The 72,089-nt window shown below is 43.4% G+C and overlaps 3 protein-coding genes across 4 annotated transcripts; 2 read left to right on the forward strand and 1 right to left on the reverse strand.

Moving 5' to 3' along the window:
- The first annotated feature begins 25,971 nt into the window (after positions 1 to 25,971).
- LOC311147136 (zinc finger BED domain-containing protein 4-like) lies at positions 25,972 to 32,566 on the forward strand. The gene is made up of 2 exons (XM_084183762.1): positions 25,972 to 26,098; positions 27,742 to 32,566. The coding sequence occupies exon 2, from the start codon at positions 27,938 to 27,940 to the stop codon at positions 31,760 to 31,762; it is 3,825 nt and encodes a 1,274-aa protein (XP_084039888.1). The 5' UTR covers positions 25,972 to 26,098; positions 27,742 to 27,937; the 3' UTR covers positions 31,763 to 32,566.
- A 322-nt stretch (positions 32,567 to 32,888) lies between these two features.
- LOC311147137 (dol-P-Man:Man(7)GlcNAc(2)-PP-Dol alpha-1,6-mannosyltransferase-like) lies at positions 32,889 to 38,200 on the reverse strand. Its single transcript, XM_084183763.1, has 9 exons — positions 38,038 to 38,200; positions 37,663 to 37,795; positions 37,286 to 37,459; positions 35,403 to 35,597; positions 35,017 to 35,122; positions 34,558 to 34,779; positions 34,155 to 34,324; positions 33,777 to 33,852; positions 32,889 to 33,685 (listed from the first exon to the last, which is right to left on the reverse strand). Exons 1-9 carry the CDS (start codon positions 38,194 to 38,196, stop codon positions 33,445 to 33,447), a joined length of 1,476 nt encoding a protein of 491 aa, XP_084039889.1. The 5' UTR covers positions 38,197 to 38,200; the 3' UTR covers positions 32,889 to 33,444.
- A 177-nt stretch (positions 38,201 to 38,377) lies between these two features.
- On the forward strand, positions 38,378 to 45,568 carry LOC311147225 (cysteine-rich with EGF-like domain protein 2). 2 transcript variants are annotated; one of them, XM_084183869.1, is made up of 11 exons: positions 38,378 to 38,738; positions 39,158 to 39,240; positions 39,584 to 39,694; positions 39,927 to 40,018; positions 40,107 to 40,283; positions 40,444 to 40,542; positions 40,656 to 40,739; positions 40,908 to 41,003; positions 44,444 to 44,584; positions 44,853 to 44,924; positions 45,130 to 45,568. In XM_084183869.1, the coding sequence occupies exons 1-11, from the start codon at positions 38,607 to 38,609 to the stop codon at positions 45,186 to 45,188; spliced, it is 1,146 nt and encodes a 381-aa protein (XP_084039995.1). In that variant the 5' UTR covers positions 38,378 to 38,606; the 3' UTR covers positions 45,189 to 45,568. The 2 variants fall into 2 exon arrangements, with proteins under 2 accessions (XP_084039995.1, XP_084039996.1); XM_084183870.1 differs by lacking the exon at positions 44,853 to 44,924.
- The last annotated feature ends 26,521 nt before the right edge of the window (positions 45,569 to 72,089 follow it).

Genomic DNA, 72,089 nt, shown 5'->3' on the forward strand with positions numbered 1-72,089 from the left:
CAAGGTGTTCATTACTGTAAATGTTAACTTATCCCTTGATGGTATTTGTTAGTTCAACATTATTCATTGTTGTATCCTAGGACCTACAATAGATATATATTCAACCACAAAGGCTTATTAATGAGGTATGACGTTTTTAAATTCATAATAGAGGACTACTGATATAATATTATTTCAGTGTAGATAAGGGAAGGCCAGTTTAAAATGAAAACATGCCAGCCAGACAAGCCAGTGTATGAATCAAATTTATTTGCATATGAATGGAGTGGAAAATAGCTTACTTTGTCATATGTAAGGTAAGTAACATTAATGTGTTTGGGGGGGCATCGAAACAAATTATTATAATTTGTTTACCCCGATGCCTGTTTATTCATAAAAAGCAGAAGATAGTAAATATAATTATTCACTATGGTTAGCCTATGCAAATTAATAGGAAAACATTAAAAGCGTATTAATAGAACTACATTTAGCCTAATTGGGAACAAATATAACGTCGGGGAAAGTCAAAGGATCCTAGTCAGGCTATTTGTCGAATCCAGATTAAATAAGGTCTTCATTTGTATCAAATCTGTAGGCGATTGTGGGCTAAATCAATGACAAACTGCTGAAATGTTCAGGCTTCATCATGATCTGTGATCAAAGCAGGTTGGGGTGTTTTCGGTTCCGTTTAGGCTAAGGTTATGCGTAAGAACGCAACTGCATTGAAATGAATAGCCTGATTCAATGCGATTCTCCTGAATAAAAAAGTGTATCTGTTAAGCTGTTTGGTCTATGGATAGACCCATACGATTCTATCTTTTTGGTATTTTGCTGTATGCATAGCCTACCACTAATATTCTAAATTAGGGTGCAGTTAAAAACAACCACATTTTCCTGTGATGTTGAGGCTGAGCAAGACCTTCGATAGGCTAGTAGACTATGCGGAAATAATTGTGGCGTTAATCATTGTTATAGCCTAGATTACTTTATATAATCTTGACCACTGTTTTTTCTGAGGCTAAGCAAACAAGGGGTAGCATATGCTTTTTGCCCATCTAAATAACAAGGGTTTGGCCTATATCCTCACATAGAAATGTATAGCCTAAGGATTGCATGGTGACAGTGATTGAGTCTGTTAAAACGGTACATATGTGGTAAAGTGGGAACTCTGGGGGAAAACAAGGTCAAATCATGACATCAGAGAAAGATGCCAGAGTTTCTGATTTGGAAATCCGAGTTGGATTTTTCCCATTCTATGCTCGTTTCTTTTCTCGAGTTCCCAGTTGTCTTGAACGCACTGAAGTCGGAAGTCAGAGATTGCCGAGTTCCAAGTGGTTTTGAATGCACCACTAGAGACCTAGGCTACCTCTTATTTCTGAATAGGGCTACCTCCAAAAAAGAAGCCCTTGTGTCTGTATTAATTTGTGAAATAGGCATATCTACACTGTAATGGTGGCTGGCTGCAAATCAACTAGTCTATTAATTTTTGTATTGAGGTGATATGCCTATTTTAGCTAAATCGACAAATGAAATTGATTCAATTACTCTGGCAATGATTTTTTTTTTTACAAAATCATGTACATGTAGACGTCATGTAGATGTTTGCAAGGCTTTCATGGTGAGATCTTTAATATTAAACTAAACAGACACTTAAACTAACACGTGATGTACTCAGAGGACTGTTATTAGCATGTTTTAACCACTCCTATGTAAATGGTAGATTATCAGACACTCAAGAAGAATGTCTGATTTCATTATTACTGTCACGATCTTTGAGACACGGGTCAGACCAAGGTGCAGCGTGGAATGCGAACATGTTTATTTTATAGAATAAACGTACAAAAACAAGAAACAACGTAACGTGAAGTCCTCAGGCTATACAACTACAAGCCTACAAACGGAACAAGATCCCACAACTAAGGTAGGCAAACAGGCTACTTAAGTATGAACCCCAATCAGAGACAACGAGCGACAGCTGTCTCTGATTGGGAATCACACCCGGCCAAACATAGAAATACAATACCTAGAACATAAACATAGCATAGATTCTCACGCCCTGACCAAACCAACTAAAGACGACCGGCCTCAAGGCCAGGGCGTGACAGTACCCCCCCCAAAGGTGCGTACTCCGGCCGCACCAACCTGACTCATTAGGGGAGGGTCCGGGTGGGCATTCAGCCTCGGAGGCGGATCCGGCTCCGGGCGTGACGACCTCTCCCTCTCTGCCTCCCCGTTGCGCCCCTGGTCTGGTCTGGACCTCGGCGCGATGCTTCCCCTCTCCTTCCTCCCACGATGCACCAAGCCCTGTCTGGACCCTGTTGTGGGAGACCCCGAACCTGGAGAGCGGCTGACATCTGGGCCTGGATCGGCAATCCTCCCACGATGCACCAAGCCCTGTCTGGACCCTGGTGTGGGAGACCCCGACCCTGGAGAGGGGCTGACTTCTGGGTCTGAAGTGGAGCTGCTGACCGGAGCTGAACTGGACCCCGGTGGAGCGGACTGCTCTGGCTCTGGAGTGGAACCGCTGACCGGATCTGGAATAGAAACCGGTGGAGCGGACTGCTATGGCTCCGGAATGGATCCGCTGACCAGGGCTGGATTGGCCACCGGTGGAGCGGACTGCTCTGGCTCCGGAGTGGAGCCGCTGACAAGAGCAGGACTGAAAACCGGTGGAGCGGACTGCTCTAGCTCCGGAATGGATCCGCTGACCGGGGCTGGATTGGGCACCGGTGGAGTGGCCTGCTCTGGCTCCGGAGTGGAGCCGCTGACCGGAGCTGGATTGGGCACCGGTGGAGCGGACTGCTCTGACTCCGGAGTGGAGCGGCCGCACCAACCTGACTCATTAGGGGAGGGTCCGGGTAGGCATTCAGCCTCGGAGGCGGATCCGGCTCCGGGCGTGACGACCTCTCCCTCTCTGCCTCCCCGTTGCGCCCCTGGTCTGGTCTGGACCTCGGCGCGATGCTTCCCCTCTCTTTCCTCCCACGATGCACCAAGCCCTGTCTGGACCCTGGTGTGGGAGACCCCGAACTTGGAGAGGGGCTGACATCTGGGCCTGGATCGGCAATCCTCCCGCGATGCACCAAGCCCTGTCTGGACCCTGGTGTGGGAGGCCCCGACCCTGGAGAGGGGCTGACTTCTGGGTCTGAAGTGGAGCTGCTGACCGGAGCTGAACTGGACCCCGGTGGAGCGGACTACTCTGGCTCCGGAATGGATCCGCTGACCGGGGCTGGATTGGCCACCGGTGGAGCGGACTGCTCTGGCTCCGGAGTGGAGCCGCTGACCAGAGCTGGACTGGAAACCAGTGGAGCGGACTGCTCTGGCTCCGGAATAATATCTGCAATATTAAAGCTGATCTACCCCCTAAAAAAACAAACACGTGACGCATAAGTGTCGCGTGTACATGGCGTGAACGCATTATGTACACGTAGATGTCATGTATATGTTTTTAAGGCGTTCATAGTGAGATCTTACGTAATAAACTTACAAGCAAACTGACACGTGACTTGTACACTACTTCTAAATGATGTGTACGTGTCACGCCACATGAACGCGTCGGCAGTTTGAAGCCTTAGAAAAAAATGTGTCTCCATTGACAGTCCATGTTAATTCATGGCGATATTTTATGGCGCTAGGAAGACCTTAGGTGACTTGGTGAGAGGTATCAGTAGCTTCACGAGGCTTAATTCTGGCATGAATCATACACACCCTCCGGTCCTCCCCACCACTCACTCATTCAGCAACAGCCTGCCTCACTGCCGTATAGTCTCCAGCAGCAGGTCACAGTGAAATATGTTTTAAAAAGAGAAATTCCATGGCGGCCGCGGTGCAACTTAGAAGTAGCTCAAAAACCTGCAACCCGCAACCAATACATTTTCACCCTCAATATCGTTTTCAAAGTAGCCCAATTTTCGGGAAAACCGCGAACATAGCAACCCTGTTAGGCCTGGACTTGTAGCCTGAATTTGTCACGACTTCCTCCGAAGCTGCCTCCTCTCCTTGTTCGGGCAGGCTTCGGCGTTCGTCATCACCGGCCTTCTAGCCACTGCCGCTCCTCATCTCATCATTCCATTTGTTTTGTCTTGTTTATTACACACACCTGGTTCATATCCCCTCATCAGTACCTGTATAAGTGTTCCCTCTGCCCCCTTTTCTTTGTGTGTGATTGTTTATTGTGAGGATAGGGATGCTCGGTGGAGCTCCTTGTATTTTGTATCGGTGGGTTATTTTCCCTGTGTGCTTTGATGGTTCCAGTGCGCCTGTTTTGAGCACTGGACTGTTTTGACGCATTACTGCGTAACTCTGTTTTCTGGAATAAATCCTGTTATTCTGTGATTTACCCTCCTGCGCCTGACTCCTTCAACTCACCCATCACAGAATTGATGCATCCACTGTTGTCCACGCGTCATCTCTGCCTTGTCCGCGAGCGTCACGGCCACTCATCTCTGCCTTGACAAAATGTAAGTGTTCTCCTCAAACCACAATGCAAATTCGAGTGTACACCACCCGATTTCCAGTCAATTTGCAAATTTTTCATAATCGTGTAATAGCCTATAGTTTTTTGGGCATTTTGTATTAATTGTGATAGGCTCACGTTTTACCGGTATGGCGTACCCCCACTATTTATATTGGTGGGATGCCTTACCTGACTGTACTGCCTTACTTTCACCCCTGACAATTCTGGAAATACCGGTAAAAGTACCTCAAAATGTGCCTCAAAACTCCTGGCCCTAGCTATAGGATATAACCAGAGCCCAGAGTTTTCCTGAGGGGTATACTATGATGCACGGTACATAAACATTAATTCAAGCAATTCTATTCAGTCTAAATTGTATTATTTTTGTAATATCACGTTTTTCAGTGAGTTGTGACATATTTAACCTGTGTGTTGATGCTGTCACTATTAGAATGGCTCTGGAAGTGTTTCTCTATTTACAGTGAACCCCTCCTAACTTGATTGTTGTTATTCCTGCTTCCATAGAAGTTTGCAACAGCAATATTTGGATATCTCCTAGTGCTGCAACAGTTGTTCTGGAACCTCTAAAGGTAGTTTGGGCAAAATGTAGCGTATACTTGTGATGGAAAATGTTATGTTTGTGCTTTTCTAATAACCAATTCGACTGGGTTCATGCAAGTGACTGATTGATCATGCCTGGGAGGAATCCTCACTAGTATCTGCAATTTGGCAGTACGCCCAGAACCATGTTTTGAGAATGAAAAGGATATCTCAGTTTCAAGGTCTCAGCTTGGAGAGAAGAAGCCTCATGAGGTATTGGTCAGTCACATGAATGAACCAAACGTTAATGATTAATTAATTATGAATAATGAATAAGCTAATCATGCAAATATAACTTGTCTCTGTAAGCAGTATATAAGAGAACTAACGGGACTGCCCCGGTGGAGCTCACTTCAGACCGGTAATTTATGCATCTAAGTTTGACGGAGACCTCTCAAGCTTGCTGTTAATAAAGAATGATTAATTTAAGATTTACTTAGAGTGTCCGATGTGTAGAATTTCCACGACAATTTGGCGTCACGAAAATGATGATTGATTCTGGCTGCGGAGCATTCCAGTGAGGGTCTGTGAGGAAAACCGGTGGCGCATTTTAAGAAGCGTGAGGAAAATTCCCGTCTGACCAAAAGACGACGACGGCCCGACCAAACCAGACCCTTACTGTGAGCTGCCCAGGAGGAGACACATCATCTGCGACTTATTATGGACAGAGCATGCCATCTACAGGGGACTGATAGACAGTGCAAGCCCAGTTTTAATACATGATGATCCCTCCAAAGTTTATCTCTTCCCTTCTGTATTGGCCGATGTATTTTATAATTTTGGCGCTTTACATATGAATCTCAAAATAATATACATTTAATAAGTGTGAAGCAGAAAGTGAATATCCAACAAACATTGATCATAAATATATAGAGTAACATTGTTAGTGTAGACTAAAATTAAAACAATGCCTTCCAATATGGAGAAAGTTATCATGTTTGTTTAGTTTTAAACCTTACAATAGCGGTGAAAGCAGAACATTGTTTGAGAGTGATCCGTGTGTATTAGCAGTAGTGATTGAGAAGGTCTTCGTATTGGGAACAAGGTCCTAGTTGAAGGAAACAGATATGGAGACTAGTGAAAGTAACAAAGTGAATTGTAATATTAGTGGCTTTCAGATAGCACTCTAATAATGCAATGTCTTAGTAATTTGAAGAAGTCAATGTTTCAATACAAGCTCACATGATGAACAGAAGGATTGAGCCTTGGGACTGATTAAATTAGAGGCCTCCATCTGGTGTTTGGCTTAGAGATAAGCTTCCTGTGGACAACTAGATAGCCGCCAGTACTCACTGAACTCAAACAGGCTGTAAGGGTAATAGTGGGAAATTTGGGACAGAGGTATGAATAATTGAATAAGAGACGTTTTTGGCAATTTCCAATTATTATTACTCAATTCTATAGTTTGGGTAACACAAATGATTTAAGTAAGAATGTAATGAGGAAGTTCAGGAGTAAAAACAAACAAAATATAATTATTGTAAAATTGACTGTGTCCATAAAATGTATACAGTATGTATAAGCTGGAAGTAGAGGCCTAAGCATTTTTGTTCACTAGTTTACTCCAATTAGGGAAGGGGTGGTGGGGTAGGAAAGCAATAAAGGGAAATATATTTTTTAAAAGGATATGTATATGCATATGTGTATGTATGTGTATTTATATGTATGTATGTATGTATGTATGTATGTATGTATGTATGTATGTATGTATGTATGTATGTATGTATGTATGTATGTGTGTATGTATATATATATATATATATATATATATATATATATATATATATATATATATTTGCGAGAGAAAAAAAACATATGGGGGATTGGAAGTGATGCAGGCATTTACATTGATGGAAGTTACAATCTATCTGCAATATTAAAGCTGATATACCCCCTACAACAAAAAAATTAAATAAAGAATGTAATGTAATCAACAACAACAAAAATCTGTTTCCATTACACAGAGCTGTGTCCAGAATTGAAGTAGATCTGTCTGAAGTATGATTCTGTATACGCATGGTTTTATCAAGACTTCCTTTCCAAGATGCAGTAAACTCGATTAAGATGAAGAATTTTTAGGATTGATTAAGATGTGCAAACTAAGTACATGTTTATTTTCTTTCTTCCAGGACTTATGGAATGTCCACTACCAAGTTTTCTGATAAGTTTACCAATGATTCTGTATCTCTCCCTTTGAAAGGCTACCTGAGGCAGGTGACTTAGGAGAGCAGTTAATGAGACTATATCCTATACAGTATAAAGGTACCCGGATCCGGCTGTTAAGGGAACTCACAAATTAAGTAAGGCCTAGCCATTTTGTTTGTTTTACCCTACGTATTACCACACATGCCAGCACCCACACACAACCCACCTGTTATGAATAGTTGTTAGTGGTGTTAATACTATGTTTGATTTATTGTGTGGGGTCTTTTTATTTTGTATTTTAGTGGATTTTTCATGGGTTAGTAAGGACGCACCTTAAAGAGTACACAAATAAAATGTTCTGAAGTATCTATTTTCTGAGTTTTTGTCTTTAAATAATGTCTGAGGTACAGGGAAAGAAAAGGGAAAGAAACACTCACTTAATGGGGTTCAATGACCTCTGACCTCTGTTCTGACTTTCTGGTAAAGCCTGATCACCCTCACTAGAAAGGCTAGAGACATTGGGTGAGATTTAAATATAATATGTAAACACTAATAATTAGGAAGAAGTTTATAATTTATCAATTGTCCTATATATGTGATTCGGACCACGAGAAGGAGGGAGAGAGAGAGCGCTGCCCCTGAATGAGGGAAACCTATTTCTAGTCTATTTTACTATTACCTTATGGGATACAATTATTTCCTTATGGAGTTATCAAGAGTTGTAATTCTAATTATATTTGTTATTTTGATTTAACCGGCAGTGTTGTTGTATTTTTGAGATGCATGAATCACGATGTGAGTCATGTGTCAAAAGGGAAGAAGTGTATGTTTTGTTTGTTTTTTGTGTATTGTTGGTGTTGTTTTGTTTGTTTTTGTCTTGCTTCAATACAAATCTCACCAGATTGGGTCGGCTGGATGGTCGGGATTTCTCCCTCAGGATTAGCCCTCTAACTCCCTGACCCTGTAACACTGCTGTGAGATCGCCAAGATGATTGTGGAGTATAAGCCAATTCGAAAAAGAAAATGGTTTCAATTGTGTTTTGTTATTCTCATTGACATTTCTCTTAGACATTTGTATTAAGAATATTGGTAGAAGTAATAATTTGTCATACAGTAAATAGTTAGTCTGGATTTCCTGAATCAGAAATGCCCTAAACTAAACTGTTGTTCTGGTCTGTCCTCTCTCAAGGTTATGGCAGAGGTGATCACAGATGGTATCAAATCAAATCAAATCAAATGTTATTGGTCACATGCGCCGAATACAACAGGTGCAGACATTACAGTGAAATGCTTACTTACAGCCCTTAACCAACAGTGCATTTATTTTTAAAAAAAAGTTAAAAAAAAATAAAAAAAATAAAAAAATACAAAAAGAGCAGAAGTAAAATAAAGTGACAGTAGGGAGGCTATATATACAGGGGGGTACCGTTGCAGAGTCAATGTGCGGGGGCACCGGCTAGTTGAGGTAGTTGAGGTAATATGTACATGTGGGTAGAGTTAAAGTGACTATGCATAAATACTTAACAGAGTAGCAGCAGCGTAAAAAGGATGGGGTGGGGGGGCAGTGCAAATAGTCCGGGTAGCCATGATTAGCTGTTCAGGAGTCTTATGGCTTGGGGGTAGAAGCTGTTGAGAAGTCTTTTGGACCTAGACTTGGCACTCCGGTACCGCTTGTAGTGCCTTGCGGTCGGAGGCCAAGCAGTTGCCATACCAGGCGGTGATGCAACCAGTCAGGATGCTTTCGATGGTGCAGCTGTAGAATTTTTTGAGGATCTGAGGACCCATGCCAAATCTTTTTAGTCTCCTGAGGGGGAATAGGCTTTGTCGTGCCCTCTTCACGACTGTCTTGGTGTGTTTGGACCATGATAGTTCGTTGGTGATGTGGACACCAAGGAACTTGAAGCTCTCAACCTGTTCCACTACAGCCCCGTCGATGAGAATGGGGGCGTGCTCAGTCCTCTTTTTTTTCCTGTAGTCCACAATCATCTCCTTTGTCTTGGTCACGTTGAGGGAGAAGTTGTTGTCCTGGCACCACACGGCCAGATCTCTGACCTCCTCCCTATAGGCTGTCTCATCGTTGTCGGTGATCAGGCCTACCACTGTTGTGTCGTCAGCAAACTTAATGATGGTGTTGGAGTCGTGCCTGGCCATGCAGTCATGGGTGAACAGAGAGTACAGGAGGGGACTGAGCACGCACCCCTGAGGGGCCCCCGTGTTGAGGATCAGTGTGGCAGATGTGTTGTTACCTACCCTTACCACCTGGGGTAAGGAAGTCCAGGATCCAGTTGCAGAGGGAGGTGTTTAGTCCCAGGATCCTTAGCTTAGTGATGAGCTTAGAGGGCACTATGGTGTTGAATGCTGAGCTGTAGTCAATGAATAGCATTCTCACGTAGGTGTTCCTCTTGTCCAGGTGGGAAAGGGCAGTGTGGAGTGCAATAGAGATTGCATCATCTGTGGATCTGTTGGGGCGGTATGCAAATTGGAGTGGGTCTAGGGTTTCTGGGATAATGCTGTTGATGTGAGCCATGACCAGCCTTTCAAAGCACTTCATGGCTACAGACGTCAGTGCTATGGGTTGGTAGTCATTTAGGCAGGTTATCTTAGAGTCCTTGGGCACGGGGACTATAGTGGTCTGCTTGAAACATGTTGGTATTACAGACTCAGTCAGGGACATGTTGAAAATGTCAGTGAAGACACTTGCCAGTTGGTCAGCACATGCTCGGAGTACACGTCCTGGTAATCCGTCTGGCCCTGCGGCCTTGTGAATGTTGACCTGCTTAAAAGTCTTACTCACATCGGCTACGGAGAGCGTGATCACATAGTCATCCGGAACAGCTGGTGCTCTCATGCATGCTTCAGTGTTGCTTGCCTCGAAGCGAGCATAGAAGTGGTTTAGCTCGTCTGGTAGGCTTGTGTCACTGGGCAGCTCGCGGCTGTGCTTCCCTTTGTAGTCTGTAATAGTTTTCAAGCCCTGCCACATCCGACGAGCGTCAGAGCCAGTGTAGTACGATTCAATCTTAGACCTGTATTGACTCTTTGCTTGTTTGATGGTTCGTCGGAGGTCATAGCGGGATTTCTTATAAGCGTCCGGGTTAGAGTCCCGTTCCTTGAAAGCGGCAGCTCTACCCTTTAGCTCAGTGCGGATGTTTCCTGTAATCCATAGCTTCTGGTTGGGGTATGTACGTACGGTCACTGTGGGGACGACATCATCGATGCACTTATTGATGAAGCCAGTGACTGATTTGGTGTACTCCTCAATGCTGTCTGAAGAATCCCGGAACATGTTCCAGTCTGTGCTAGCAAAACAGTCCTGTAGCTTAGCATCTGCGTCATCTGACCACTTTTTTGTTAGTCGAGTCACTGGTGCTTCCTGCTTTAGTTTTTGCTTATAAGCAGGAATCAGGAGGATAGAGTTATGGTCAGATTTGCCAAATGGAGGGCGAGGGAGAGCTTTGTATGCGTCTCTGTGTGTGGAGTAAAGGTGGTCTAGAGTTTTTTTCCCTCTGGTTGCACATTTAATATGCTGGTAGAAATTAGGTAGAACGGATTTAAGTTTCCCTGCATTAAAGTCCCCGGCCACTAGGAGCGCTGCATCTGGATGAGCGTTTTCCTGTTGATTAATGGCCTTGTACAACTCATTCAGTGCAATCTTAATGCCAGCATTGGTTTGTGGTGGTAAATAGACAGCTATGAAAAATATAGATGAAAACTCTCTTGGTAAATAGTGTGGTCTACAGCTTATCATAAGATACTCTACCTCAGGCGAGCAAAACCTCGAGACTTCCTTAGTATTTGGTTTTGTGCACCAGCTGTTGTTTACAAATATACACAGACCGCCACCCCTTGTCTTACCGGAGTCAGCCGTTCTGTCCTGCCGATGTAGCGTATAGCCTGCTAGCTGAATGTTATCATTGTCGTCGTTCAGCCACGACTCGGTGAAACATAATATATTACAGTTTTTAATGTCCCGTTGGTAGGATAACCGTAATCTTAAATCGTCCACTTTATTTTCAAAAGATTGAACGTTGGCTAATAGGATTGATGGAAGAGGCAGTTTACTCGCTCGCCGTCGGATCCTTACAAGGCACCCCGATCTGCGTCCACAATATCTCCAACTCTTCTTCACGCAAATGACGGGGATTTGGGCCTTGTCGGGTGTCTGTATGATATACTTCGCGGCCGCCTCGTTGAAGAAAAAATCTTCGTCCAATACGAGGTGAGTAATCGCTGTCCTGATATCCAGAAGCTCTTTTTGGTTATAAGAGACGATGGCAGAAACATTATGTACAAAATAAATTACAAATAGCGCGGAAAAACACACATAATAGTACAATTGGTTAGAGAGCTGTAAAACGGCAGCCATCTTCTCCGGCGCTGTTGAACATAATAATAATCTAGATGCATGGAAGGGATAATTTTACAGAAAACAGTGTGAGCCTCAACCCCTCTAACCGGTTGAAGTAATAGCGACAATGGTGTTCACTGTGGTCCTTCACCACTTCTACCTGAAACCTGAGTCTGAGCCAGCAACCTGTACACAGCATCAAGTCGAAGCTATCAACTGCCTTTTCTCTCATGCCTTTTCTCTCAGGAGTCCACGTGGAGTGATCATGGAGTGAGATCCCGTCCGAACTTCTCTCATGCTGCTGGTGTACTGGTAGGTAAATGGACAAGACATAATGGACTGTAAAGGACAGTGACGGCTCAGGTGAGAGATTAGTCTGCTTGGGAAAATCAGATTATTCCCCAGATATTGGAATCGGGACATTATCAAGGGCCATCCACTTTGAACATGTGTGCCATTGGGAGGACGAACTGTAAAGCTATCTGAAGAAGAAAATGAAGAAACGCCAAAATAATGAGTGCCAGGAGGGAGGGGGGTGGTCAACCACGCCCGTAATTGATTTAGGCTTGTCCAAAAATGTTTATTTGGGGTATCAGGTTGATTGTGGAGGTCAGCACACTGCGAAATTTATAGTAATTTAGACCAAAAATGCATTGAGATACCGATCTGTCATTAACATGCCACTCGCAACAAAAGCTCCAGCTGAAATGTCATTGCCAGAGGTCTTAAGTTAAAACATTCTACTGCAATGGTTTTAAAAGTACAACCCAGAATGATTGTACAACCCAGAATGAAGGGTTTGAAAGTGTCTGTGGTTTTATGTGTTGATTTTATTTACTTAATACTTTGTTTGCAGATTTGAATGAAATTAGATTCACTCCCATGAATAGAAGTATAACCTTTATTATGATTTATTATAATGATGTATGTTGATAGAACCTCCTTTTGATAGTTGATGAAATAATTATCACAGAGTGAATGATAAGAGGAGGGAATGTGATGGAAAATGTTATGTTTGTGCTTTTCTAATAACCAATTCGACTGGGTTCATGCAAGTGACTGATTGATCGTGCCTGGGAGGAATCCTCACACCCAGAACATTGTTTTGAGAACGAAAGGGATATCTCAGTTTCAAGGTCTTAGCTTGGAGAGAAGAAGCCTTGTGAGGTATTGGTCGGTCACATGCATGAACCAAACGATAATAATTAATTAATTATGAATAATGAATAAGCTAAATCATGCAAATATAACTTGTCTGTGCAAGCAGTATATAAGAGAACTAACGGGACTGCCCCGGTGGAGCTCACTTCAGACCGGTAATTTATGCATCTAAGTTTGACGGTGACCTTTCCAGCTTGCTGTTAATAAAGAATGATTCATTTAAGATTGACTTTGAGTGTCCCATGTGTAGAATTTCCATGACATACCCTTCCTATCCTGCCTTGTTGAGTGACAGTGAGTGTATTTATGACACCTGACTATCTCATTCTCACTTCTCAGTCCTTGCTACGAGGGCCTACAACTAACTTATTTGTCTATCAGCCACTCAGATTTTTTACAAGCCAAAATATATCTTTTTTTGTTGCATTATATACACAAAAAAACACAAAATGGATGAGCATGCTTAGTAATGTTTATAAAACAAGGATTGTATGACTAATAAGAAGTAATGTGGTATATTGCTCAATTTAATATTTTGTGACCTGAGTCCATTAGCCAAAATATTACAGATGAGACAAACATGTTCAGCTGCCCCTTTAAGCTTACCATGGTAACGGGGCCACTCAAGTCCTCAAGTGTGCCTTATAAGTACTGAGGGGACACTAAATTGACCAGGGCTGCGTTCAGTAAGTTTTTACATTTTGGAACGTTCAATTAAACAGAAACGGTGCTGTACTGAACGAACAGTTGAAAAAAGGGTTGTGGATTGGGGAACGCTGTCAGTATGGCCACTGCCCTTTAAACACACCACTCATTGCTTTATGGTGCTTTCAAGACAACTGGGAACTCAGGAAAAAAACAATGTAAAATCATGGAGTCAGTGATCTTCAGGTCGGAAAGTCGGAGCTCTAGAAAGAGGCCCGAGTTCCTGACTTGGAATTCCGAGGTGGATGACCGTTCAAAACTATTTTTCCCAGTCGGATCTAGTTTTTTTTTTTACGAGTTCCCAGTTGTCTTGAACGCACTGAAGTCGGAAGTCTGAGATTTCCGAGTTCCCAGCAGTTTTGAAATTGGCATTAAGCCACACCTCGCCACACCCACAAAACGAGAGTAAACGTACCTCAAAGTCTGTTCAAGGACATACATTTTGGGGAAACGTGTCGTTCAGTACAAACCGTTCTGCAATGTAGCAAACGTTCAAGCGAACTGAATGCACCTCAGGGCTGCGTTCAGTACGTTTTTACGTTCTGTAACTTTCAATTGAACGGAAACATTTAAGCGACCTGACATCAGCCACATAAGAGTCATAGCTAAATCTTTTGTATGATCTCTTATACACTATTCTAGGCCCAGCTTTTGGAACTTTGGATCTCCTAGATATAGCCACTATATTGTGATCACTAAATCCAATGGGTACGGATACATCTTTAGAACAAAGTTCTACAGTATTAGTAAAAATGTTATCAATACATGTGGATTGTTCTGGTTTGTGCTGTGAGGAGGTCGTCGGGTAAGCTTGGCGACGGGTAAGTTTGGCTTTATACATAGCTTGGGCTTTGTCGAGTAAGGCTTAAACTATGTATTTAGATTGTAGTTAGGTATTGTAGGTAGGTATCGTGGGTTGTTGTATGTAATTATTGTAGGTTAGTACTGTATTCGGCGGTGCCGGGTGTAGCACGAAGTTAGCTAGCTAGCTAACTCACCACCTGAACTAGCTGGCGAGTAGCTACTAGCAACGGTATAGTTGTCTCACGCCTGAGAGTGCTTGTAATTACGGCAGCTGGCTGCCTACAATTATTACATACAATTATTACATACATTAGGTAGCAAGTGGCTACTGTGCTTGAAATTTAGCTAGCTTGTTGCTACCTGGATAGCGACTAGTAAACAATAGCTGGAACGACCGAGCGAACAGACGCGAACTGGCTGAGTCAATTCAGTGGCTAGCTTTGCACTTGGCTAGCTAACAGTAGCTGCTAGGGGTAAGTTATAACCTACACTTGTGTTTTGTTCTTTACATATTGATAGCCCGAGTCGTTCAAGGAATTCGGGACATGGGTGACTAGTTAACGTTAGTTTGGCTCTCTTTTTGTTCGTGCCGTGAAAGGAGGGGTTCTTCTTTGTCTGAAAGCAATGGCTAGCTAGTTTGCTAACTATCCTAGCTAATTAACTGGCTGAATAAGTTGACGACGGACTCGCTCAAGCTGTCGGGACTAACCCACAACGTTAGACACGGACACGAACGATCTGCTTGCGTGTTGATACACTGGTGGTTTGTTGTGGCTGAGTATTGGCGCTAAACCGTGTTGTTGGAGACCGGCATGCTAGCTGGCTGTGGCGTCTTATGACGAGGTGCCCGGATGTTTTTCACGGAATAATACTGCACCTAGTTAGCTAGCTGAATAAACTAAGTCTATTCCTAGAAAACATTGAACCGCTGTAGTTTACAACAATTGTAGTTTCTGAGGTGGAAGTTGGGAGAGTTATATTTGGGAGTTGTGGTGAGGGAGGCCCCGCTCTCTCCTTTCCCAGATATTTAGTTCATTTCATTCCGATCTCCTCTGCATTATTGTAGCCATCTGCTGCAGCCTGTCAACTATGCCTCTGCCTATCCCTGTTCTCTCCTCTCCGCACAGGCTACACAAACGCCTCACACCGCGTGGCTGCTGCCTCTCAAACCTGGTGGTCCCTGCACGCACGACCCACGTGGAGTTCCAGGTCTCAGGCAGCCTCTGGAACTGCCGTTCTGCTGTTAACAAGGTAGAGTTCATCTCAGCCTATGCTACCCTCCAGCCCCTCAACTTCTTGGCGCTGACGGAAACATGGATTACCACTGAAAACACTGCTACTCCTGCTGCTCTCTCCTCATCTGACCATGTGTTCTCGCATACCCCGAGAGCATCTGGTCAGCGGGGTGGTGGCACAGGAATCCTCATCTCTCCCAAGTGGACATTCTCAATTTTTCCCCTGACCCATCTGTCTATCTCCTCATTTGAATTCCATGTTGTCACAGTCACTAGCCTATTTAAGCTTAATATCCTTGTCATCTATCGCCCTCCAGGTTCCCTTGGAGAGTTCATCAATGAGCTTGACGCCTTGATAAGTTCCTTTCCTGAGGATGGCTCACCCCTCACAGTTCTGGGGGATTTCAACCTCCCTACGTCTACATTTGACTCATTTCTCTCTGCCTCCTTCTTTCCACTCCTCTCCTCTTTTGACCTCACCGTCTCACTGTCCCCCCCTACTCACAAGGCAGGCAATACGCTTGACCTCATCTTCACTAGATGCTGTTCTTCTACTAATCTCACTGCAACTCCCCTCCAAGTCTCCGACCACTACTTTGTATCCTTTTCTCTCTCCCTCTCCTCCAACACTACTCACTCTGCCCCTACTCAGATGGTAATGCGCCGTCGCAACCTTCGCTCTCTATCTCCCGCTACTCTCTCCTCTTCCATCCTATCATCTCTTCCCTCTGCTCAATCCTTCTCCCTCCAATCTCCTGATTCTGACTCCTCAACCCTCCTCTCCTCCCTTTCTGCATCCTTTGACTCTCTATGTCCCCTATCCTCCCGGCCGGCTCGGTCCTCCCCTCCAGCTCCGTGGCTTGATGACTCATTGCGAGCTCACAGAACAGGGCTCCGGGCAGCCGAGCGGAAATGGAAGAAAACTAGACTCCCTGCGGACCTGGCATTTTTTCACTCCCTCCTCTCTACATTCTCTTCATCTGTTTCTGCTGCTAAGGCCACTTTCTACCACTCTAAATTCCAAGCATCCGCCTCTAACCCTAGGAAGCTCTTTGCCACATTCTCCTCCCTGTTGAATCCCCCCCCACCTCCTCCTCCCTCTCTGTGGATGACTTCGTCAACCATTTTGAAAAGAAGGTTGACGACATCCGATCCTCGTTTGTTAAGTCAAATGACACTGCTGGTCCTGCTCACACTGCCCTACCCTATGCTTTGACTTCTTTCTCCCCTCTCTCTCCAGATAAAATCTTGCGACTTGTGACGGCAGGCCGCCCAACAACCTGCCCGCTTGACCCTATCCCCTCCTCTCTTCTCCAGACCATCTCCGGTGACCTTCTCCCTTACCTCACCTCGCTGATCAACTCATCCTTGACCGCTGGCTATGTCTCTTCCGTCTTCAAGAGAGCGAGAGTTGCACCCCTTCTCAAAAAACCAACACTCGATCCCTCTGATGTCAACAACTACAGACCAGTATCCCTTCTTTCTTTTCGCTCCAAAACTATTGAGCGTGCCGTCTTTAGCCAACTGTCTTGCTATCTCTCTCAGAATGACCTTCTTGATCCAAACCAGTCAGGTTTCAAGACTGGTCATTCAACTGAGACTGCTCTTCTCTGTGTCACGGAGGCTCTCTGCACTGCTAAAGCTAACTCTCTCTCCTCTGCTCTTGTCCTTCTAGACCTGTCTCCTGCCTTTGATACTGTGAACCATCAGATCCTCCTCTCCACCCTCTCCGAGCTGGGCATCTCCGGCGCGGCTCACTCTTGGATTGCGTCCTGCCTGACCGGTCGCTCCTACCAAGTGGCGTGGCGAGAAGCTGTCTCCGCACCACGTGCTCTCACCACTGGTGTCCCCCAGGGCTCAGTTCTAGGCCCTCTCCTATTCTCGCTATACACCAAGTCACTTGGCACTGTCATATCCTCACATGGCCTCTCCTATCATTGCTACGCTGATGACACACAACTAATCTTCTCCTTTTCCCCTTCTGATAACCAGGTGGCGAATCGCATCTCTGCATGTCTGGCAGACATATCAGTATGGATGACGGATCACCACCTCAAGCTGAACCTCGGCAAGACGGAGCTGCTCTTCCTCCCAGGGAAGGACTGCCCGTTCCATGATCTCGCCATCACGGTTGACAACTCCGTTGTGTCCTCCTCCCAGAGTGCGAAGAGCCTTGGCGTGACCCTGGACAACAAACACCCTGTCGTTCTCCGCTAACATCAAGGCGGTGACCCGATCCTGTAGGTTCATGCTCTACAACATTCGGAGAGTACGACCCTGCCTTACACAGGAAGCGGCACAGGTCCTAATCCAGGCACTTGTCATCTCCCGTCTGGATTACTGCAACTCGCTGTTGGCTGGGCTCCCTGCCTGTGCCATTAAACCCCTACAACTCATCCAGAATGCCGCAGCCCGTCTGGTGTTCAACCTTCCCAAGTTCTCTCACGTCACCCCGCTCCTCCGCACACTCCACTGGCTTCCAGTTGAAGCTTGCATCTGCTACAAGACCATGGTGCTTGCCTACGGAGCTGTGAGGGGAACGACATCTCCGTACCTTCAGGCTCTGATCAGTCCCTACACCCAAACGAGGGCACTGCATTCATCCACCTCTGGCCTGCTGGCTCCCCTACCTCTGCGGAAGCATTTTTTCCGCTCAGCCCAGTCAAAACTGTACGCTGCTCTGGCACCCCAATGGTGGAACAAGCTCCCTCACGACGCCAGGACAGCGGAGTCACTCACCACCTTCCGGAGACATTTGAAACCCCACCTCTTTAAGGAATACCTGGGATAGGATAAAGTAATCCTTCTACCCCCCCCCCCCCCCCCCCTTTACTCCAACCCACCCCCCCACAAAAAATAAATAAATAATAATAATAATAATAATAACATTGTAAAGTGGTTTTCCCACTGGCTTTAAGGTGAATGCACCTATTTGTAAGTCGCTCTGGATAAGACCGTCTGCTAAATCACGTAAATGTAAATGTAAATGATTATCTTGTTCCTGATGTGTTTGTAAATACCCTGGTAGGTCGATTAATAACCTGAACCAGATTACAGGCACTGGTTACAGTGAGAAACTTCCTCTTGAGCGGACAGCTTGATGAAAACCAGTCAATACTCAGGTCCCCAAGAAAGTAGACCTCTGTTTACATCACATACACTATCAAGCATTTCACACACATTATTTAGATACTGACTGTTAGCACTTGGTGGCCTATAGCAACACCCCAAAATATTAGTTGATCTGATGTGATTAATAAGGAGCATCCAGACTCTGCCCTTGATTCATTTATGAAATTCTTTCTTCCAATTATTGATAAACATGCACCTGTTAAGAAACTGACTGTTAGAACTGTTAAGGCTCCATAGATTGATGAGGAATTGAAAAACTGTATGGTATAAATCAGGGGTGTCAAACGTCTGGCCTGCGGGCCGGATCAGGCCCGCAAACGGGTTTAATCTGGCCCGCGAGATGATTTTGTAAAGTATAAAAATGCACTGCAATTTTTCAATAAAATAAACTGCTGTTCCAATTGCGTCCACTGGATGGCGCAATGGCAATTGTGTTAAGCAAGCAAACTGTTTATACCGGGGCAGAGCAAGTAGGTCAAGCACGTGCAGCCAGTCCGGATGAGCTACTTTGTTTTGCCCGCAATATTTATTACGGCTTCTACTTTTAACATTATGTGCTTTGGCACCCTCATTGCCCCAATATGGTAATCCTCCTATTTATTCACGGAATTGAATGGGAAAGCTGTATGTTTGGTGTGTTCACAGCATGTTGCAGTGCTGAAAGAATATAACCTTCGTCGCCACTATGTGAGTCTTCATGCCGACAAATATGACAACTTTCAAGGACAGCGGAGAAGAGAGAAGGTGAATGAACTGTTGGCGGGTCTGAAGAAACAGCAGTCTGTGTTTACTCACAGCCGAGACATCAGTGACGCTGCAGTGAAAGCTAGCTACCTCATTGCTAATGAAATCGCAGTGGCTTCAAAACCATTTAGTGAGGGTGAATTTGTAAAAACATGCATGATGAAGGCAGCGGAGATTGTGTGCCCTGAAAAGCGTCAGGCTTTTGTAAATATCAGCCTGACAAGAAACACAGTTGCAGACAGGATTTCCGATCTTTCAGTGGATTTGGACAGCCAGTTGAAGCAAAAAGTAAAGTCATGTATTGCGTTTTCGGTTGCAATTGATGAAAGCACGGACATTACAGATGTTGCACATTTGGCAATTTTCATCCGCGGTGTTGATGACACATTGACCGTCACCGAGGAGTTCGTGGAGTTGGTGCCGATGACAGATACAATGACAGCAGCTGATATTTTCACCGCACTCGTCGGCGCGCTGGACAGGGTCGGAGTGGACTGGTCCCGCGCTGTCAGCCTGGCTACAGATGGTGCGCCCTCAATGATCGGGAAAAAAGCAGGCGTTGTGACAAAGTTCAGAGAGAAAGTGCAATCTGCAAATGGAGGACTTGATTTTTTGACTTTTCACTGTATTTTGCACCAGGAGGCTTTGTGTTGCAAGTCATTAAAGATGGATAACGTCATGAAGGTGGTCATCCAAACTGTTAATTTCATCCGATCCAGAAGCCTGAATCACCGTCAGTTTAACAGCCTTCTCAGAGAGAAAGACCACATCTATGGCCTGCCATACCACACTGAGGTAAGATGGTTCAGCCGAGGTGCTGTGCTGAGACGTTTCTTTGATTTACGAGAAGAAATTGAACAGTTCATGGAAGAAAAGGGCAAACCAGTGTTAGAATTTCATTCCGCAGAATGGATGCAGGACCTTGCATTTATGGTGGATGTTACAGAGCACCTGAATAACTTGAACAAACAGCTGCAAGGGCGCAACAAAGTTGTCACGCAGTATTATGACAGCATACGTTCTTTCAAGTTGAAGCTGTCATTGTGGGAGACGCAACTCGCCGGTGGTGATGCAGCTCACTTCCCCTGTCTGAAAAATGTGTGCGCGACCCAACATGTGGCAGACATGAAGCAGTTCAAAGATAAAATAACGGGACTGTTACGGGAGTTTGAGCAACGCTTTCAGATTTTTGGTGAACTGGAGAAAGACTTCAACGTTTTTTGCTCGCCATTCACCGTGAATCCCTCTGATCTGCCCGTCAGCATCCAACTTGAAATAATAGACTTGCAGTGTGACTCAGATTTGAAGGGCAAATTTGCCGCAGCTGGCTTGGACACATTTTATCAGAATCTCTTGCCAGGTTACCCCAACTTGACAGCCCTCGCTGCAAAACTGTTGTGCATGTTTGGAACCACATATCTTTGTGAGCAAGTTTTCTCTGTAATGAGCATAAATAAAACAAAGCTGCGCTCAAGGCTCACGAACAAGCACTTGGAATCACATCCTGAAGTTGGCTGCCACTCAGGATGTGACGCCTGATAATGATGCGCTGGTGAAAGGTAAAAGATGCCAGGTATCAGGAGTCAAATAAACTATGCAACCCCACTTAAAGTGCTGCATGAGACACCCTGATATAGTTCTGTGATCTGTGATTTACTTCTGTGAATCACTGAGGCATTGTGTGTTTGTGTGTTCTTTGTCCTCAGAACTTTCAAATAACTTGAGGTGTTTTATGATTAATAGTGATGTTGTGCTTTTGGACACACTGTCCTCAGGCTCCAGCTTTATGTTTATATGTTTTTATGTTGATGTGCTATTGTTATTAAATGTTTTTATTTTATTTGTATATTTAACCTATTCTTGACTCTGTGGTTCTTGCACTTGTTTGGGGAACAGGATTTCATTATTTTTATCTACATTTCTGCCTGAGAAATGACACCCTGATATAGTTCTGTGATCTGTGAAACAGTTCTGTTAATCACTGAGGCATTGTGTGTTTGTGTGTTCTTTTTCTTTATAATTTTCAAATAAACTTGAGGTGTTTTATGATTAATAGTGATGTTGTGCTTGTACTATTTTGGACACACTGTCCTCAGGCTCCAGCTTTATGTTTTATGTTGATCGTATTAAAACAAAGAAAACAATCTGAAGTTGTTGTTTTTAAGTTATATATACCATGATTTTACCGGTCCGGCCCACTTGGGAATAGATTTTCCTCCATGTGGCCCCTGAGCTAAAATGAGTTTGACACCCCTGGTATAAATAGATGGGGCAAAAGGAGTGGCTAATAAGTCTGGCTGCACATCTGACTGGCTGGTTTACTGCAAATTGAGAAATTATGTGACTTAACTCAACAAAATGATAAATGATATAAAGAATGATGGACACCTTTAAATTAAATTATGAGCAAAAAGACAAATTCAACTCCATCTTTCATCGAATCAGATAGCTTATTCATCACAAAACCATTTGATGTTGCCAATTATTTTAATGAATACTTCATTGGCAAAGTGGGCAAATTTAAGAAGGAAATGCCAACAATGAACAGTGAGCCATCGTATTCATGCATTAAAAAAAATGAACATTGAAAGTTTTAATTTTGTAAAGTTAGTGTGGGAGAGGTGGAAAAATAATTGTAATCCATCAATAGTGACAAAACCTCCTGGCATAGACAATGTACTGTAGATGGAAAGCTACTGAGGATGGTAGCTGACTCTATTGCCACTCCTATCTGTCATTTCTTGAATCTGAGTCTAGAGGAAGGTGTTTGTCCTCAGGCCTGGAGGGAAGCCAAAGTAATTCCGCTACCAAAGCAGCCTTTACTGGTTTTAACAGCAGACCTTTCAGCTTGCTGCCAGCTCTCAGCAAACTGTTGGAAAAAATTGTGTTTGACCAAATACAACGCTATTTCTCTGTAAACAAATTGACAACAGACTTTCAGCATGCTTATAAAGAAGTGCACTCAACATGTACTACACTGACACAAATGACTGATGATTGGTTGAAAGAAATTGATAATGAGAAGATTATGGGAGCTGTACTGTTAGATTTCAGTGCAGCCTTCGATATTATTGACCATCTCCTGTTGTTGAGAAAATGTGTGTTATGGCTGTCACGGTTTCGGCCGAGGCTGCCTCTCTCCCTTGTTCGGGCAGGCTTCGGCGTTCGTCGTCTCCGGAATTCTAGCTGCCACCGTTGTATGTTTCATGTTCGTTTGCTTTTGTCTGTTTGTTTTCACACCTGTTTCTATTTTGCCGTAATTCGTGTCCTATAAGTTTCTCGTTGTGTTTGTCTAGTGTTGTGTGTTATTTGATTTTCCGTCAGTCGTGTGTGTCGCTCGGTTGAGCTTTTCTCCACTGCGCTGGAGTATTTTCGCACCTGTTTGTGCGCTGTTACTATTTCGCCTTTGTGCGTATTTCGCCTTCGGGCAAGTTGTCCTTTTGCCTTGGTGTTGGCATTAATACAAGTCTTTGGATTATCGTTCTGAGTCCTGCGTTTGATTCCACCACTACACCTACAGCACGCCCTGACAATGGCTTTTCAACCTTTGTCATCGTGGATTCAGAGCTCTCTATCTAATAGAACTCAGAGGGTTTTGTTTAATGGAAGCTTCTCTAATGTCAAACATATAGGGTGTGGTGTTCCGCAGGGCAGCTCTCTAGACCCAATACTCTTTTCTATTTTTACCAATGACCTGCCGCTGGCATTAAACAAAGCCTGTACGTGTCAGCAACTACAGCTAATGAAGTCACTGAAGCCCTTAACAATGAGTTGCAGTCAGTTGTGGAATGCGTGGCCAGTAATAAACTGGTGCTGAACATCTCTAAAACTAAGAGCATTGTATTTGGTACAAATCATTCTCTCAATCTAGACCTCAGCTGAATCTGGTAATGAATGGTGTGGCTGTTGAACAAGTTGAGGAGACTCAATTACTTGGTGTTACCTTAGATTTTAAACTGTCATGGTCAAAACATACACAGTGGCCTCCGTATTTATTGGGACAGTGATTTGTATTTATTTATTTTGGCTCTATACTCCAAAAGTGTTGATTTGAAATCAAACAATGACTGAGGTAAAAGTGCAGACTGTCAACTTTAATTTGAGGGTCATCCTCTGGTTCATCCTTGGGAGCAATTTTAAAAATGCCTGACGCGACCAAGTTCATCTGTACAAACAATAGTACGCAAGTATAAACACCATGGGACCACACAGCCGTCATACCGCTCAGGAAGGAGACGCGTTCTGTCTCCTAGAGATGAACGTACTTTGGTGCGAAAAGTGCAAATCAATCCCAGAACAACAGCAAAGGACCTTGTGAAGATGCTGGAGGAAACATCTATCTATATCCACAGTAAAACGAGTCCTATATCGACATAACCTGAAAGGCCGCTCAGCAAGGAAGAAGCCACTGCTCCAAAACCGCCATAAAAAAGCCAGACTACGGTTTGCAACTGCACATGGGGACAAAGATCGTACTTTTTGGAGAAATGTCCTCTGGTCTGATGAAACAAAAATAGAACTGTTTGGCCATAATGACCATCGTTATGTTTGGAGGAAAAAGGGGGTGGCTTGCAAGTCGAAGAACACCATCCCAACCGTGAAGCACGGGGGTGGCAGCATCATGCTGTGGGGGTGCTTTGCTGCAGGAGGGACTGGTGCACTTCACAAAATAGATGGCATCATGAGGAAGGAAAATTATGTGGATATATTGAAGAAACATCTCAAGACATCAGTCAGGAAGTTAAAGCTTGGTCGCAAATGGGTCTTCCAAATCCAATGACCCCAAGCATACTTCCAAAGTTGTGACAAAATGGCTTAAGGACAACACGGTCAAGGTATTGAAGTGGCCATCACAAAGCCCTGACCTCAATCCTATAGAAAATGTGTGGGCAGAATTGAAAAAGCATATGGGAGCAAGGAGGCCTATAAACCTGACTCAGTTACACCAGCTCTGTCAGAAGGAATGGGCCAAAAGTCACCCAACTTATTGTGGGAAGCTTGTGGAAGGCTACGTTTAACCCAAGTTAAACAATTTAAAGGCAATGCTACCAAATACAAATTGAGTGTATGTAAACTTCTGACCCACTGGGAATGTGATGAAAGAAATAAAAGCTGAAATAAATCATTCTTTCTACTATTATTATGACATTTCACATTCTTAAAATAAAGTGGGGATCCTAACTGACCTAAAACAGGGAGTTTTTACTAGGATTAAATGTCAGGAATTGTGAAAAACTGAGTTTAAATGTATTTGGCTAAGGTGTATGTAAACTTCCGACTTCAACTGTATGTAGAGCCATTATTGCATGCACCCCAATGGTGGAACAAGCTCCCTCACGACACCAGGACAGCGGAGTCACTCACCACCTTCCGGAGACACTTGAAACCCCACCTCTTTAAGGAATACCTGGGATAGGATAAAGTAATCCTTCTACCCCCCCTTACCCCACCCCATATATTGTAAAGTGGATATCCCACTGGCTATAAGGTGAATGCACAAATTTGTAAGTCGCTCTGGATAAGAGCGTCTGCTAAATGACGTAAATGTAAATGTAAAATGTAACTCCCTTCCATCTCATATTGCTCAAATGAACAGCAAACCAGGTTTAAAAAAAACAGATAAAGCAACACCTCACGGCACAACGCCTATTTTACCTAGATATTTTGTGTGTATGTATTGATATGTAGGCTATGTGTGCCATTTTAAAATGTATGTAGTTCTGTCCTTGAGCTGTTCTGGTCTATTAATGTTCTGTAATATGTCATGTTTCATGTTTTGTGTGGACCCCAGGAAAAGTAGCTGTTGCTTTCCCAACAGCTAATGGGGATCCTAATAAAATATCAAAAATACCTCGTAACCAGCTGTTGCCTCTCTTGCATGAGCATTGCAGATATTATGGAGTAACCATAAGCTCACATGGGAAAGCAGGCTCACACGAGAGAGGAAACGCCCACCTACACAATAAACAGCCAAAGGAAACTATCCACTATCTTTGGGCCCATCTGCCCCCTTACCTGTGAAGCCTCAAAGCATGCATGAGGATTTACATACATGCAGCCTAGTAATTTGTTCAAAATTCAGTCTGTGTTAACATTCAAATTCCCATTTAATGTGTGTTTCATGCTGGCTGAGACAGACTGTCTAAATTTAGACTCACTCCACATATAGTAACATTTAAATTTCACATTCACATTGTTCTCAGCAGTGATTAGCGAACAATGACTATTATACAGCAAGCCTTTCATAACAATTTGTTATGCCTGTGCTTCTAGAAATAAGACAAGCCAAATATGTTCATATGCATAAATGTATCGACTTTTGTTATGTAAACCATGTGCCCACCCGTGATGGTTTCAGTGCCCCTGGGAGAGACCCTTCAGGTCAAGAAACCCCGTTGGTAAGGTTAAAATTTAAGAGCAGTGATAACAGCATGAAAACAAACAACACCGTTGGGGAAATGTATTATTGTTAGTGTATTGGCGATGGCATATGTACACAATGCATCATAACGCCTGTCAATAAGTATTATGCACGTATTGATCTATTAAGAAGTGTTGCTTTATCGACGAATGATTAGTTTTTTATTGTCCCTGCCGCCATATTGGAAAACCGTTCAACCCAGTGACATCATAAAGCGTGTGCCTTCTGTCCGACGCTGTGTGGACTTGCTTCAGCTGAATGTGAACTGCTGGGAGACAAAGCAACGAAGTAATTCTCACTCTGGATCAATCAAATGTGTCGTATTTAACTGTTTAGTAACTGAAACCCAGTGAATGATATACCAAAATTTCAAGGTATGTATACTATCTTGGTCTAAAATGATTTCTAGGGGTCTCTTTTTTTAAATAACGTCGTGAGTAATGTGCTGGGCTGATTCGGTTCTTCTGTTCCATACCAGGGCAGGATCTGGTTCTGTCTCACCAGGCAGGTTATGCCCTGTGTGGTCTAGCTAACTGGCACGACCAGGGTCCGTACTGTATCGGACACTGTCCCTAATTAATAAATAGGCTGCTTCATATATGTAGTTGAAAGGATAGTCGGTTTGTGAAGTTATGGTTTCAGATTTCTGTTTTAGAAACCCATATGACTGAAGTGTGTGTGTATGCATGTTTGTTTTTGTGTAGCTAGCTAGATAGCTAGCTAGGTTTAATGTGATACCTAGCTAGCCTCACTCAGACACTGCTATTAACTTGGCTGGCTAGCTAGGTTAGGGTTAGCACTTAGCATTACCCAATGGGCTCCAAATTATGAGTTGTGAGTGAAATAGCTACTATTTTAAAGCAAATCAATGTGTCACACCTTAATCCTGGATGTTGCTCGTTAGCTAACTCTACCCGGAAAAGACTAGCCAGCTAGCTTGGATCAGGAAATAAGGCTACTGTAGCTAGCTAGCTGTCAAGCTAACTAGCTGTTACGCTAACTAGCTAGTTAACAGTTGGATAACGTTCTCGTTAGAAAGGGAGTATGATACTACTGTAGCTGTTTTGTCTACATTCCAGACATAATTATGATCAGATCACCTGTGAGATCGGACTATGTCTGTGGTTGCTACAGTATTGGTGAAACATAACATTCGTGGTGGTTTGCTGGTAGCTGACTGGCTGCATGCATGAATAACGATTAATTCCCCATTTGTCTCTTGTTCTGGGTTAGTTGATCTTAAAGAACACTCAATGTATCTGTGTAATAAGCAGTTTTATTTATAGGCAAATTAAGGCATTGTTGCTAATAAAATAAGGTTTACTTACTGTGGCTACCATGTAGGTTACTTAGTGTGGCAACCATGAAACCAATGTAATTTTATAACCAATAACAATGTATTGTGTTCTAGGCTATATTTCAATCATAAATTGGATAGTTATACTCCCATGATTTATTTACATTAAAATATCAACATGCCTACTTTGAATATTGATAAAATGTCACCAATGAATGTTAGGCTATACATTGTCATATATGGGGCTTAAAGGACCCCAAAGTTAAATTCATTGCTGGAAGCAATGCGCACCAACATTGAAACCAATTGAATTAAAATGTTTTGGGTGGGGTACCACCTAAATAATGGCAGGCTAGTATCGCTCTACACACCTCAAACTGAACTCTGGATCTCGAAGGAAGTTCCACTGCATTTTTGTTGTTGTTGTGCCTCTCTAATCAGGGACTGATTTAGATCTAGTACACCAGATCAGTGCAATTCATTATCAGGTAGAACAGAAAACCAGCAGGCTCCGGAACTCGTAGGGTAAGAGTTGAATAACCCTGCTCCACACTGTCGTACTACTAAGCATGGCTAATATATATTACAACCTAACACAATATATGTTTTAGGGGTAATGTGAGGTCCTTTGGATTGCAGCCTGACATGTTCTAATCTGTCAACTTGTTTTTATCTGCTATTTGCTGAAATATCATCAATGTTTATTGAATCTCATTCCAGATCCTACTAGAAAAGGTGGAAACTTCTCTTGACACACAAATGGAGAAAATGGACTACAAGCTTGCTCCTTCTGATCTGGACAAACAGACTGAAACGTTGGTGTGAGAAATGCTCACACACCCATGACTCATGAACTTTTGGCAAGCTGCATTAGATAAGAACATTTGATTTTCTCGCAGAACTTTGGTCGGCTAACATGGATGGAGAGGAAGACCTCTCTCTTAAGAGTGAAGAAGATGTAGTAGACTCAGAAACTAATGGCATAGAAAACAAGAAAAGAGAGGCAAAAGGAACATGTCTAAAAATTGAGGGGCAAGATGGCTACGTGTTTAAATCATACAGCATCACCCCCCATGACACTACAGACACAGAAACCTATTGTCAGTCTAAAACACTGGCTAAAGACTCTTCCCCCGTGGCTTCTATTCATGAGGAGGAACCAGACAATTTATCTATTTCTCAGGTTGATGGACAATTAACAATTAATGAGTCTGTCAATGAAGCAGATGAGGCATGTGACAAAGAGGACTCTCTTAGGCCTACTTCTCCAGCCATTTCAAACAAAAGTCTAAACACTGAGGTCAAGATAGAAAATGACACATCTGAACACATTGAGGAAGAGGAGGATCCAAACAGTATGGAGGAGGGGACCCAAGAGGATGATAGTTCTGTAGGCCCCTATGTTGCTAGAGACAATACAGATGACAATACAGATGATTACAGTAGTATGCTTAGTGGGTACACAAGCACTCTTTATGATGTTGCGATGGATGCTGTCACTCAAAGCCTATTGTCATCCATGAGAAGTCCCGCTAACGCTAATCCCAGGAAGAAATCCCCTGCCTGGAACCATTTCTGCATATCTCCACGTGATAGTACCAAAGCAATCTGTATGTACTGTATGAAAGAGTTCAGTCGAGGTAAGAACGAGAAGGACCTCAGTACAAGTTGTTTAATGAGGCACATACGAAGGGCTCACCCCACTGTGCTTTTACAAGATGGCGACCTCTCCTCAAATACTCTGACTGCTTCTGTTGCCTCATCTGTAATACCCCCCTCAAATTCATCAAATAATGGAAGCCTGGCAGCTAGCATTACTACTCCTGCCTCACAAAATAACTCTTCACCGTCCACCTCTTCAGCAGAGGGCTCTGACATATCATCATCCAAAGAAGTGTTACCAAAACTCGAACCAAAACTAGAAAAGGGTGCCAAAAATGACACTGGTACAGTCTCATCCTCACATTCCAACAACAACCATGAAGAAGCGATGGATGGAGGTGGGTGTGAGCGCCTCACTGCAACTCCCCAAAACTCAAGTTCTCGTAGAAGATCAGCTGTGTGGAAGCATTTCTACCTGTCACCTGCTGACAGTTCCAAAGCAGTATGCATACACTGCATGAATGAATTTAGCAGGGGTAAAAATGGAAAGGACTTGGGCACTAGCTGTCTGATTCGCCATATGTGGAGAGCCCACAGAGAAATTGTAATTGAAGAAAATGGACAGGGCTCGAACATCCCACCACCATATACAAACCCACCAACGCTATTGTCTCGCTCTCAGCTGCATCAGGACTCAGTAGTGGACATTAAAAAAGAATCCCCCTTCGCTCCATCCTCCCCAGAAACAATATCTGACGAAGTGCCCCATAACAAAGATGAAAGCATGGATGTGAAGGATTCTGATGACACAATAAACCAATCAGAACAGGATTCCTCCCTCAATCTCTGCTTTGGACTCAGAGATGAGGATGATCCTTTACGTTCCTCACTGTGCGATCTGTCAATAGAGGGCTCAGGCCTGAAAGAAGATCTGGCGAGTTCAATTTTCCAACAAAACAAAAAAATCATGAAACGGGTGAAATCCGAAGTGTGGCACCATTTCATCGTCTCTCCAGTGGATCAGCTTAAAGCCCTCTGCCGATACTGCCCCTGTGTCATCAGCCGGGGGAAACGGGGAGACTTCGGAACCAGCTGTTTGATGAGGCATCTAATGAGAAGGCACCCTGATGTCCTCAAAAACCCAAAAAGCACAAATGATAAGGACTCCTCACCTCATCACTACGCTACTCTCTCTGCCGCTGAGGCTGTTCCAGACAAACTAACTAACAGCCCTGCCAAAGAGAAAAAGCCACATAACTCTGTGTTCAGTAAAAAGACATCAAAGTTGTGGAATCATTTTTCTATTTCCCATTCCGATCCCACTAAGGTGGTTTGTTTGCACTGTAGCCGCACAATAAGTCGGGGCAAAAAGACGACAAACCTTGGAACTAGTTGTTTATTCAGGCACATGCAGAGATTTCATGGAAATGTTCTTGAAAGTAACAGTACTATCTCAGGTGATGTGCCGTCTGCTGAAATTCACGTTAAACACGAACTCATGGACACTTCTTCTGTGTATGACGAAAACTGTGAAAGATTTGATGAATACCACCCGGTTGCCAAAAAAATTACCAAACTCGTTGCCGAAATGCTTGCACTGGATCTTCAGCCATCAGCCCTAGTAGAGAACACTGGTTTGAACCGATTACTGGAGTACCTTCAACCTCAGTATTCTCTACCCTCCTCTTCGTATTTCACCAGCACTGCCATACCAGACATGTATGAGAGGGTGAAGGAGGTTGTTCTAACACACCTGAAAGAGGCTGAGAGTGGTATTGTCCATTTCACAACAAGCATCTGGGTCACTAGCCAGACTCGGGAATATCTGACTCTTACTGCCCACTGGGTTTCATACGAATCATGTGTTAGACCTCAGGGCGAGGACTTCCACTGCTCTGCTCTCCTCAGTGTGTCACAGATGGACTGTGACCATGACGTGCTCAATATACAGAAGCAGCTTGAATACTTCTGGGACACCTGGATCAGCTCCTTAGGGCTGAAGAAAGGATTCACTGTAACCGACAACAATGCCATTGCAAATGTCCTGGAGGACAACGACCATGTCATTGTGCAGTGCTTCGGACACACCATAGACCTAATTGTGAGCGAAGCCATAAAGAGTCAGAGGATGGTCCAGAACCTTCTAAGCATCGCTCGGAAGATCTCTGAGCGCGTGTATCGCTCAGACAAAGCAAAGGAGAAGTTGGCTGAACTGCAGAAGGTTTACCAGCTACCTGAAAATGGCCTCATTCAGGACGTTCCCTCAAAATGGAGGACATCCTTCTTCATGCTTGAACGTTTGGTAGAACAAAAGAAAGCGGTCGACGAGATGTCGATAGAGTGCAACTTCAGGGAAATGATCAGTTGCGACCAGTGGGAAGTGATGCAGTCGGTGTGTAATGCGTTGAAGCCCTTCGAAGTGGCCTGCAGGGAGATGAGCAATCGCACCGCCACTCTGGGCCAAGTTATACCACTGATACACATCCTCAACCGGAAGATAGACATGCTCTTCGACGAGACGATGGGCATCGACAACATGCTCAAGTCTCTGAAGGAAGCGATGGTGAGCAGGATGTCGTCGACCCTACATGACCCCAGGTACACTTGGGCGACAATGCTGGACCCACGGTACAAGATTTCCTTGTTCACAGAGGAAGAGGCGGAGCAATGCAAACAAGACCTTATCAGTGAACTTCAGGTGTCCCTTTCTACCTCAATTGAGACAAAGCCTTCACTATCCAACGGATGTGGTGGAGAGGTCCCAGCTTCATCAAACGGCTCTCCCTCAAACAACAAGGACAACCTCTGGGCGCTCATGGATGACATCAGACACAAGATAAAACAGGAGGACAAACCAAAATCGTCAGAGCTGGCAGTGCTGGAATACTTGGAGGAGGACATACTTGATCAAAGCTGTGATCCACTGGACTATTGGAACCTGAAGAAGTTACTGTGGCCTGACCTTGCCAAGGTCGCTGTCCGCTACGTGGGCTGCCCTCCCAGCATTGTCCCAGCAGAGATTCTGTTCAGCACAGCCAGTGTGAACTGCACTCTGAATCAGCCCATGCCATTGCTAGAAAACATGGAGGGGCTTCTCTTTCTAAAGGTCAACCTACCTTTAATTTATTATCAGCACTGATTTAAAACCATTGTTTATGAGGAGCTCCTTATCAAGGTCCAATTCATAGAACTGTGAAATGACCCTTTTTTGAGATTCAGGGGTAACTAAAGGAGAATAAATAATACACTGAGGTTCATTTTCAAAACATGAGCGCATTTGGAATTGTTAATGAGGTTTTTCTTAATTGCATTTTGTGTACTACTGTCAACACTTTAGAACTTGCATCAGTCAGAGACTCAGTGAAGTGTCAGGGAGGGAGGGGTGTATTTAGCGGTAGGGGTTGTGAATATTTGTTCCTGTCTTAATTTTTTTAAATGTCAAAGTTTTGTCTTCTCTCTCCGTGTGCCTTATCCAAAACTAATTCAGGTCAAAATGCTGTAAATACTTTGATGCGCAAATCAAGTCTTTCAATTTAAATGATGGCTTAAAATATTAGAAACAAGATGCTGGGTTGTTTTTTTTCTAAATGAACACGGCCCAAAAATAAATGCTGTGACTTGAAAGATGTTGAGTTTGTTATTTAATTATTTCATTGTGAATTTGTGGCTCATGGTACTGTCGATTAGAAATAACTTTAACTTGCTAAAATATTTTTTAATGTTATGCAAGAAATTGCTGTATTTTTCAGAAGCAATTTGTTTGAAATAGTCTTTAGCACAATTAAGTTTATTTTCAAGGGATTAAGTTATGGGTTGTCAAGTAAAATGTACTGTACATTTGTATAAATAATGATTTCTGAACTTAATTTGATGAATGTGGAAGCATTCACTGAAACCATGCAAATATTGTGGTCATTTGTAAATAAAGGTTTCTTATGTAATCCTTTGTTCCTGTTTTTCTTTTTTTTCTCTAAATGTTTTGTGTACAAAAATGGCCGTGTTTGGTAGGGGACACTGTAGCAAAATGTTTGGCAACAGAAAATATGTTCTTACTAGAAAAGTTCAGGCACTACCTGCCAGTTTCACTTAGTGTTCTCCCTACTAAACATGACCCATACATCACACTGTCATGGGCACAGAGTCACCAGGGAATGTTGTTTATTTGCAACATTTAAATGTAACCTTTCTGAAAACAGTGGTCTCTAGAAGCATGTAATATTGCCTCAAGTGGCACAAGTACTTCTAAGTCAACAAACAAGACAATGTATTTTTCACATTTCCTCTTCAGTTTTATTCCAAAGCTCACGATGAGCTGTTTTGTTCATATGGGAAATTATAAATACGTACAAAACACATTAAATGGAGCAATAGCATAATGAGTTCTTGGAACCTATTTCAGAAAATAATGCAGTTTTGAAGGATGGCAATTATTGAACTGTGGTTATCTGACCACTTTGTTTGAAGGAAGTGTTAAAGACAGTAAACCAGTTACCTGGTTTGGTGGAGTAAAATTGGAGGATAAGTGCATTGTCATGGATCATTTTCAGTTGAAGTAATGAAAGGCCTATATACACTTTCTTTGCATGTGAATGGAGATCTAAGCTGGCCTGGCCAGTCACATTTTAGTCATTCACATATAAAAAAATAAAGCAGGTGATCCAATCAGTGTATTCTACCAATACCTGGCTCCAACCAACTTATATCCCAAAAGAGTGATTGAAAACAACAGAACACTCAATACACTGCAATTTAGTTTAGGTTATTTACAATTTGGTCATAGGAAAATACTAAATCCTGAAAAACTACATCACTGTCCTCAGTTCAACTGGGATGCTCAGGGTCAGGTACTCTTTCTAGCAACACCAGTTTGCCTCCCAGGTTTATACTGAAGAAAGGAAACCGAAAGGCATTCAACGTCATGTTGCTGTAACCTTGGATGAAGACCAAAGGCATGTGGGAGCCTTTGAGTAGTGCTATCTGGGTGGCATTGGCCTCCATCAGAACATGAGAGTATGTCTTCATATCAGGGTGTCCAGGGCCAATGTCTTCTCTCTTGTCATACCTGACAATATAACACAAAGCTGAATCCTTAGAATGCCTTTAGAAGGTTGGAAACAGTTATATTCCAGAATAGAATACCTAGTCAAACTAACCTCCAGTTTCTGTTCAGTTCTAAGAAACGTGACACTCCAGTTTGGGCAGCAAATACATCAATATGAACCGAGACATCTGAGGAGAAGCAATTGATTACATACAGCCTTTAAATCAGTGTTTTTGCAACCATGACACTTTCCTCACTGTCTGATTTTATAACTGATATGATAACAAAAAATGTATAACCTCTTACCAAGTGATATAGTGGTAAAAAAAATAAAATAGGTGGGTAAACACTGATAGCGAGTAAATTAACGCTCCCTACTATACTTTCAATACATTTTCCTGCAAAAGGTGGTTAAATACTCCCTCAAAATAAGAAAGGTGTGTAAACAGCCTTGACGTGCGTTTACCCTTCACTACATCATTGCGCTTACCTGATGTAGACGGTACTAGTTTATGTAGTACCTGCACCCCCCTGCCTCCAGGGTAGTTGTGATGGGACACGTACAGAGATATGCTGGAGTATGCAGCATTTGTCACCAACTGGCCAACCACGATTAAGGAGCCAAGTTTATACATCCAAGATTTGTGGTAGTTGTTCAGACTGTCGGACCGAGAATTAAAAGGTTTTCAACATTATTATATAATGTGGTTTCTCTGTCCACACTTAAAGCCCATACCGTATGTCCCCCGAAAGACAATTGTTACAATTGAACTGTGACTCCATCATCCTGAAGGTCAAAATAAGCACTAATCATGTTTTTGCAACATTATTATACTAAATTGACCTCCCTGAACAGACAACAATCATGTCAATAACAGGCTTTCTCTCCTTACATGAAGGAGCAGCCCCGTGCGGCCACTATATTCAGCACAGGGAAGGTGTAGAGGATAAAGCGTAGCTCCTTATGGGGCAGGAAAGAGTAGAGCAGGATAAATCCTACAGTAGGCAGCAGCAGGATGCGTGTCCGTCTGTCCAGCAGGCCTAGGGGGACGAACAGCACTGCGCAGCCCAGGGCACGGGGCAGAGCAGAATAGAAGTACCACAGAAAGGGGGAGGTTTACTGGGGGAGAAAGTCAAGGAAAGCTAGCAAGTTGTTGTTTTCATAAGTGGGCTCGCCGTGATGAGTGGAAAATTAACCCATTACTTTCATAATATTATCACAAACGTTTATACTAACTCAGAATCGATCAAGGAGAAGCAGGTGTCTAAAGCTGCGTTGCATGATTTAATTAGTTGACTGTGTGGGCATTGTTGTTATGAGTTTATAACAAGCATTTAGTGAAGTGAAGGATATTCCCCAGTTGGAGCTCTTGTTCAGGATGGTGTTGTACCAGAGTACCTGGCCCTCGGGCCAAATCAGCTTATTCCAGAATAATGAGTCAATGCCAACAGTCAAAGCTGAAAGAGACAGAATATAAAATTAGACGTTCATCTAAAGACACTTCTAATCCTGAAAAACTACAGGGTATGTATGTATTTGTTCCAGGCAAGCTATAGCACACCCGACTCATCTAACTACTATAGCTTAGCCAGCTGTGTTAGTGCTGGGCTGGAGCAAAAGCCTGCACACCCTGTAGTTCTCCAGGACCAGAATTAATGTTGCTGATAACAGATTTACAGTGGGAACACAAAATAGCAACATTTAGGTTATAGTCAGTATCAATATCTTATCGTTCACCTAGTGACAGAGCACCTGCAGGAATGGCATAGTAGAGCAGTTGGAGGATCCCCAGCCTCCTGCTCAGTAGTGACATGAGCAGCATAAGACCCAGGTAGAGAGACAGTTCTGATCTAAACACGATGATGACGAGAGCAGAGAGACAGATGAAGGACCCGTACCTCTGCCCCATCCATGCAGTGAACGCCAACAGGACTAGGAAGAAAACAGAACAGACCGTTTTACTGCATAACATTATCATCATCAGAGAAACTGCTGGAAGAAAGGACTCTCCTAAAATACACTATATACAAAAGTATGTGGACACCCCTTCATATTAGTGGATTCGGCTTTTTCAGCCACACCCGTCGCTGACAGGTGTATAAAATTTAGCACACAGCCATGCAATCTCCATAGACAAACATTGGCAGTAGGATGGCCTTACTGAAGAGCTCAGTGACCTTCAACGTGGCACCGTCATAGGATGCCACCTTTCCAACAAGTCAGTTTGTCAAATTTCTGCCCTACTAAAGCTGCCCCGGTCAACTGTAAGTGCTGTTATTGTGAAGTGGAAACGTCTAGGAGTAACAAACGGCTCAGCCACGAAGTGGTAGGTCACACAAGCTCACAGAACGGGACCGTCGAGTGCTGAAGCGTGTAGAAATCATATACACTGCCTCTGGAGGCAACGTCTGCACAATAACTGTTTGTTGGGAGCTTCATCAAATGGGTTTCCATGGCCGAGCAGCCGCACACAAGCCTAAGATCACCATGTGCAATGCCAAACGTCGGCTGGAGTGGTGTAAAGCTTGCCACCATTGGACTCTGGAGCAGTGGAAATGCGTTCTCTGGAGTGATTAATCACGCTTTATCATCTGGCAGTCCGAGGGACGAATCTGGGTTTGTCGAGATTGGTGTGGAAGAACTTGACTGGCCTGCACAGAGCCCTGACCTCAACCCCATCGAACACTTTGGGATGAATTGGAACACCAACTGCGAGCCAGGCCTAATCGCCCAACATCAGTGCCTGACCTCACTAATGCTCATGAGGCTGTTATAGCTGTTATAGCAGCAAAGGGGGGACCAACTCCTTATTAATGCCCATGATTTTGTAATGAGATGTTCGACGAGCAGGTGTCAACATACGTTTGGTCATGTAGTGTATTTTAAAGGTGCTACACCAATAATTGTTCACCTATATGTAAGCTAGGTGAATTGCAACAGCACTAGGCTGCATTCAAAACAAATCTCCCCCCTCAGCACATCCCATTTTCCCGTAACATGGGAGAGATTCACGATTGAGCCTTACTTTTGGTTTTGGTCCACCAGCTTTAAAACAGCTGTACAAATAATATTTTTTGTTATAGAAAATATATTTCACATTGATTTAGATGGTACAATGATTCCCTACAATATTTAATATTTAGTGCTTGTTTCCTCACTGAAATTGAGCAAACAGTGTAGAATTGTAGCAACCAAGAAATGGCAGAGCGATTTTTACATTGGCCACTTGATCCGATATCCACTACATAACATAGCCAAAGTCAAAACAGCTTTCCTATTTTGACAACAGGTGCCACACCGGCAGGAGAAATCAATAGGCGAATATCACAGCCAATCACAACACTGCGGGTAAGTTATACTGTGAAACACTATCATTCCACTATTACCGCAGATATATTATGGACATTATCTGAAATTACAATACAAAAATGCAAAAAAATCATTTGTGTAGCACCTTAAACACATTGGTAGACATTTTTATTATAGATTTTATCCTACATGAGGCTTGTCTCCAACAGTATTTTGATACATAAGTTATGCTGCAAAAATGTGTATGGAAGATTTTCATCCAAGATAGTTTAATACTACAATCATGTCTTCAATATATCAGTGTCTCTTACCTATTGGCAGTGCAAATACATTGGGGAGGGGTCTCGTGCTGTAGAACATGAGATGGAACTGTGAGGCGCAGGTGAGACAGAACAGTCCCGCAACTGTCGACCCAAACTGCCTCCGAACCTCCCTCTGCATGCGCCATAGAGCTAAAGTCACACACACTCCCAGGCAACCTCGCACTGGACAGCAAAAAGGTACACATCAATACATTTGAGTGGACTGATTTGTGACAGAGCTGTCATTTACCTATCAAGCTGATTTAGATTGTCTGGCACTATGGAAACAATTGAGTAGTCCCAAAAGTGAAAAATCTATTGGACCCAGGTCTGCTCTATTGCACTGCTGTTGTTCATGGGTATCATATAATAGCAGCAAGACTTACCCATCAGCTGTGTGTAGAATTTGGAAGCCTCCAGTAGTGACAGCAGGTAGACCAGTGGGGAACAGACCGTTGATAGGAACACAGGTCCAAGGAATGTCCGTGGCACCACACCAGGGAATTCATGGTGGTCATACTGGTGAGACAGTGGGAAAGATACTATTAACATCAGCAATGGAGTTCTGGCATTTGTCATTGTTTAGGTGGCACAAAATGATTTACGGGCAGGTAATGTTGAAGAAGGCTTTATCAAGAGATGTAAAATATCTAGTTTAACACACTCAACAAGCATTTGCACAATGCATGTGTAAAGAAGATTAGCTAACTGTTAGCTAGCTACTGTCAGTTGGCTGATGTATGTGTTGCTCTCAGTCTTACCTTTTCAAAATCAAGTCTGTGATAAAGAATATCATGCACTGCCTGTAAATTGAAACTCTCTTCAACTTTTGTAAAAGGACAAATAAACAAATGTAGTAGAGTCACCGAAATTAGTAAAAACAACAGTGATTGCCCAGACGCAGCCCTCTTCTCTGCCATGACGTGACGTGAAGTATATAGGAAGTTGACGCATGCGCACAAATCTGGAAACGTGAACATATTTTTCAACGTGGGTAGAAAGAAGACGGTTGTCCCGCTCGTGGCGGAATATCATTGGTACTCACAGTGATTGATGGGCAAAATGGCAAATCACGACAAGCCACAATCGTACCAAGAGGATGACGCAAAAAAAAAGGTAGCTCTTTTTTTTCTACCTGCATGTAAATATTACTTTCGTACGCTTTGCATAGATAACGCTAGCTAACTTCCAATAAAGTGTTGTATATGTGGCTAGTGCTGCAAGTTTTTAGGGATAGGAAGCTTGCTGGCAAGTGGCTAAGGTGTAACGTTAGCTATGATATGAAACTTCGAGTCATTCAACTGCTATCCAGCTACTGTAGCTAGCCAAAATGCTATCGTTCAGTCAATTATTGTGGCTATTTTGTAGCCTAGCTTTTATTTTACTATCACAATGCACATATGCAAAAGACTTAAAAAGCCCATGTAATACATGCAAACAGATAGCTGATAACTTCAGTAAGGTAAGTTTGAAATGTTCTTCTGTGTATAATTTGCCTTGGCTAGCTGGGCAGGACTATCAATTGGTCTGATTCAAACCACAACCAATTGATGTGCTTTTATTTACCAGTGGGCAACCAATGATGGTGTATTGTTCTTGTAATGCATTCATGTAACTAAGCCTTCCTCTTCTGACCTTGATGTAGGCAATGTAATGTTACTGAGTATCATAACACCAGTATACTAGTCAGTCAGCTAGTCAGTTAACGTTAGACCAGTTTATAATGTGGGAGTCAGACCTAATAACTAGTTTACATATGTGTGCTGTTTACACACAGATTATCAGACACAGTGCTGTAGTACATTTTCACCATTGATCAAATGACTGCCATAATCTGTGTCTGGTTAACTAGTCTTCATCCTCACACTACTGTTCCAACAGGGATTGGACCGAACGAAAAAGCAGAACTTTGGTGGAGGAAACACCGCTTGGGAGGAGAGGGCACTTTCCAAATATGAGACGAGGTAAGATTCCTATACACCACTCATCATCATGTTGCTGTGCTTATCACCTATCTGTTTGCTCTGATCAGTGGTCCTCTGTAGCTCAGCTGGTAGAGCACGGCGCTTGTAACGCTAAGGTAGTGGGTTCGATCCCCGGGACCACAAAAATGTATGCACGCACGACTGTAAGTCGCTTTGGATAAAAGTGTCTGCTAAATGGCATTAAAAAAAAATAAAAATAAAAAATCTGTGATTGCTAAACCTATTTGTCATGCTGACTCAGACCACATATTATCTGTTGACCCAGTGGCACAATAGAAGCTGATTTCTCTGTCTCCTCTTCCCTTTCCCTCCTCCCACTCAGTGAGATCCGCCTAGTTGAGATTCTGGAGAATCTGTGTGACAGCAGCAGCTTTGAATGTAACCACATGGTAGAGGAGCAGGAGGACCACTTTGAGACCTGGTGGTTCAAGAGGTGAGTACTTGACCTGACTGCTCAGCTAGAACAAGAGGGCAGCACATGTCCCATCAGCACAAAACCCCTTACTACTTACTTACTTAGGCCTTTTACTTCTCCTGGAGTATAGGCCATTGACATCAATTTCAAGACCCCTTATCACTGTCTTTGTCGTTGTGAAATCTCTGAACTGCCAGGCTACAATTCAAATGTGTATTGTGATTTTTGACCTCACCCTCTTCCAATCCAGGCAAAAGAAGCATCCTGATCTGTATAAGTGGTTCTGCATTGATACCATCAAGGTGTGCTGTTCGAAGGGAACATTTGGCCCTGATTGCAATGGTAAAGACATAGTCCTCCAAAACCAAATTTATTTGACTAATACCAACCAGCCATGGGTGAATGAGAACCAACTGTTTCCTTCTGACAGCCTGTGTGGGGGGTTCCGAGAGGCCTTGCCATGGCAATGGTGTGTGTGACGGTGACGGAACACGAGGGGGTAACGGCAGGTGCAACTGTGACCATGGTTACAAGGGGGAGTTCTGTCTGGACTGCATCGACGGATACTTCAATGAAATTAGGAACGACACGTTTTCACTATGCACAGGTACTTAGTTTATTATGTTTGCATGTTATTTTTAACAATGGTTTACACAAATCCAGGCCTTTTAGATCTAAGCAATGTGCCTAGGGGACAGTCTAGGGGTCTATTTGGAGCAGGGCATGCATCTCAGACCACCTTTCCCACTCAATCCCCTACACTACAGAGTGTCACGCCTCCTGCAAGACCTGCACTGGTCTAACCAATGAGGACTGTGAGGAGTGCAAGACGGGCTGGGGGGAGGATGACGAGGGGACCTGTCTTGGTGAGAGTGACATTTTGATACTTTTCCATGGCATAATAAGTACTTTTCCTGTCATGAATTTGACATCAAGATCAAACTCACTTTTCCTGTTGCTTCTCATTGTGTGACCCTAGATGTGAACGAGTGCTTGAACAACCCTCCTCTCTGCAAAGAGGATCAGTACTGTCTGAACACAGATGGCTCGTTCTCCTGTAAAGGTACTGTAAAACTGTGGTCTACTACTTAGTGAGAGGACCATATTTACTATGTTGTTGGATGGATACAGCTATTGTATTAGGGACTGAAAATATAAACATGACTAAGCTATTTGTAATAAACTTTAAACAAGTATTAACATTTGACCTCTGTGTTCTCCTCTCTGGCAGGCTGTGACAAGGTGTGTTCAGGCTGTACTGGGGCAGGGCCTGATAAGTGCCAGAGCTGTGCTCCTGGGTACCAGGACTCAGAGGGCACCTGCACAGGTAGGGAGACATAGGTAACTGCATACGTGGGGTGTGTCTGAAAGTGAGCTTTGCAAAACAAGTGGGAGGATCAACACAAGTGGGTGTATTGAAAAGTAACAGCTAATTGGGCAGATTGGTTGCCACTCAAGACCGTTTTGCGTGGCTGCTTGCTGCTTCCTTGTAGCATTTTTGCTAAGCCTAACCCTTTTCCTAACCTTAACCTCATTCTCCTAACGTGCCACATTAGTTCTTTTAATGTGCCACGTTAGTTCTCCTAACGTGCCTAACTGGCTTAGCTAAAATGCTACAAGGAAGCAGCCAAAAGTCTTGAGTGGCAACCAATCTGCCCAATTAGCTGTTAGGTTTCGACACACCCACACGCCCACATTCCAAATGCAGTTACTCATACTTGCAACTAGGACATCTCACCTTGCAGCATGGCCCTGGTGGAATACTAAGGAAGTATCTTCCTTCCTTCCTTCCTTCCTTCCTTCCTTCCTTCCTTCCTTCCTTCCTTCTTCCTTCATCCCTTCTGTCATTTACATTTAGTCATTTAGCAGATGCTCTTATCCAGAGCGACTTACAGTTAGTGAGTGCATACATTTTTCATACTGGCCCCCTGTGGGAAACGAACCCACAACCCTGGCGTTGCAAGCGCCATGCTCTACCAACTAAGCTACAGGGGACTATATTTATTCATTATTTTATTTTACATTTTACATTTTAGTCATTTAGCAGACGCTCTTATCCAGAGCGACTTACAGGAGCAATTAGGGTTAAGTGCCTTGCTCAAGGGCACATTTACGTCATTTAGCAGACGCTCTTATCCAGAGCGACTTACAAATTGGTGCATTCACCCTATAGCCAGTGGGATAACCACTTTCCAAATAATTTTATTTTTTTATTTTTGGGGGGGGGGGGGGGGGGGGGTAGAAGGATTACCTTATCCTATCCCAGGTATTCCTTACCTATCCCAGGTATTCCTTCTTTCCCTCCCTGATGTAGCCACTGTCAGTTGTCCAGCCTGTGTACCCTGTTGGCCAGTAACAGAGAGGCAGTAGTCTTGGACATAGAGTAACTCGTCCACAATGGAGGTATGTCCATAGTCTGGACACTACCTTAAAGGCAGGACGATACAGTACATTACCCCTCGCACTGCAATGCTATCCCTACATTTCTCTACATGCTAAACCAAGATCCATGTTTTAACAGACAGTCGGATACTTTGCTTAAATATCCTTTTATGCTTTAAAGATGCACTATGCAGAAATCGCTCCACCATTGCCTGGTTGCTGAAATTCTAATGGCTTGCATAATTTCAGTTTGTGACAAAACAAGCAAGTATAGTGTAGAGAATCATTGTACCATCTAAACTGCTGTGAAATATATTTTCCATAACCAAAAATATTGTATTTTCAGCTGTTTGAAGCTGGTGTACAAAACCGAAAGTAAAATACTTAATAACGGGAAGCATAGAAATAGCACACATAGAACAGATCTACCGCTTCGTAGACTTGTTTTCAATGAGAATGACAGATCTGTAACTCACATTTTTATATGAATTTGGTTGGGTCGACCAAGTAGTTACATATTGCAGCTTTAAATTAAATGGGAATGACATGGATGTTGTTGAATGCTTATTGACGTGCTTGTAACTCCTTGGCGGTCGGTGACGTTTATGATGAGGGAGGACGATTATTTGTTTTAAGAGCATGGCCTTATTTCTATTACAGCATATTGGATGACTGTCATTCATATTCTATTCACCCAGCTCAATGTAACATCGATAGGTTTAGGCTAATAGATAATACTCACATGTTCCCTATACCCATCATGAGGTTGCTACAACCTAGTCTACGAATGAAAGTTTACAACGTAGGTACAGAGGTCGAGAGAAATTAAAGTAATCAAGGTGACAGACCGTGACACATTCAATACTGCCTTGCACACTCTTGCCTTCATCTAGCTGATCTATGGTGTAATCATTAGTCCAACAGTTGCAAACGAGAGTTTCTATTGGACAAACTCAGGTATGTTTATCCCCATTCCGTTTGCTTCCGTTTAAGAAACGTTTTTCAACAGAATTGCCGGAATGAATACACCCCTGATCACACGCAAACACAGTTCACTTTCATAGCAGCCACATACGAACAGCATGATAATTTTGCTCGTTCTATAATTCCTTCTCGCATCTACGCACTCTCTTCCTCACCTTTTCCCTTCACTTGTGGACTTCAGTACACAACACATCAGCTGTCTGTGACCAGGCGAAAAGAAAACTTTCCAAGCTAAACCTTCATATCATAACCGCTACACACAGCCTACATTGTTGTCACTATATTAGCTAACGTCATTGCCAACATAGCTACTAGAACCAACACATTAGTAAACCCGCTACAATCATGCAGTACAGTGTACAGTCAGCAAGCAGTTTAGCAGTTGCACCGGTGGGCCCTGGTGGCAATAAATTAATAAAACCAAAAGCTTACCTTGACTTTGAAGTGTTCCAGTGTTGGATAGCCATAACTAGCTTGTTAACATAGCATTCCTCTCTGTTTAAGTAGACTAAACTAGCTAGCTGCATTTGCTAGCTAAGTGAAAATGAAAGAAATACCGCTTCATAGACTTGTTTACTAAATATAGCTAGCTCTCTCTCTCTTGTTTCTCCATTTTTAAATAAATAACTTTGTTCAAAACTGTTCAACTATTGTCTTTCTCTCTTTGAGTCAACTACTCACCACATTTTATGCACTGCAGTGCTAGCTAGCTGTAGCGTATGCTTTCAGTACTAGATTCATTTTCTGATCCTTTAATTGGATGGACAACATGTCAGTTCATGCTGCAAGAGCTCTGATAGGTTGGAGGACATCCTCCGGAAGTTGTCATAATTACTGTGCAAGTCTTTGGAATGGGATGAGAACCATGAGCCTACTAAGTTTTGTATTGAAGTCAGTGTACCCAGAGGAGGACGGAAACTAGCTGACCTCCGGCTACACCATCGTGCTACCCGACAGAGTGCTGTTGAGGCTACAGTAGACCTTCATTTCAAAACAGTGTTTTTTTTTAAATCAATTATTTGGTGACGTGAATATATTTAGTATAGTTTTATCTAAAAAGGATAACTTGTTTTAATGTTTCACTTTTTTTATGAAATTCACTGAGGAGGAGGGTCCTGTTTGTTACTATAAAAGTACTGATGTAAAAGGGCTTTATAAAACATCGCTGTCTGATGAAAACCTCTTATCTCCAAAACAAAAACTTTTCATGCAATTGACAAAAATCACCATATTTTCCCATTAACGAACATACAATTATAAAACTTCAGAAGCTATTTTGAATACATTATCTTGGTTCTAGAGTCATGAAATGAGTACACTGAGGAGAGTTAATGCTTTCAATAAATGTAAAAAAAGACAGTGCCGAAAACCAATTTGATTGTTGATCTGTTCTCTGTACAGATGTGAACGAGTGTGAGCAGCCTGACGCTGTGTGTACTGCGGAGAACCAGGAGTGTGTGAACAACAAAGGAAGCTACATCTGTATCTGTGCCAGCAGGTACGAGGAACAGGACGGAGTCTGTGTCAAAATACCAGAGCCAGGTAATCAATAATAACAATCTGAACTAGTTGATTTATGATTTTAAAATGCATTTTATACATGATGACAACAGACTTTAATTGAGTGTAGTTAGTTATCTTGTGTTATTGAAATATTGTTTTTTTTTATGTAACTGCATTCTGCATAATAAGTATTGTCGACCACAACCATGAATGTAGTTAAATCCAAATCAAATCACTCTGACTTGGCAGGTTAAGTACACTGTAGTTACTACTACAGTAACAGTATACTCTCTATGAAATACTGCAGGTGCAGTTGTATCAGATGACTCTTGGTTCTCTTGGTTGAAGCTGTATTTGACATCAGTGCATGATCAAGCAAGTATGTGTTTAGAATTAGAGAAACTTCAATGTCCTCAATGAGGTCATTCCTTTTGCAGCATACACTATACATAAAGACAAAATAAACACATAAGGAAAGGATATTGTGTTGCCTTGTACAGCAGATGAGTTGAGGGGTGTGGGACTTCCAGCCCTGGTCAGTTCTTATTTTCAAGTGCTTGTGGTTTTGTCTTTGTTAACTTCAGAGGAGAATGAGGAAGTAGCTGAAACAGTGAAACGTCCAGAAGAGCACGAGGACCTTTAACCTCAGGAAATGAACCAATAGGAACAAACCAGGAAGAGCATTTGGACTATTAAGAAGTGGGTGTCACCCGTGAGACTACACCCCTATAGCTCACAGCATCAGAATATCTTGAGGCCACTCCTTTTAAAGCATTGGGACTACATGGCATTTATTGAACACTCGACATGCATACTGCAGTCTTTACAGACTTTTTATACCTGTGGATCATGGATGGACAGCCAACAGAATGGCTGAGAAAATAAAGGTTCAACCCCCAAATACTCTGGTTCTTGTTGTTGCTGTGGTTAACCCAACAAGTGTTGTCTATTGTTGTCTGGTTTTTAAATGTATGCAGGATTTTGAACATAATTCAAATAAAGTTGAGAACAGAAATGATGGTGCATATGTCTGATTATGGATCTTTCTGGATTAGCAGTGCCTATGACATCTTCTTGGGTGCAGTCAATGCAATTTAAATACTGTTGTAGTTTCCAAAGTTGAACACAGAGTGGCACCCTAACCACAAAGAATACATCTCAAATCAGCTGTTGGTTGGATGAATAGGCAGAATGAAATGTACTGTTTTTGTTTTGTTTATATAAAATTGATCAAATATGGTATTATTTTAGGGTTAGGCAATTGAAAAGCTTGACGACCATGTCTTGTGGATCAACTAGTGAAATGTGTATGTTTTTGTATGACCCTGATCCTAAATAATCATCTTTCAACTGTTTTCTGCTCCTGATCAAAGGCAGCATATCCCACTAACCTGCTTCTCACCACCTTCAGGGATGATGTAAGTTGTTTTGACTGTCTTTGCAGCCGTAGAGCTGAATGAGGATCCAGTTGAAACCTGTCCTGGCTGGTGCTTTCCACTGAAGACAATTGTTTCTTTGCACCCAGATGCAAGATGTTATGTCAGCATTGTAAAGTTAGATGGACCAAGATCTCCCTACTTGTACTATATAGGCCTACACACAGTGGAATACAACAAATGCAATTCAGGTTTGCATAGATAAGTAGTAGATAGGTTAGGGGGAGTAGTAGTCGTTTTTGTGATGCCCTAATAGTGCTCGGAAACACAAGGAAAGCTCCACTTGCAACACTCCACCGACTCAACAGTGTATTGCAGTCAGTGAGGAAAGTATGTGTTTGTGTCACAACAGGTTGCTGTGAAGACTTAGTGATGCCATGAGTAGTCCTTCAACTTTGCTCTTTTTCAGCATTTCTCTCTCTCTCGCTCTCTCAAGCTCGGAAACAACAATAGACTGTGAAGATTGACATGGAAGTCTTTGCAGCTGACTTTCCCAGACCAAGGCACTTCAAAAGGAACTAGTACACTCCATTCAGATGTTATTTTTAGCATGCATTCTAATCCTTTTGTGGAGTAAATCCCTGCCTGAACTGTCAAATGGCCTCAGAAGTCCACAAGTGTGTGTGTGTGGGTTGGTTGAAGGGGTGCTAGGCTCTCTTCCACCTCTCTGTTGTGGTTGTGTGCTGCCAGTAAAGGCCAGCTGTGGTCTACATGGTCCGGTTGTACTCAGGGTGATCACAAAGACAGGGAGTACAGACGGACTTCCCAAGGCATGATGAAATTGGGAGCATGAGCTGGGGACGCTGAAAATGTTTATATTTTCATTCAGAAATGTATTCATGAGTTCAAGACAGACAGGTGTCATCCATTGATACTTTGTACATGCATCTCTGGTGTCATCACCCCTTATTAAATTGTCTGAGACTGTAGGCTGACCAGCTGGTTGGGCATGATGATGACTCTTTGGTTGTGGAGTTTTGGATGGGCCTGACCTTAATGAATGTCATGCTATGATCTGAATTAACTTCTCAGAGGGCAGTGTGGCCATGGATGTAGGGTCAATGATGGGCCACGGCAGTGCAATGCAGGATACTCGTTCCCCCTCTCCTCTCACCCCTCCTCCTCCAACTGTGGTTTGGGGTTCGGAATGCTGCAAAGCAGTGAAGCAGTTGTACCATGTGCTTTCGCTCAGGCTACTGCCTGTGATGTGGCTCGCTTCTTTCCTCTGTACTCTTCTGATGTGGTCAGGTCTGCTTTTTCTACACACAGCTGGACTGAGAAACCGCCGTCCATCAATAAAGCCTGCACAAATTTAAAGCCCTGCAGACACAGTTGGAGAATGGATACAGTCTTGGATGTGTCTGGTTGTATCCCAAATGGCACCCTATTCCCTATATAGTGCATTACTGCCCTATGGGCCCTGGTCAAAAGTAATGCACTACATAGGGAATAGAGTGCCTTTGGGACGGGCCCTGAGTTTGAGTAGAGGAGAAACCAGCTGGGGCCTGTATTGTGGCCTGAGGCAGAGTAGAGGAGCTGCTTGCTGGGAAATTGTATTGTTGTGTGAAGTGAATTAATGTCCTGGCCTGACTGACTCCCCTTCCCTGTGACCTCTGTAACATGGCTGACCCCTATTGTTGAGATACAGGGAGCTCTGTGTTATAATTTGAATGCTGCTGATATACACCCGCGAGCAGCTGAGCACAGCCTGTTTATACAGTGGACTACCAACCCTTCTGCCTTTCCATCATGACCCAATTATGAGTCACTCACCCTCCCTTCTAGCTACATTAAGGTGATACATCAAGACCTATCATGAATATCCATAATCTTTTCACTTATTCACAGCTGCTTACTTTGGTCATAAGTAGTGCACTATATGATGTATTACTCTGTTGAAAAGTATTGCACTATGCAGGGCATATAAAGTCATTTGAGACTTGTGCTCTGCTCCTAGGAGTGAGTCTGAATGTAACCAGTGCTGTCTGCTGCAGTCTGATGCAGACCTGGGCCCAGACCTGAGTCAGAGGCAGACAGCAGCATATTTCTCAGGAGACTGAAGGGAGTGGCGTTGGCACACACACTTCTGCTGCGCTACGCTACCGAGAGACTCTGCGGACAGACTGGTCAGATGGACTTGATGTTGCCCCTCTCTCTGATCTCTGAGCCAGTGTGTGTGTGTGTGTGTGTGTGTGCACACACCCTTACATGTTTGCGTGAGTGTCACCGCTCTGATCTCTAACCCACACACACATCAGGAATTAAAGGACTTTGACTTTGATCTCTCAGGAAGGCTTTGTCTGGTTTCCACCTCTAGACGAGAGCTGCACGCCAGCCTCAGCTCAGTGCGGTCAGTCAACATCGACTGCATTGGTTGGTCGAAGAAGAGAGGTGCCATGGCTTCAGCGTTTATTAGTGTTGGCGTGGTGTCTGGGCCATGTTTATGATGATGGAGGATGTAAACAAACATGGAGGAGTAGGAACAAGGAAGCTGTGTGAGATGAGATGATGTATCCAGTCCATGAGGCACTAGGAGGGAATAGGAGGATGTTTGAAGAGCTACTTTCTGGCCTTCAGTATCTTTCAGACATTTTCACGAAATGTTTGAAGCATTTTCTCGAGACTGGCCATCAGTCTGTTTTAGGCATTTGGTCGAAATTGTACATGTCTACTTTATGGAATGGTGTGTTGGATGCACAGTCCTTCAATATAAAATCAATCATAATGTTTAGTCAGCATAACATTGAGCCATCGAATCATAACATTGAAACATCAGCATTATCATGTTATTATCTAAATTATGCCATGACAACATTCTTTAATCATAATCATGCTTTTTTGATTTTGTTGTTGTTGATTACATCACTTCATAATATTGAGACTGTATAAGCAGGGAAATTAGTTTGGACTTTTGAGTAAAGTCTGTTTGTAATAACCCCAGTCACCACATCAAAGAAAGCCATAGCCACAACAGTTTCAAAGCAGGTACCAGCTCTTATGCTGCTTATTAAAACAGGCTTTATAGTGATCCAGATCTTGTGTATGTGTCCCAAATGGCACCCTATTCCCTATATAGTGCACTACTTTTGACCAGGGCCTGCCGGCACCCTATTCCCTATATAGTGCATTACTTGGGGCTCTGGTCAAAAGTGGTGCACTACATAGGGAATAGGGTGCCATTTGGGACGTTGGTTTTTGCTTTGCGTTATCCCTTCTCTTTCATTTCCTGACCAAAATCGATATCATCTGGTTCTGTTTGATCTCGACGGTGACCCTGAGTGGGATTGAGAATAAGATCAGTTCCTCTTTGAGAATTTTATGAGGGCTCAGCAGAGTAATTCACACTTTATCGTCATTCTGACCACCTTGATCTACTACTGGATGTTACGTAACTTAAGCACATAACGTTTGACTGTTTACATTTTTTAAAGAAGATGAAATTGAAATACCAAAACATTGAATGAGATTTCAAAGGACTGTGTTTATGACAACGCACTGTCATGAAATCCTGTGAAAATAGTATGTAGGTTTGTATTGTGTTGCTGTTAGTCACATAGTACAGTGGATAGCCACTCCACCATGTCATGTGTACCTTACCTCTCCCTTCAGAAGAGTACATCAAGAGTTCAGGGTACTTTTCATACTGCTATGTGAATGTACAGTACATCTACCACTTGTCAGACAGTTATGTCACCATGCATGTGTGTGTATTGCCCTTGCAAATTAATCAGCAGCTGTAATGAAAGTGATGTTCGAAATAATCACATTTTGTGAGCATGTACACGTGTTTATGCGCATGTGTGTATTAGAGAGTGGTGTTGGGTGGGGTGGGGGGCAGAGAGAGAGAAAGACAGTGATAGAGAGGGAGGCAGGGAGCAGTGCTGGGTCAGCTAGCTGCCTTCTAACAGGTCAGCAATTTGGGGCGTATATCAGCAGCTCTTTTGGGCACACTTGTTTACACATGTCAACCTATTGCTAATCTGAGTATCATCCTTATACTCTCTCTCTCTCTATGGTTATTTGATCCTAACCTTGTGCCCAGGCTAATTACTCTCGGCAGCGAGATACAGTATCCGGCTGGTGGACGAGACTAATTTGACGCTGGCATTGATCCTGTTCAAGTGCCTATTCTCCACTAGGTGGCGAACTTGTTTAGACAAACATACTGTAACCCAGTGAATTAAATGTCAGTGTCACTAATATAATCTGGCCACATTAACAATTCAAAGCCAAACCAGCCATATACCGCAATCGTCTTAAAGGGGCAATCTGCAGTCGTTACATACATAAATATATTTTTTAATAAATTAATTACATGTACCAGTGGAGACTGCTGAGGGTAGGACCACTCATAATAATGGCTGGAATGGCCATTCACTCCATTCCAGCCATGAATGTGCTTGATACCATTCCATTCACTCCATTCCAGCCAAAAATACTCAGTTCCAGCCATTATTATGAGCCGTCCTCCCCTCAGCAGCCTCCACTGATATGTACCCACATAGGGCGGCAGGTAGCTTAGTGGTTAAGAGTGTTGAGCCAATAACCGAAAGGTCGCTGGTTCTAGTCCCCAAGCCGACTAGGTGAAAAATCTATCGATGTGCCCTTGAGCAAGGCACTTAACCCTAATTGCTCATGTAAGTCGCTCTGGATAAGAGCGGCTGCTAAATGACGTAAATATAATTAATTCTTGACTAATATAACTTTTTGAGCTTTGTAAAATTATCCTACCTCATCAGAACCCAAAATATAAGCTTGTTTCACTCTGATATTTGTAAACAAAGTTCATGTAAACAAACTCTAGATACCATCGAAACATGGTTAAAACTATATTTTGATACCATGGACGATAAGTCCTTGCTGCCATAGCGCTGTGAATCTTAGAGTGGTTACATTTCTCCAGCTCCATCCCTCAGCTTTAAGCTTCTGATTGCCGCTTTAAGGACCGTTTCCTAGTCAGACTCAGAAGATTCTTTTTTTACTGTTGGGCTTTAACCTCAGGACCAAACACTTTGGTTTGTGGCCCAGCTTATAGCCATTGATCTAGCTGCTCTTATGTATGCGACAAGGGAGCTTCCCTTTAGGAACGCTCCAGGTCGACTTTGCCTCTAGGCAAAGATCTAGAATCAGCTTACCCTCCCCCAATACTAACCAAAACCATTAGAAGAAAAAATGCAAAACTGACCAGTGTCTAAGATCGAATGGGAGATGTGTGTCACCAACACCCCCTCATTTCCTCCCTGCTGAGCCCCCATTCAGACACCTGTATCAGTCCATATCTTTGCCCCCGGGGTTAACATCCTTTCCCCCTCCCCACCTCTCTCCTCCTGTCCTTCTCTCCCCTCCACCGCTCTCCTCTTACCCTCTCCTCCCTCCCTCCTAATTTCATTTCCCCCTATCCTCCTCTCCCTCTTTGCTCTTCTTTTATGCCTCTTTCCCCCCTCTTCCCCTCTACCCTCTCATGTTCTCCTTTCCCTCTTTCCTCCTTTCATCCTCTCATCTCCTCTACCTGAGTAGGATGGTTATGTGCCTGGCCTGTGTATCGTGTCCAGCCAGTAGTAAAGTGGTAGGAGGTGGGCCCTGTGAGTCCACAATCCTCAGAGGAGAGACAGGACAAGCCTGGCCTACTGCTGCTGTCTGTGTACACAGGCCTAATTCGTAGGAGAATAACAAGCCATCCAGCGGCTTCCCCCTCCATCCCTCCCTCTCTCCCCTCCCTCCAGTCCGGTCAACAAGTGCTTTTCCTTTCCACATGTCTACTCCATTCCCTCTTCTCCTTTGTGTGGTTACATGTTATTGCCTAATCTCTAAACCCTTCTCAATGGTCCGATTGACAACTTGAAAATGGCTCAGCGATTGGCCGACGGTGAATGAAATAGCTAAGATGTTGAGAATAATTGGTGAGGCACCGTGATTATTTTCACAACACCCTCTTAGCCTTTCCCTGCACTCTGACCTCAGGGTAAAGCATGCATCAGGGGGGTCAGAATACTTTTGTTACTACCTCTAATCATCTGTAGAGAAATGCCTGAATGGAGTGTCTGTGTGGCCAATAAGCAGTCAGCTTGATCACAGATATTTATATAATTGTTTATGGCATTTGTGCTTGTTTGCTTGGCCAAGATTTGGTTTGTTTCTGGCTCCGCATTGATTCAACAATGAGTGTGTCATTGCAGCCGGTACTGGTGGAGCACTATGGCTCTCTGTCTGTGTGTTACTGACTGTGGAACTGAATGGTGCTTTCTTTTACTTCCCACTCTCTCCATCCGGCTCTTGCCCACACACACTTGTACACACTTGCACCCAAGCCAAAAGGAACCAACACACACACACAAGTATGCACACACACACACACACACACACACACACACACACACACACACACACACTGGAACACACTGGAGCCCAGATGGATGCTTTCGGAATCAGAATTGACATTATGTAACAAAGCAGCACTAACATTTCAGGCCAATTTTCAAACTTAGAGTAAAACTTGGTGGCAAAGCATGGATGAGAACACTTTCTTATCCAAAATGCATGGGGACAGAAATGTATCTTTCAATATTCATTTTGTGAGAGAGAAAGTCAGTCAAAGAGCCGGCTTTTGGCCCCTTTTCCACCTCCCCTCCTCCTCCTGCCTGCCATTTCTGCCTCCCTTCTCTTCCCTGCCTCCCCTCTCTGCCTCCCCTGTAGCTCACACTGCTCGCAGAATGTGACCATTTAGTTAGTGGGTGGAGATGATAGAGAGAGGGAGAAAGAGAGTGTTCTTGTGCCTGTGTGTGTGCCTATATGTGCCATTCCTCCCTGCTCCTGTGTGTCTGCTGCGTTCACGCAGGCCGCTTGTTTTGAAATGCAACCCAAGTCCACTGAAAGAGTTCCTAACTAGAACCAGATGTAGAGGCTCCCGCCACACACAGCTATGCCCCCAGCTCTCCCTGGTTTGCATCCCAAATTGCACCCTGTTCCCTGTAGTGCACTACTTTTGACCAGAGCCCTGGGAATAGGGGACCATTTGGGATGCAGCCCTGCGGGAGTCTAACAACAGGCTCTCTGTGGTGCCTGGCGTCACCTTGCTCTTTTGCACCAGGCCCCAGTTTCCACACACAGAGCCCCAGACCTGTTCCCTGGGCTGTTCCCCTGGCCTGCCTGGCCTGGAAACACAGAGCCAAGTGAGGGAGCCTGTGTGAGAGCTGAGGTTAAACCTCCCAAACCTAAAATACAACATTTTCTCTTTCACTCGGTCATGGATACTCTCACACACATACATTACATAAATATAAATAAGAGATATACGCCTGGTGGAGACATGGAGTAGACATAATGACCTTGACCAGAGAGAACCGAGCATCTCTCCCTCACAAACATATACCTGCTTGCAGCCAGGGGGCAATGGCGACCCGCTCTGCCCCACCTGTTTTGATCCCCACCTGTTTAGCAAAATAAAAAAATTCTCAAATATATATATATATATATATATATATATATAGTGAGGGAAAAAAGTATTTGATCCCCTGCTGATTTTGTATGTTTGCCTTCTGACAAATAAATTATCAGTCTATAATATTAATGGTAGGTTTATTTGAACAGTGAGAGACAGAATAACAAAAAAAAAGATCCAGAAAAACGCATGTCAAACATTTTATAAATTGATTTGCATTTTAATGAGGGAAATAAGTATTTGACCCCTCTGCAAAACATGACTTAGTACTTGGTGGCAAAACCCTTGTTGGCAATCACAGAGGTCAGACGTTTCTTGTAGTTGGCCACCAGGTTTGCACACATCTCAGGAGGGATTTTGTCCCACTCCTCTTTGCAGATCTTCTCCAAGTCATTAAGGTTTCGAGGCTGACGTTTGGCAACTCAAACCTTCAGCTCCCTCCACATATTTTCTATGGGATTAAGGTCTGGAGACTGGCTAGGCCACTCCAGGACCTTAATGTGCTTCTTCTTGAGCCACTCCTTTGTTGCCTTGACCATGTGTTTTGGGTCATTGTCATGCTGGAATACCCATCCACGACCCATTTTCAATGCCCTGGCTGAGGGAAGGAGGTTCTCACCCAAGATTTGACGGTACATGGCCCCGTCCATCATCCCTTTGATGCGGTGAAGTTGTCCTGTCCCCTTAGCAGAAAAACACCCCCAAAGCTTAATGTTTCCACCTCCATGTTTGACGGTGGGGATGGTGTTCTTGGGGTCATAGGCAGCATTCCTCCTCCTCCAAACACGGCGAGTTGAGTTGATGCCAAAAAGCTCCATTTTGGTCTCATCTGACCACAACACTTTCACCCAGTTCTCCTCTGAATCATTCAGATGTTCATTGGCAAACTTCAGACGGGTCTGAATATGTGCTTTCTTGAGCAGGGGGACCTTGCGGGCGCTGCAGGATTTCAGTCCTTCACGGCGTAGTATGTTACCAACTGTTTTCTTGGTGACTATGGTCCCAGCTGCCTTGAGATCATTTACAAGATCCTCCCGTGTAATTCTGGGCTGATTCCTCACCGTTCTCATGATCATTGCAACTCCACGAGGTGAGATCTTGCATGGAGCCCCAGGCCGAGGGAGATTGACAGTTCTTTTGTGTTTCTTCCATTTGCAAATAATCGCACCAACTGTTGTCACCTTCTCACCAAGCTGCTTGGCGATGGTCTTGTAGCCCATTCCAGCCTTGTGTAGGTCTACAATATTGTCCCTGACATCCTTGGAGAGCTCTTTGGTCTTGGCCATGGTGGAGAGTTTGGAATCTGATTGATCGATTGCTTCTGTGGACAGGTGTCTTTTATACAGGTAACAAGCTGAGATTAGGAGCACTCCCTTTAAGAGTGTGCTCCTAATCTCAGCTCGTTACCTGTATAAAAGACACCTGGGAGCCAGAAATCTTTCTGATTGAGAGGGGGTCAAATACTTATTTCCCTCATTAAAATGCAAATCAATTTATAACATTTTTGACATGCGTTTTTCTGGATTATTTTGTCGTTATTCTGTCTCTCACTGTTCAAATAAACCTACCATTAAAATTATAGATTGATCATTTCTTTGTCAGTGGGCAAACGTACAAAATCAGCAGGGGATCAAATACTTTTTTCCCTCACTGTATATACAGTGGGGAGAACAAGTATTTGATACACTGCCGATTTTGCAGGTTTTACTACTTACAAAGTATGTAGAGGTCTGTAATTTTTATCATAGGTACACTTCAACTGTGAGAGACGGAATCTAAAACAAAAATCCAGAAAATCACATTGTATGATTTTTAAGTAATTAATTTGCATTTTATTGCATGACATAAGTATTTGATACATCAGAAAAGCAGAACTTAATATTTGGTACAGAAACCTTTGTTTGCAATTACAGAGATCATGCGTTTCCTGTAGGTCTTGACCAGGTTTGCACACACTGCAGCAGGGATTTTGGCCCACTCCTCCATACAGACCTTCTCCAGATCCTTCAGGTTTCGGGGCTGTCGCTGGACAATACGGACTTTCAGCTCCCTCCAAAGATTTTCTATTGGGTTCAGGTCTGGAGACTAGCTAGGCCACTCCAGGACCTTGAGATGCTTCTTACGGAGCCACTCCTTAGTTGCCCTGGCTGTGTGTTTCGGGTCGTTGTCATGCTGGAAGACCCAGCCACGACCCATCTTCAATGCTCTTACTGAGGGAAGGAGGTTGTTGGCGAAGATCTCGCGATACATGGCCCCATCCATCCTCCCCTCAAATCGTCCTGTCCCCTTTGCAGAAAAGCATCCCCAAAGAATGATGTTTCCACCTCCATGCTTCACGGTTGGGATGGTGTTCTTGGGGTTGTACTCATCCTTCTTCTTCCTCCAAACACGGCGAGTGGAGTTTAGACCAAAAAGCTCTATTTTTGTCTCATCAGACCACATGACCTTCTCCCATTCCTCCTCTGGATCATCCAGATGGTCATTGGCAAACTTCAGACGGGCCTGGACATGCGCTGGCTTGAGCAAGGGGACCTTGCGTGCGCTGCAGGATTTTAATTCATGACGGCGTAGTGTGTTACGAATGGTTTTCTTTGAGACTGTGGTCCCAGCTCTCTTCAGGTCATTGACCAGGTCCTGCCGTGTAGTTCTGGGCTGATCCCTCACCTTCCTCATGATCATTGATGCCCCACGAGGTGAGATCTTGCATGGAGCCCGAGACCGAGGGTGATTGACCGTCATCTTGAACTTCTTCCATTTTCTAATAATTGCGCCAACAGTTGTTGCCTTCTCACCAAGCTGCTTGCCTATTGTCCTGTAGCCCATCCCAGCCTTGTGCAGGTCTACAATTGTATCCCTGATGTCCTTACACAGCTCTCTGGTCTTGGCCATTGTGGAGAGGTTGGAGTCTGTTTGATTGAGTGTATGGACAGGTGTCTTTTATACAGGTAACGAGTTCAAACAGGTGCAGTTAATAGAGGTAATGAGTGGAGAACAGGAGGCTTCTTAAAGAAAAACGAACAGGTCTGTGAGAGCCGGAATTCTTACTGGTTGGAAGGTGATCAAATACTTATGTCATGCAATAAAATGCAAATGAATTACTTAAAAATCATACAATGTGATTTTCTGGATTTTTGTTTTAGATTCCGTCTCTCACAGTTGAAGTGTACCTATGATAAAAATTACAGACCACTACATGCTTTGTAAGTAGGAAAACCTGCAAAATCGGCAGTGTATCAAATACTTCTTCTCCCCACTGTATATATACAGTACCAATCAAAAGTTTGGACACACCTACTCATTCAAGGGTTTTTCTTTATTTTTTCTATTTTTTACATTGTAGAATAATAGTGAACACATTAAAACTATGAAATAACACATATGGAATCATGTAGTGAACAAAAAAGAGTTAAACAAATCAAAATATATTTACATTTGAGATTCTTCAAATAGCCACCCATTGCCTTGATGACATCTTTGCACACTCTTGGCATTCTCTCAACCAGCTTCACCTGGAATGCTTTTCCAACAGTCTTGAAGGAGTTCCCACATATGCTGAGCACTTGTTGGCTGCTTTTCCTTCACTCTGCCGTCCGACTCATCCCAAACCATCTCAATTGGGTTAAGGTCGAGGTATTGTGGAGGCTAGGTCATCTGATGCAGCACTCCATCACTCTCCTTCTTGGTAAAATAGCCCTTACACAGCCTGGAGGTGTGTTAGGTCATTGTCCTGTTGAAAAACAAATGATAGCCCCACTAAGCCCAAACCAGATGGGATGGCGTATCGCTGCAGAATGCTGTGGTAGCCATGCTGGTTAAGTGTGCCTTGAATTCTAAATAAATCACAGACAGTGTCACCAGCAAAGCACCCCCACACCATAACACCTCCTCCTCCATGCTTCACGGTGGGAACTACACATGCGGAGATCATCAAGACACGGCGGTTTGAACCAAAAATCTCCAATTTGGACTCCAGACCAAAGGACACATTGCCACCGGTTTAATGTCCATTGGTTGTGTTTCTTCTTGTTGGTGTCCTTTAGTAGTGGTTTCTTTGCAGCAATTCGACCATGAAGGCCTGATTCACATAGTCCCCTCTGAACAGTTGATGTTGAGATGTGTCTGTTACTTGAACTCTGTGAAGCATTTATTTGGGCTGCAATTTCTGAAGCTGGTAACTCTAATGAACTTATCCTCTGCAGCAGAGGTAACTCCGGGTCTTCCATTCCTGTGGTGGTCCTCATGAGAGCAAGTTTCATCATAGCGCTTGATTGTTTTTGCGACTGCACTTGAAAAAGTTATTGAAATGTTCAGTATTGACTGACCTTATGTAATATGCCAGGGAGATATGTATACTGTAGCTAAGAAAGTAATACGTGTATGTTGTCTAGTAAGCTGTTAGTAGCCCATGTGCCTCACTCCAATAATTTGGTTCCATAACAGCCTACTGTTCTGACTTGGTGGTGCACATGTAGCCTATAGCCTGTTTTAAAGAAATGTCATCATCGAATATTGTAAGAGCTTTCATTGTCTGCTTATATGCCCCCTTTATTTATCCTGCGGTTCTGACTTGGTGTTCAGGGAGAATACTGTAAGAACGGCCCTTGTTCTGAATTCTGTCGCTGTACATTTCAAAAGTGCTGAACAAATAGTTATATTGACTAAGTCCGTCCTAGCTCGGATTGCATCTTATCTGCTCGTCATCCCCTTATGCCATAGTTTGTACATCTCAATTGTCAGTAGAAACCACATTTGTTTAAGCAAGTCAGCCATATCAGCAATGTTTTTTTTTAAAGGCAGTAAATGAGGCTGAATGAACTGTTTCGCTGCCAGACAAGGCTCCGCTGATAGCCAGGTGTAGAAATGGTAAGGATTCACTCCATGGTGCTGAAAAGAAAGCTCTGCTGTTGGGACAGCTTTATGTAGGCCCTAACAGTTTGTGGGCACCGTTTGTCACTGTTATAGTGCAATTAATGTATTGTTTAGTGTTGTGTTGTGTAGTGGCTTTGCTGGCATGCATCCGCACATTTTGTTGTTTTGTTTTCCCCACCAAGATTTACATGCTAAAATCGCCACTGCCAGGGGGGCATCCAGGTCAAGCACTGCGCCTGAGTGGCGCAGTGGTCTAAGGCACTGCATCGCAGTGCTAACTGTGCCACTAGAGATCCTGGTTCGAATCCAGGCTCTGTCGCAGCCGGCCGCGACCGGGAGACTCATGGGCGGCGCACAATTGGCCCAGCGTCGTCCAGGGTAGGGGAGGGAATGGCCGGCAGGGATGTAGCTCAGTTGATAGAGCATGGCGTTTGCAACGCCAGGGTTGTGGGTTCGTTTCCCACGGGGGGCCAGTATAAAAAAAAAAAAAATACAAAATACAAAAATGTATTCACTAACTGTAAGTCGCTCTGGATAAGAGCGTCTGCTAAATGACTAAAATGTAAAATGTAAAATGTAAGCACAAAATATAAATCAAAGATCTGTCTTTGTGAAGGGAACTTCTGTGTTTTAACTGAAGTGGAATACCCACCTCTTACACAAAATACCCCCCACTCACACAAACATCTCCATCTGGTCGATCTTGTCATACAAAGAGGAACACATGGGGCAGTAATTGGCTTGTTGAAGGTGCTGCTGCTGAAAACTGAAGCAGAGCTCTTGTTCGTTCAGTCATTTATCCATCCCTCCCCTGGTCAAGAACTGTAGGCTATGTGTTTCTAGTGTACCTCTGCTTCAAACATCTGTTTTTAATATAGCAGGAAACACACTCAATGGTTGGTGGGTGAACCAAAGGTGAACGGCATGGTTTTCAGTGAAACAGAAAGACTGTAGTGTACCTATTGATGGTAGGTTAGTATGGTATGGTACTGTCTGGTATGAAAGAGAAGGGTTGTATTTGATGGATTATCTGCTCATGTCCCTGTGTTGTGGTATTGTAGAGTATGATAATGCAGCTGCCGTGTTGCAGGAAATGTAGCCCTGGCCCAGTATAATGGCAGAGCTGCTGATGATGTTGCTGATGCTCATAGGTTCTTTCACAGTTCACAGAACATGCTCTGACCAATGACAAAGGCTGCCTGCTGGTGTTGACCAATGACAAAGACCCTCTGCAGGTCTTGGCCTGAGTCCAATTGATAAAACAAACAAATGGACAAAAACACCATTCACAACTGTGAATGTAAATGTCCATTCTTAGCATTCCTGCCGAGGTGGGGCCAGGACAGGGCCAGCTCTGTGTGACACCCTGGGTGACAGTAGATGACCTGAATGACCTCTTTACACCAGGCCTCTTTACATTGTCCTTATAATAAAGTACAGTGGGGAAAAAAAGTATTTAGTCAGCCACCAATTGTGCAAGTTCTCCCACTTAAAAAGATGAGAGAGGCCTGTAATTTTCATCATAGGTACACGTCAACTATGACAGACAAAAATAGAAAAAAAAATCCAGAAAATCACATTGTAGGATTTTTAATGAATTTATTGGCATATGATGGTGGAAAATAAGTATTTGGTCAATAACAAAAGTTTCTCAATACTTTGTTATATACCCTTTGTTGGCAATGACACAGGTCAAACGTTTTCTGTAAGTCTTCACAAGGTTTTCACACACTGTTGCTGGTATTTTGGCCCATTCCTCCATGCAGATCTCCTCTAGAGCAGTGATGTTTTGGGGCTGTCGCTGGGCAACACAGACTTTCAACTCCCTCCAAATATTTTCTATGGGGTTGAGATCTGGAGACTGGCTAGGCCACTCCAGGACCTTGAAATGCTTCTTACGAAGCCACTCCTTCGTTGCCCGGGCGGTGTGTTTGGGATCATTGTCATGCTGAAAGACCCAGCCACGTTTCATCTTCAATGCCCTTGCTGATGGAAGGAGGGTTTCACTCAAAATCTCACGATACATGGCCCCATTCATTCTTTCCTTTACACGGATCAGTCGTCCTGGTCCCTTTGCAGAAAAACAGCCCCAAAGCATGATGTTTCCAACCCCATGCTTCACAGTAGGTATGGTGTTCTTTGGATGCAACTCAGCATTCTTTGTCCTCCAAACATGACGAGTTGAGTTTTTACCAAAAAGTTATATTTTGGTTTCATCTGACCATATGACATTCTCCCAATCCTCTTCTGGATCATCCAAATGCACTTCAGACGGGCCTGGACATGTACTGGCTTAAGCAGGGGGACACGTCTCGCACTGCAGGATTTGAGTACCTGGCGGCGTAGTGTGTTACTGATGGTTGGCTTTGTTACTTTGGTCCCAGCTCTCAGCAGGTCATTCACTAGGTCCCCCCGTGTGGTTCTGGGATTTTTGCTCACCGTTCTTGTGATCATTTTGACCCCACGGGGTGAGATCTTGCATGGAGCCCCAGATCGAGGGAGATTATCAGTGGTCTTGTATGTCTTCCATTTCCTAATAATTGCTCCCACAGTTGATTTATTCAAACCAAGCTGCTTACCTGTTGCAGATTCAGTCTTCCCAGCCTGGTGCAGGTCTACAATTTTGTTTTTGGTGTCCTTTGACAGCTCTTTGGTCTTGGCCATTGTGAAGTTTGGAGTGTGACTGTTTGAGGTTGTGGACAGGTGTCTTTTATACTGATAACAAGTTCAAACAGGTGCCATTAATACAGGTAACGAGTGGAGGACAGAGGAGCCTCTTAAAGAAGAAGTTACAGGTCTGTGAGAGCCAGAAATCTTGCTTGTTTGTAGGTGACCAAATACTTATTTTCCACCATAATTTGCAAATAAATTCATTAAAAATCCTACAATGGGATTTTCAGGATTTTTATTTCTCAATTTGTCTGTCATAGTTGACGTGTACCTATGATGAAAATTACAGGCCTCTCTCATCTTTTTAAGTGGGAGAACTTGCACAATTGGTGGCTGACTAAATACTTTTTTGCCCCACTGTATTGTATCTCTATTGACAACCAGCTCTCACCAATTCTCACCTCTTATTATCAGGGACTGGAGATGTTCCTGATCAGAAAAAGCTCTCGGTTATTAGGTACTATAGTCCTATATGTCATTCTGTCATGGGCCTTACAGTACATTTGCTCTTTGACTGCGGACAGCAAGTGAGGTAAAACAAGGTTATACAGAGAGAAGAATCCTTTGGTGCCCTCATTGACCCAGAGTCTATGATAGAACATGAACTTCCTCACCACAGGGCACCAAGTGTTCGAGAGTCGGATCTCTGTCCTCCCCTCTTCTCCCCTCCCCCACTCCACACCTGGTCAGTTGGCAGGTATAACAACAAAAATAAAACAGGCACACAACAAGATAGGGGCGCAACATCTGAGGGGTATAGTACAAAGCAGAATCAATGAGTTAGCCAGCTAACTTGCCTAAATATTCTGAAATATTTTTTTTATTTTTTTGAAAGGATAGCTTGAAATGAGCATTGTCTAATTGACTCAACAACCAAAAACACATATTGAAGTTTGGCTTTACATTTACATTTACATCATTTAGCAGACGCTCTTATCCAGAGCGACTTACAAATTGGTGCATTCAACTTATGATAGCCAGTGGGACAACCACTTTTTTCTTTTATGGGGGGGTGGAGGTAGAAGGATTACTTTATACTATTCCAGGTATTCCTTAAAGAGGTAGGGTTTCAAGTGTCTCCGGAAGGTGGTCAGTGACTCCGCTGTCCTGGCGTCGTGGGGGAACTTGTTCCACCATTGGCGTGCCAGAGCAGCGAATATCTTTGACTGGGCTGAGCGGGAACTGTGCTTCCGTAGAGGTAGGGGAGCTAGCAGGCCAGAGGTGGATGAACGTAGTGCCCTCGTTTGGGTGTAGGGTCTGATCAGAGCCTGAAGGTAAGGAGGTGCCGTTCCCCTCACAGCTCCGTAGGCAAGCACCATGGTCTTGTAGTAGATGCGAGCCTCAACTGGAAGCCAGTGGAGTGTGCAGAGGAGTGGGGTGACATGAGAGAACTTGGGAAGGTCGAACACCAGACGGGCTGCAGCGTTCTGGATAAGTTGTAGGGGTTTAATGGCACAGGCAGTGAGCCCAGCCAACAGCGAGTTGCAGTAATCCAGACGGGAGATGACAAGTGCCTGGATTAGGACCTGTGCCGCTTTCTGGTAAGGTAGGGTCGTACTCTGCGAATGTTGTAGAGCATGAACCTGCAGGATCGGGTCACCGCTTTGATGTTAGCGGAGAACGACAGGGTGTTGTCCAGGGTCACGCCAAGGTTCTTTGCACTCTGGGAGGAGAACACAATGGAGTTGAAAATGTTCCTGAAAATCAGTAGATATTTTTGGTTGTTTAGCAAAGTTAGTTGGCTAACTCATTGATCCTGCTTAGTACAGATCTTAACTTGATCACTATTTTTTTGCTGAGAATTTACCTGCTGCATAGGAAATTCAAATGAGCCTGGTGAGTCCCTGAAAACGAGCAGTTCTCTTTCTCTCCATGCGTGGGCAGTCGATTCATTGGGATCATGGCTTGCTCTCATCAAAATAACTTTCACTCTTGCTCGCTCAATCGTTAGGCCTAGGCCCTATTACTGCATCATTCAAATGTACAAAAATGTATCTGAAATGCAGCCATACACATCAACAACCGTCATTTTATATAGCCACTAGGTTACGGCATGCAAGTATCAAGTGTATCCTAAGGTCAAAATTCAGTTAAATCTTGGCCTGGAGTGGTCTAGTGGTTAGGGTCACTGACTTCAGCATGCACATAAAGGCCTACCGGGCCTACCGGGAAACATAATCATTTCAAACCTTGCTTACATTTGTATACGATCACATTCTCTCTATTATGCATGGGAATGTTTGGGAACAGATTTCCAAATTTAAAATCACTTGGAACTGATTTCCTGGTGTTTTTACAGTCTGCTATGACCCCCTCAAAATGTTTTTTTTTTAAAAAAATTTATGGGGGGCTCAGAACTTGGGGTCCAAATAAAACCACCCGTGGGCCAAATGAGGGCTGCGGGCCACCAGTTGGGGAACCTGGGCTACACCAACATTAGTTTCCATTCATACAAAGTGTCGAGTAAATTGCCACAGTAGATTTACCGTGGTAGACGAGGAAATATTGCACGATGTGCTTGTCAAATAGATAAATCGCCCTTAGTCTGTTAAAAAAGGACTAAGTTGTTCCGAATACAACACCAACCAGATCCCAAATTTTTTAACAATGTGGAGTGCTCCATATAGCTCCATATATGATTGGTTGACGGTAGGTGTGAGCAGTACGTCCTGTATAAAACAAACTCACTTCCTTGACAACTTCTTTCACAACAGCTCTGCTCTGCGAAGCGCATGAAGTATAAATGCCCTGACTTCTGCAGAAGCCGCATCGCAGTAAGTGCTGTACTGCCAATGCAGATGCTGGAATGACCATAAATCGGCTTTAAAACCGAAATCATCTTTTAGGGAGCGGTAATGAGTTGAGGTGACCAATAATGTTTGCAATTGAGATCAGCTGTACGGGTGAATTTAGCGTTATTGATGGTTTAAGGAGACATCAGCTGGTGATAATCTAGTGCCATTGATGGTTACTCTAGGCCCCTTGTTATTTGATTATATTCCAATAGACTCTGTAGGCTACCCGTTAGCCTATCCATTATCACATAATGTAAGGTGTGCGGTAGGTAGCTTAGTGGCTAAGAGCGTTGTGCCAGTAACCGAAAGGTTGCTGATTCTAATCCCTGAGCGGACTAGGTGAAAAATCTGTCGATGTGCCCTTGAGCAAGGCACTTAACCCCAATTGCTCATGTAAGTTGCTCTGGATAAGAGCGTCTACTAAAATGTAAAATGTGTGAAAACCGATAATAGGCTTCTGTTTCGCTGGCTGATTTGGGACATCAGTTGACTGACAGATGTAGAACGATAAACTTTCCTCCAGCGTGGATGCTCGCCCATGTTTTATAGTTAGGCTATGTATCATTTGTCAATATATACTGAACAAAAATAAAAACTCAACATGCAACAATTTAAACAATTTTACTGAGTTACAGTTCATATAAGGAAATCAGTCAATTGAAATAAATAAATGAGTCCCTAATCTATGGATTTCACATGACTGGGCAGGGGCACAGCTATGGGTTGGCTTGGGAACCAGGCCTACCCACTGGGGAGCCAGGCCCAGCCAATCAGAATTAGTTTTTCCACACAAAAGAGCTTTGTTACAGACAGAAATACTCCTCAGTTTCATCAGATGTCTGGTGGCTGGTCTCAGACGATCCCGCAGGTGATGAAGCCGAATGTGGAGGTCCTGGGCTGGCGTGTTTACACGTGGTCTGTGGTTGTGAGGCCGGTTGGACATATTCTCTACAACGACGTTGGAGGCAGCTTATGGTAGAGAAATTAACATTATATTCTCTGGCAACAGTTCTGGTGGACATTCCTGCAGACAGCATGTCAATTGCACGCTCCCTCCAAACTTGAGACATCTGTGGCATTATGTTGTGTGACAAAACTGCACATTTTAGAGTGGCCTTTTATTGTCCCCAGCACAATGTAATGCTGTTTAATCAGCTTCTTGATGTCACACCGGTCAGGTGGATGGATTATCTTGGCAAAGGAGAAATGCTCACTAACAGGGATGTAAACAAATTTGTGCACAAAATTTGAGAGAAATAAGCTTTTTGTGCATACAGTATGACCATTTGTGAACTTTTATTTCAGCTCATGAAACATGGGACCAATACTTTACATGTTGCGTATATATTTTTGTTCAGTATAGTTATGGTCTTTGGTGTGGATTGAAAGCCTATATTGTGTGGCTTTAATATTTCATTTCGTAAAGCTGTCAAGATGTTTATGCATTTAAGCCTTTGTAAAGAAGATTTTGTTTAGCTGAGACACTTTTCTTTGATGTGTAAATTATCAGACTATTCTTTTTACTTCTTGAAAACAGAGACTTCCGGATATGATGCTTTGTGTGAGTTCAACCCGCCTTTATTTCTGTGTGTTTCTGTGTCTCTGACAGTGATGTGTGTGGCTGCGATGGCTGGCAGCCGGTCTGACGTTGAAGCAGCTTGTGTTGTGATAGGAGAGAGACAGAGATGTGACACAGGCTATGGCCTTTATGACTCAGCCTCGTCATAGAGACGAGAGTTTGATGAGAGTGTGATGCACGACCACCCTCTCAGTCATACACTTTGAGGACACACACAAACGTACGCACATACACTATTAGAAAAAAGGATTCCAAAAAGGTTCTGTGGCTGTCCCCATAGGAGAATAATTTTTGGTTCCAGGTAGAACCCTTTTTGGTTCAAGGTAGAACTCTATTGGGTTCCAGGTAGAACCCTCTGTGGGAAGGGTTCTACCTAAAACCCAAAAGGGTTCTACCTGGAACCAAAAGGGTTTATTCAAAGGGTTATCCTATGGGAACAGCCAAAGAATCCTTTTTGGTTCTAGATAGCCCATTTTTTCCTAATAGTGTACAAACGCACACACAGACAGAAAGACACACGAGCGCATACACACACAAAGACACACACAGCCGACTCTCAGACAATGGCATCTCACCTTGAAAATGTGTTGAGCACCAGTGACAGAGATTGTCAACACTTTACAATGTCTCCTCTTCAAGGTCTTTGACATTGTCTCTTTTTAGTATTTCTAAAGTAACACCAATGAATTTGTCTTCAGCAGCATTGACCTTTCAACCATTTGATTACACAGTTGAAGTCGGAAGTTTACATACACATAGGTTGGAGTCATTAAAACTCATTTTTCAACCATTCCACACATTTCTTGTTAACAAACTATAGTTTTGGCAAGTCGGTTAGGACATCCACTTTGTGCATGACACAAGTAATTTTTCCAACAATTGTTTACAGACAGATTATTTCACTTATAATTCACTGTATCACAATTCCAGTGGGTCAGAAGTTTACATACACTAAGTTGACTGTGCCTTTAAACAGCTTGGAGAATTCCAGAAAATGATGTCATAGCTTTAGAAGCTTCTGATAGGCTAATTGACATCATTTGAGTCAATTGGCGGTGTACCTGTGGACAGTGGCGGCTCCTGAAAAAATTCTCAGGGGGGGCAATTTTTCTGATGATTTAGGTGACCTACACACATTTTTAAAAATATATGTCCAGCAACAACATGAAGACAGGGGCAGCATATAAGTCAATACCAGAAGCATTTATTGACTGATCTCAAAAGTGTTGGCTTACCAGGGTTGGTGGAGCCCTCAGTTTCATCTTTGCCTCGCAAAGCTAACTCAAACACTCCGCAAAACTTCACACACTGGATTAGCCGGCTGAGGATGTGGCGGTTCTTGCTAATGTCGTAGTAAATATATTTGTTATAGTGAATATGGAATATGATATGTTGAGTAAAATGTTGTGCTAAGATCTATTTAGGTCAGGAGCTGGTTATAAGTTCTGTTCCTATCCAATAACAATGGACAAAAGGGTCCTATCTTGTCAGCCTTGTCAGTTTCAGTTCTCCAGTAAACTTGTGATTATCAACACTAACCTCATCGTTGTGGCGGCGGACAGCTAGCCTGTATCCCTCATCCAGTTGAGTGGGAATGTTCACTCTCCCCAAAGCAGACAATCTCAAACAGGTATCCATGTGGGTCTTTGACAGCTCATGTTTCTTAATCTTTCCTGAAAGATGGTGCATGTCCGTTACACACCAGTCGCTGTCCAAGCGGTGCTGTCTGCCGTGCCGCCTTCAGGGTGAAAGAGTAAGCAGGGGGTAGCAGAAGACTGCATTAGCTACATCGCAGCCTGCTAGCCAGGTTTTTCGTTCGTACCAATTTTTGGAAAATCCTCGGGTGTAGGACTTCCCCCCTTTAGTAGAAACCTGTTGAATTATTAAATTTGGTCTGGGAGGTCCTAATTGTTTCGTTGCCAATTTATCTTCATTTGTTCGCCGACAAAAAGGAACTTCTTTCAAAGACACAATCGAGTTGCACTGAAGCCTAGCCATTTTGACAGTAATAGTGAATTGATTGACGCTGCTACCCGCTCTTTTCTTAGTTACGTTCATGGTTATGTTACGTATGACGAAAGCGCGTAAGTGCAAGCCCTCAGAAACCCATAGAGATTGTATTGAAAGCTCTGATATTTGAAAAAAATAGATTTTACATGGGAGTCTATGACAGACTTCTGGGCGATTTTCAACCTGACTGAAATCGCCCCAAAAGGGGGGGGGGGCCATTTGAAGCACGACTTTAGCCTGATTGGACATTTAGTGGCACTGTGGCAGATCAGACGTCTAGATTACAACACTGATAACTACTGTTGCCGTGATATAATTGATTAGAAAAAAAATCCCTTCCTTTTCCCGTTTGGCAGTGCGTCGCCCATATCGCCCTATTGAACACACCGCCCCTGCCTGTGGATGTATTTCAAGGCCTACCTTCAAACTCAGCGCCTCTTTGTTTGAAATCATGGGAAAATCAAAAGAAATCAGCCAAGACCTCAGAAAAAGGATTGTAGACCTCCACAAGTCTGGTTCATCCTTGGGAGCAATTTCCAAACGCCTGAAGGTACCACGTTCATCTGTACAAACAATAGTACGCAAGTATAAACATCACGGGACCATGCAGCCGTCATACCGCTCAGGAAGGAGACGCGTTCTGTCTCCTAGAGATGAATGTACTTTGGTGTGAAAAGTGCAAATCAATCCCAGAACAACAGCAAAGGACCTTGTGAAGATGCTGGAGGAAACAGCTACAAAAGTATCTATATCCACAGTAAAACGAGTCCTATATCGACATAACCTGAAAGGCCGCTCAGCAAGGAAGAAGCCACTGCTCCAAAACCGCCATAAAAAGCCAGACTACGGTTTGCAACTGCACATGGGGACAAAGATCGTACTTTTTGGAGAAATGTCCTCTGGTCTGATGAAACAAAAATAGAACTGTTTGGCCATAATGACCATCGTTATGTTTGGAGGAAAAAGGGGGTCGCTTGCAAGCCGAAGATCACCATCCCAACCGTGAAGCACGGCGGTGGCAGCATCATGCTGTGGGGGTGCTTTGCTGCAGGAGGGACTGGTGCACTTCACAAAATAGATGGCATTATGAGGAAGGAAAATTATGTGGATATATTGAAGCAACATCTCAAGACATCATCAGGAAGTTAAAGCTGGGTCGCAAATGGGTCTTCCAAATGGACAATGACCCCAAGCATACTTCCAAAGTTGTGGCAAAATGGACAACAAGGTAAAGGTATTGGAGTGGCCATCACAAAGCCCTGACATCAATCCTATAGAAAATGTGTGGGCAGAACTGAAAAGGCGTGTGCGAGCAAGGAGGCCTACAAACCTGACTGGATGGTTCTGGCTGGTGTTTTTGAGCAAAGAGAGGCAGGAAGTAGAAGATCCAGTGCAAGGTTTTTACTTTAAGGCTCTTGAAGCAGGTACAGGTATTTACAATACATACAAAGTCAGTCTGACTAGCCCCTAGGGCTCAGAACAACTCTAACAAACCCCTTCAGAGACAGGCTGCCATTTTAATCCCCCATAAAGCTCTACGCCTGAGCATTTATAACGTGGCAGAGACCAGGTGACAGGAAACACTTGTAATTGAAGGCACTTTGTCAAACTAAGCCATTAAACACTTAGCAAAGTAAACAACTCTACAAGAACAGTTTAGATACTATAACCTGTACGATACAGAAATATATAGAATACTTTTAAAGAGCTGGACTAGAGCAGAAACTCTTTCCCCCCAATTAGTAATGGTGTGTCCCTTCTTAATGAGCAGACCATGGTCACCTGTGCACTTGGTGGCCACGCCCCTCCACATGCTACAAGACAGATCTCACACAAACATTTAAGTACTGCTTTAGACTACCAACATAATTAATAAACTTTAACGGATTTACTTCTGATGTCTACTGTAATTTATGTCCAATCTTTAGAAATGATTTAAAATAGATCAAACACAGGTAACACACTCAACCTTCTCTTGACAAGTGCGTGAATTGGACCATTTTCCTGTCCTGCTAAGCATTCAAAATGTAACGAGTAGTTTTGGGTGTCAAGGAAAATGTATGAAGTAAAAAAGTACAAGATTTTCTTTAGAATTTAGTAAAAGTAAAAGTAAATAGTAAAGTACAGATACCCCCCAAAACTACATAACTAGTACTTTAAATTGTTTTTACTTAAGTACTTTACACCACTGACAGTACCCCATAATGACGAAGTAAAAACAAGTTTGTAGAAATTTGTGCTAATCTATATATAAAAAAAACCCTGAAATAACACATTTACATAAGTATTCAGACCCTTTACTCAGTACTTTCACCTTTGGCAGCGATTACACAGTATGATGCTGCCACCACCATGCTTCACCGTAATGATGGTGCCAGGTTTCCTCCAGATGTGATGCTTGGCATTCAAGACAAAGAGTTCAATCTTGGTTTCATCAGAACAGAGAATCTTGTTTCTCCTGGTCTGAGAGTCCTTTAGGTGCCTTTTGGAAAACTCAAAGTGGGCTGTCATGTACCTTTTACTGGTGGCGTGGCTTCCGTCTGGCCACTCTACCGTAAAGGCCCGATTGGTAGAGTGCTGCAGAGATGGTTATCTTTCTGGAAGGTTCTCCCATCTCCACAGAGGAACTCTGGAGCTCTGTCAGAGTGACCATCGGGTTCTTGGTCACCTCACTGACCAAGGCCCTTCTCCCCCGATTGCTCAGTTTGGCTGGGCGGCCAGCTCTAGGAAGAGTCTTGGTGGTTCCAAACGTCTTCCATTTAAGAATGATGGAGGCTACTATGTTCTTGGGGACCTTCAATACTGCAGAAATGTTTTGGTACCCTTCCCCAGATTTGTGCCTTGACACAATCATGTCTCAGTTCTATGGAAGTCGGAAGTTTACATACATCATAGCCAAACCCATTGAAACTCAGTTTTTCACATTTCCTGACATTTAATCCTAGTAAAAATTCCCTGTCTTAGGTCAGTTAGGATCACCACTTTATTTTAAGAATGTGAAATGTCAGAATAATAGTAGAGAGAATAATTGATTTAAGCTTGTATGTCTTTCATCACATTCCCAGTGGGTCAGAAGTTTACATACACTCAATTAGTATTTGGTAGCATTGCCTTTAAATTGTTTAACTTGGGTCAAACGGGTAGTCTTCCACAAGCTTCCCACAATAAGTTGGGTGAATTCTGGCCCACTCCTCCTGACAGAGCTGGTGTAACTGAGTCAGGTTTGTAGGCCTCCTTGCTCGCACACGCTTTTTCAGTTCTGCCCACACATTTTCTATAGGATTGAGGTCAGGGCTTTGTGATGGCCACTCCAATACCTTTACCTTGTTGTCCTTAAGCCATTTTGCCACAACTTTGGAAGTATGCTTGGGGTCATTGTCCATTTGGAAGACCCATTTGTGACCAAGCTTTAACTTCCTGACTGATGTCTTGAGATGTTGCTTCAATATATCCACAAAATTCTCCTTCCTCATGATAACATCTATTTTGTGAAGTGCACCAGTCCCACCTGCAGCAAAGCACCCCCACAGCATGATGCTGCCACCCCCGTGCTTCACGGTTGGGATGGTGTTCTTCGGCTTGCAAGCGACCCGCTTTTTCCTCCAAACATAACGATGGTCATTATGGCCAAACAGTTCTATTTTTGTTTCATCAGACCAGAGGACATTTCTCCAAAAAGTACGATCTTTGTCCCCATGTGCAGTTGCAAACCGTAGTCTGGCTTTTTTATGGCGGTTTTGGAGCAGTGGCTTCTTTCTTGCTGAGCAGCCTTTCAGGTTATGTCGATACAGGACTCGTTTTACTGTGGATATAGATACTTTTGTACCTGTTTCCTCCAGCATCTTCACAAGGTCCTTTGCTGTTGTTCTGGGATTGATTTGCACTTTTCGCGCCAAAGTACGTTCATCTCTAGGAGACAGAACGCGTCTCCTTCCTGAGCGGTATGACGGCTGCGTGGTCCCATGGTGTTTATACTTGCGTACTATTGTTTGAACAGATGAACGTGGTACCTTCAGGCGTTTGGAAATTGCTCCCAAGGATGGACCAGACTTGTGGAGGTCTACAATCCTTTTTCTGAGGTCTTGGCTGATTTCTGATTTTCCCATGATGTCAAGCAAGGTGGCACTGAGTTTGAAGGTAGGCCTTGAAATACTTCCACAGGTACACCTCCAATTGATTCAAATGATGTCAATTAGCCTATCTGAAGCTTCTAAAGCCATGACATCATTTTCTGGAATTTTCCAAGCTGTTTAAAGGTACAGTCAACTTAGTGTATGTAAACTTCTGACCCACTGGAATTGTGATACAGTGAATTATAAGTGAAATATTCTGTCTGTAAACAATTGTTGGAAAAATTACTTGTGTCATGCACAAAGTAGATGTCCTAACCGACTTACGAAAACAATTTGTGGCGTGGTTGAAAAACGAGTTTTAATGACTCCAACCTAAGTGTATGTAAAATTCCTTACTTCAACTGTACATGATGAGACTATTATGGACAAAAGTATGATATTATTTTTATTTGTCAAATGGCAGCCAAGCATCGATCATCATGTGACAAGAATAAGACCCTCCTTATTTATTGAAAGGAGCATCAACCTGATCACTGTGCACTTTCACCACCCTGTGAAGTTCATCATAACTTATTTCATCTGTAGCCTAATAAACTGCTTGCTTTCCCATGATGTCATTAAATTTTTTACCCGACATGTAGGCTACTTTACTGCATAAAAAGGTTGGATGGAAA

This window comes from Coregonus lavaretus (assembly GCF_964263955.1).
Source record: "Coregonus lavaretus genome assembly, chromosome: 19".
In the NCBI taxonomy this organism is placed as follows: Eukaryota; Metazoa; Chordata; class Actinopteri; order Salmoniformes; family Salmonidae; genus Coregonus; species Coregonus lavaretus.

Bases quoted from the DNA above. Each gene is read 5' to 3' on its own strand.
- LOC311147136 (XM_084183762.1), top strand. From the start codon at position 27,938: ATGGATGGAGAGGAAGACCTCTCTCTTAAGAGTGAAGAAGATGTAGTA.
- LOC311147137 (XM_084183763.1), bottom strand. From the start codon at position 38,196: ATGGCAGAGAAGAGGGCTGCGTCTGGGCAATCACTGTTGTTTTTACTA. The intron at 35,123-35,402 runs GTGAACGATAAG...TGTCTCTTTCAG, and splicing joins TGCAGGTGCTCTGTCACTAG to CTTTGACTGTTGGCATTGAC. The intron at 33,686-33,776 runs GTTAGTTTGACT...TTATATTGTCAG, and splicing joins GAACTGAACAGAAACTGGAG to GTATGACAAGAGAGAAGACA.
- LOC311147225 (XM_084183869.1), top strand. From the start codon at position 38,607: ATGCTATCGTTCAGTCAATTATTGTGGCTATTTTGTAGCCTAGCTTTT. The intron at 40,019-40,106 runs GTAAAGACATAG...TCCTTCTGACAG, and splicing joins ATTTGGCCCTGATTGCAATG to CCTGTGTGGGGGGTTCCGAG. The intron at 40,740-40,907 runs GTACTGTAAAAC...CCTCTCTGGCAG, and splicing joins TGGCTCGTTCTCCTGTAAAG to GCTGTGACAAGGTGTGTTCA.